Source organism: Chanodichthys erythropterus, chromosome 20 (assembly GCF_024489055.1).
Source record: "Chanodichthys erythropterus isolate Z2021 chromosome 20, ASM2448905v1, whole genome shotgun sequence".
Classification (NCBI taxonomy): Eukaryota; Metazoa; Chordata; class Actinopteri; order Cypriniformes; family Xenocyprididae; genus Chanodichthys; species Chanodichthys erythropterus.
This window is the reverse complement of record NC_090240.1, coordinates 6,773,824-6,837,831: the sequence shown is the minus strand read 5'-3', so window position 1 is coordinate 6,837,831 and position 64,008 is coordinate 6,773,824. Positions and strand designations below refer to the sequence as shown.

General features: G+C 45.0%; 7 non-coding genes and 5 pseudogenes across 7 annotated transcripts; all 12 read right to left on the bottom strand.

Annotated features, from left to right (window-relative positions):
* Nucleotides 1–4,364: 4,364 nt before the first annotated feature.
* On the bottom strand, nt 4,365–4,528 carry LOC137010053 (U1 spliceosomal RNA). Its single transcript, XR_010893132.1, has one exon. It is a non-coding gene; the product is annotated as a U1 spliceosomal RNA (small nuclear RNA).
* Nucleotides 4,529–6,607: 2,079 nt separating this feature from the next.
* On the bottom strand, nt 6,608–6,786 carry LOC137010291 (U2 spliceosomal RNA; annotated as a pseudogene).
* Nucleotides 6,787–13,040: 6,254 nt separating this feature from the next.
* Nucleotides 13,041–13,204, bottom strand: LOC137010009 (U1 spliceosomal RNA). Its single transcript, XR_010893090.1, has one exon. It is a non-coding gene; the product is annotated as a U1 spliceosomal RNA (small nuclear RNA).
* Nucleotides 13,205–14,953: 1,749 nt separating this feature from the next.
* LOC137010246 (U2 spliceosomal RNA) lies at nt 14,954–15,126 on the bottom strand (annotated as a pseudogene).
* A 15,832-nt stretch (nt 15,127–30,958) lies between these two features.
* LOC137010078 (U1 spliceosomal RNA) lies at nt 30,959–31,129 on the bottom strand. The gene has a single exon (XR_010893156.1). It is a non-coding gene; the product is annotated as a U1 spliceosomal RNA (small nuclear RNA).
* Nucleotides 31,130–34,424: 3,295 nt separating this feature from the next.
* LOC137010295 (U2 spliceosomal RNA) lies at nt 34,425–34,627 on the bottom strand (annotated as a pseudogene).
* A 6,322-nt stretch (nt 34,628–40,949) lies between these two features.
* LOC137010070 (U1 spliceosomal RNA) lies at nt 40,950–41,113 on the bottom strand. Its single transcript, XR_010893149.1, has one exon. It is a non-coding gene; the product is annotated as a U1 spliceosomal RNA (small nuclear RNA).
* A 2,097-nt stretch (nt 41,114–43,210) lies between these two features.
* On the bottom strand, nt 43,211–43,389 carry LOC137010218 (U2 spliceosomal RNA; annotated as a pseudogene).
* Nucleotides 43,390–49,720: 6,331 nt separating this feature from the next.
* Nucleotides 49,721–49,884, bottom strand: LOC137010069 (U1 spliceosomal RNA). The gene has a single exon (XR_010893148.1). It is a non-coding gene; the product is annotated as a U1 spliceosomal RNA (small nuclear RNA).
* A 3,312-nt stretch (nt 49,885–53,196) lies between these two features.
* LOC137010293 (U2 spliceosomal RNA) lies at nt 53,197–53,394 on the bottom strand. The gene has a single exon (XR_010893335.1). It is a non-coding gene; the product is annotated as a U2 spliceosomal RNA (small nuclear RNA).
* Nucleotides 53,395–59,715: 6,321 nt separating this feature from the next.
* LOC137010068 (U1 spliceosomal RNA) lies at nt 59,716–59,879 on the bottom strand. Its single transcript, XR_010893147.1, has one exon. It is a non-coding gene; the product is annotated as a U1 spliceosomal RNA (small nuclear RNA).
* A 2,095-nt stretch (nt 59,880–61,974) lies between these two features.
* On the bottom strand, nt 61,975–62,150 carry LOC137010226 (U2 spliceosomal RNA; annotated as a pseudogene).
* Between the last annotated feature and the right edge of the window lie 1,858 nt (nt 62,151–64,008).

The following is a 64,008-nucleotide window of genomic DNA, read 5'->3' as shown; positions in this document are numbered from 1 at the left end:
CCCTCAAAGCCCCCAACAGAGGTTCTAAAGATAAAACATAGAGAAGGGGGGACAAAGGACACCCCTGCCTAACTCCCCCTAACTGCTCCACCTTTCCTGTAAAATGGCCATTAATCCCTATTTTACTGAAAGCTTTCCTGTATAACAAACTAACCCATGCTCTGAACACTGGACCAAACCGCATACGCCTCAAAATTGCTTCCAGAAAGGAATGGCTTACCCTGTCAAAAGCCTTCTCCTGATCTAAGTTCAGGATGGCTAAAGGAAGCTGCCTTTGCTCAGCCCAGCTGATTATATCTCTAACCAGAGCTAAGTTCAAGGAGACTGACCTGCCAGGTACCCCACACGTCTGGTCTGACTGGACAACTGCTCCTATGACCCCCCTAAGTCTCTCAGTCAAGACTTTAGCTAACACCTTATAATCTGTGGTCACCAGAGTAATAGGCCTCCAGTTCCCTAACTCTTCCTTCTCCCCTTTCTTATACAATAATGTTACCAACCCAGTTCTCATTGTTTCGACCAGCTCTCCCCTTCTTAAGCATTCCTGATACACTCCTACCAATTCCTTTCCTACCCACGGAAAAACCACCTCATAAAAAGCAGCTGGAAGGCCATCACATCCCGGAGCTGTACCTTTTTTCAAGGAAGCCACTGCAGAACTAACTTCTTGCAAGGTCAAAGGCCCCTCTAGTGCTTTCCTTTCCTCCTCCTTTAAACCCCCTTCCGAACCCCCCAAAAACTTCCCGAACTCTTTAACTACAGGAGTTCTATCACTGAATAACTCTCTATAAAACCCTTCAGCCACCCCCAGCATGCCCTTCACCGATGTCTGCACCCCTCCTTCGCCCCTCAAGCCCTCAATATAACTTTTCTTTTGCCTACCCCGCACTGATGCAAAGAAGAAGCTAGTTGGCTTTTCATCATAGAGCCGCTTCCGGATGCTTGAACCCTGCAAAAAGGACTTAGCTTCCTCACAGTAATGATGCTTCATTGCATCCTGCAGCTGCCTAGCCCTTGACCATCCCTCGGCTGTCCCCAAGGCACCACCCGTCCATAATGCCTGGAGCTCCTCTGACCACTTACCAACTTTTTCCCGCTTACTCCTTGCCTTGTCCCTACCCCAGTTGCGACAAAAAAAAGCTACCCTCTCCTTGAAGCCCTCCCACCACTCCCCTCCTGACTGAAACAAACCTTGCAAATTCTTCCAACCTGCTACCAAATTAAAGAGAGTTATGCGGAAAACCTTGTCCTCCAGAAAGGAAGTATTGAACCTCCACACCCCCCTCCCTCGCCTCACACCTCCCACATCCACCCATACCCCTACCAAACAGTGATCTGAACACCACATAGGAATTTGAGTGTAATTGAACACCTTCACATATGACGGCAAAAAAAGATAGTCCAAACGTGCTGCCTCCTGCCTACTGTTTCGCCAAGTGAAGGTAGGTACCCTCCCTCCCGCCCCCCGGAAAGAATCAGTGAGCGAGAAACTTGTCAGTAACTGAGCCAGTACATTACCAGAGGCATTATCCAAAGACACATTAAAATCCCCCCCCCCAGCACTAGCAGTCTATTTGTGAACAGAATTGCACTCAAACTCTCCAAAAACCCCTCCCTATCACCCAATTTACTTGGGGCATAAACATTAATAAAGCGAAAGGCTAGACCCCTCCACCTCACATCCACTACCACTACCCTCCCTGGGATGATAACAATAGCAGACTCAATAACAAATTCCCATGAATAAAATAAGATACCCACCCCGTCTGCATTAACATTCCCCACACCCCAAAAGGAAGGCCCCATCTCCCACCCCGCAGAAAAAACAGAAACATCTTTTTTATCCTTCAAATGGCATTCTTGCAAAAAACATACATCCAAAGGTGACCTTTTTAAGGAAATAAAAATTGCCGTTCTCCTTTGTAACATTCTTAGACCTCTTGCATTCAAAGTTGCCACCTTTAAACACAACATTTAAACAAAAACCTTTTAAAAGGAAAAGGAAAAAACCCAGACAAAATCTCACACAAACTTCACATGCTCCCTTTTCGCCCTAAACATTTTTTCCCCTTCCCCATTACTTCTGTCCATTCCCCTCCTTCATCTCCCTCCCTCCCCTCCTCCCCCCCCCTCCCCCCTTATCCTCCCACAAAATTGACTTGACCTTTTCCAAAACCCTTCCACCACCCCCTCTCCCATTTACCCCATTTTCCCCAGAGTCCATCTCACCCACAGCCTCCTTACTCTGGATCCGTCTGAGAGCAGAATCTTGGACTTTACTGCACTTCCTTCCCCGATCCTCAGTCGCATCATCACCAAGCTTCCTTCTCCTTAAGCCTTGGCCCATGTCAGGCCCCATCATGCCCTGCTCCGTCTCCATTACTGAGGGAAACTCCCCTTCCCCATCTGAAGACTCTGCCATCCCTGGCTCCTTCTCTCCGTAAATGCCACACAAAACCTCAGCAACATCGATCTCCGACCATACTTGTGAAGGATTCATCTGAAGCTCTTGTAGACTGCCTTCCGCCTCCACCACGTCTCCAATCCCTGTTTCCGCCACTTGCCTTCTTTCAACTCCACCACCTGCACCCAATCCTGAAGGACCTGCTTCTTGACTCTCTCTTCCTCCTGGGACACTCATCAAAAGTCCATCAAAGTCAACCTGCAGACCTTGACCCTCCTTAAACAGGCTGGCATATGTTTTCTGTCTGCTAGGACAAGCCCGGAACAGATGATCTCCACCTCCACATAAACTGCAGGTTTTTGGCTCGGGGCAAGCTGTCGCCATGTGCTCTGCAGATCCACAAAAACGGCATCTCTGTCCTGTGCAGTCTGCTTTTACATGACCCTGTGCGCCGCACCTCCTACAGTAAACTGGTTGACCTGGATAGTGCAAAAAGCCCCTGTTTGAGCCAATGAAAAAGGACCCAGGTGGATGTACCAAACCATCTGGTGACGCTGTGTCTGTACGCAACTTAACCAGGAATCTTCTTTTCCCAGTCCATATTCCAAATTGGTCCTTTAAACGTTCACCTCCCCTCACCGTCTCTCAATACCTGGCCAAGAATGTCAGGACGTCTCCATCTTCCACAAAGGGATTATACAGGTGTATCGTAAGCGCCAAGAAATCCTGAGCAAAGGCAGGGTAGACATGCAGGCCTATTAACCGCTGGTTTTCTTTTTTCTTCTCCCATGCTTCAAAAAAACTAGAACAGTCTCTTAATTGGAAAAAGGTCAAATCCATAAAGCCAGAGGTTGAAAAGTCTTGTAAGCAGAAAATTAAGGAAGCTGGGATACCAAACACTTCTCTCAATACCTCAGCCACCACAAAATTCCTTCCAAATCTTCTCTTAACTTCAGCAGGTGCATCCGCTTTAACTTGTATCCGAACCGTATTCTTTAGCCGCACCACCATGGTCTGCAAAGGAGTATCCTCTCTCGTAATATCCATTTGGATCGATCAGACTTGATCTTAGCCAAAAGGCCGAGAAGCGATGCCGTTGCCAAGCAGTGGGGGCAGAGCCGGCAAAGGCGACACCCATCTGGGCCGCGGTGGGTTTCGTACTTTGCCTCTAGGACCACTGTTGTCGATCAGATCGTTTGTTAAATAGTGGAAATGATTTGAAACAACCTGCTTTCGCGGACTGGTCCTAGGTTTTTCGATCGACCTCCACAAAAGCACCGCAGTACAATTCTCTGGACTCCCTAGGTCGTTCTTGATCAGGAGGGGGAAAAAAAAAAAAAGCTCAACTTTAACATTTGGATAGTGTGACGAGTCCCTCGTTCTTCCTGCTACGGCCGGCCAGTGGGTGTGGCTGGGAGACTCATCAAGTGAACCATGTACACCCGTGCTTCCCTCTATAAAGCTTGGGCTTTGTTTGGCGTGGTGTGTTGCTTGCTCCTGGGTGCTTTGGTTTTGATTTTGGTCTTTGTTTGTTTATTTTGAGTTCCTTATTCATTTAAATGTGGTTCTGTCTGATGTTTGGTTATTGATGTGTCTGACAGAAATTGTGTTTGGTTTTGTTGATTTCTTGTTTCATATATTTTCTTATTTATGCTGATAAATCTCTTTTTGTTGCAACCTACCAAGCTAACTATGTCCTCCGTTTCATTTGTCACGGCTTTGAGCCGGTCGTGACAATAGCGACCACGGGGTCATTTAGAAAACGGCCGTGGTCAAGTGCCCCCAAAAGCCTGTCGTCCCTGAAGGAAAACTCAGAACTTTGCGAAACCAGGCGAGCGCACGCAACACCCGATTCCATAAAAGGGGCGTGCAAACACACACGGAGCCACAGACAACGCTACGACTGTTAGAAACCACAGGTTCTCTCGGCACCACCTAATCTGCTTTCAACCAGTATGTCCAGGGGAGAGCGCGAACGCAGTCCCCCACTACCATAAATTATGCAGTCGAGATTCCCACATTTGGGGAATTTGCAGGGGTCAGCACAACCGGAGTGCAATGGCCGAGCCTCGCCCTGGGTGAACCACCTTCCTGATCATGGTGTCTCCCCTGCCAGGTAAGTATGAGTCCCCAGGCCTCCAGTCAGAGGCTACCCTATCCCTCTTTGCCGTCCTCATCAACGGTGACCCCCTCCCCCACCCCAAGCAAAGGAAGGGCGTGTCCCTTCCATTACTTGACTGCGATTTCAGTGACCATGCCTTCAAGCCGGCAAACTGCCAAGTACCTACAGGTGCTGGTCGTATAATTAGAATGTCATCAAAAAGTTGATTTCTTTCACTAATTCCTTTCAAAAAGTCAAACTTGTATATTATGTACATTGCACACAGACTGATATATTTCAAATGTTTATTTCTTTTAATTTTGATGATTATAACTGACAACTAAGGAAAATACCAAATCCGGTGTCTCAGCAAATTTAGAATATTACTTAAGACCAATACAAAGAAAGGATTTTTAGAAATCTTGGCCAACTGAAAATTATAAACATGAAAAGTATGAGCATGTGCAGCACTCAATACTTAGTTGGGGCTCCTTTTGCCTGAATTACTGCAGCAATGCGGCGTGGCATGGAGTCGATCGGTCTGTGGCACTGCTCAGGTGTTATGAGAGCCCAGGTTGCTCTGATAGTGGCCTTCAGCTCTTCTTAATTGTTGGGTCTGGCATATGGCATCTTCCTCTTCACAATACCCCGTAGATTTTCTATGGGGTTAAGGTCAGGCGAGTTTGCTGGCCAATTAAGAACAGGGATACCATGGTCCTTAAACCGGGTACTGGTAGCTTTGGCACTGTGTGCAGGTGCCAAGTCCTGTTGGGAAATGAAATCTGCATCTCCATAAAGTTGGTCAGCAGCAGGAAGCATGAAGTGCTCTAAAACTTCCTGGTATACGGCTGCGTTGACCTTGGACCTCAGAAAACACAGTGGGCCAACACCAGCAGATGACATGGCACCCCAAACCATCACTGACTGTGGAAACTTTAGGCTGGCCCTCAAGCGACGTGGATTGTGTGCCTCTCCTCTCTTCCTCCAGACTCTGGGACCCCAATTTCCAAAGGAAATGCCAAATTGACTTTCATCAGAGAACGTAACTTTGGACCACTCAGCAGCAGTCCAGTCCTTTTTGTCGAGGCACTTCTGACGCTGTCTGTTGTTCAAGAGTGGCTTGACATAAGGAACGAGACAGCTGAAAACCATGTCTTGCATACGTCTGTGCGTAGGGGTTCTTGAAGCACTGACTCCAGCTGCAGTCCACTCTTTGTGAATCTCCCCCACATTTTTGAATGGGTTCTGTTTCACAGTCCTCTCCAGGGTGCGGTTATCCCTATTGCTAGTACACTTTTTTTCTACCACATCTTTTCCACCCCTTCGCCTCTCTATTAATGTGCTTGGACACAGAGCTCTGCGAACAGCCATCCTCTTTTGCAATGACCTTTTGTGTCTTGGCCTCCTTGTGCAAGGTGTCAGTGGTCGTCTTTTGGACAACTGTCAAGTCAGCAGTCTTCCCCATGACTGTGTAGCCTACAGAACTAGACTGAGAGACCATTTAAAGGCCTTTGCAGGTGTTTTGAGTTAATTAGCTGATAAGAGTGTGTGGCACCAGGTGTCTTCAATATTGAACCTTTTCACAATATTCTAATTTTCTGAGATAGTGACTTTGGGATTTTCCGTAGTTGTCAGCTATACTCATCAAAATGAAAAGAAATAAACATGTGAAACCTCTCAGTCTGTGTGTAATGAATGAATATGATATATAAAAGTTTCACTTTTTGAAAGGAATTAGTGAAATAAATCAACTTTTTGATGACATTCTAATTATATGACCAACACCTGTACACGAGCAGTGGTTCCCATCAGTCAGGCGTGTTTGATTAGATGTCTCCCTGATCAAACACACCCGATCCAACTCATCAGCTTGTTGGTAAAGACTCCAAGACCTCAGACGGGCGCATCAGACAAGAGTGACATCCAAGACGTGCAGTGCTGGTTTGGGAACCGCTGCTTTGGAACAACGGCGACCGTTTCATAAGGGTGCGAGACGGTGCCACCCTGCCAGCCACCCCACCGCAGGTACATAGAGACTCCTTGTGAAGCTCCAGCGACATTCCCTCTGCTATTAACCACAACGATTTGCAGTCCCCCAAAAGGGGAAGCACACGGTTCCTGGAGACACTGCAATACCAGGTCGATGCGTGGAGTGGACGGAGCAAGCCCCGGTTCCGGCTCCATGAGCCAAAAATCCATTTAATATGTAGTCCCCAGATAGGGGACGTACCAGATATTAAACTGATAAGAACAGATTTTTTTTTTTCTTTCGAAAAGTTTTATTGTCACAGTTTCATTCATTGTTTCATGCCACACATTTTAAAACATACTCAGTTCCACAAATTAAAACAGAGGTGACACACTTCTGGTTAAAATCAGTTATTGTTGTGTGTCGTGTACAAGTCCATGTATGTAAATCAGTGTGGTGTTAAAAGCAGGGCAGATGAATAAAAATAAAATTAAAATAAATGAATAAATAGTCAAGATAAGAGACAATAAAACATTTCAACTAAAACATCATCTGTTGTACAGGATCGAGGGTGAGTCCTTATCAAGAATTTCCATTCACTCCAGGTCTCCAGAACAGGCCCAAGACTCCCCGCTTCGGGGGCCCAGCGGAAATCCCCTCTCCTCCGGCCCGCTGGCCCGCTGTTCCCGTAGCCGGTGTGGTGAGGGTGCATCTACGGGCGGCCAAGGTTGGTGGCGGCCGGGACCTTCTTGTGTGACCCCGGCCCCCCCATCCGAATAACGACGTGCGGCCCACCCTGCAGCATAGATCTTATCCTCTGCTCGCACGCGTGGAGGGGGGCCGTCACGCGTTTCCCCACCAGCAGGTTTCTGGTGGCCCAGATGGCATCCTTGATCACGTTTAGGGTGAGCCAGAGCGAGGTAAAATCTGGCGGTGTCAAATCCTTCAAGCCCTGACCCACCCCCAGGATGGCGAGCTTGTAATCCACCTGGGCCCCACCCGCTGGCAGGCACAGGAAAAACAGGGGGCCGGTCTTGGCCCACAGGTCCCGCGCAGCGCCGCACTCCCAGAGCAGATGATGGACGGTCTCCGGGGAACCACATCCGGACCGTGAGCAGGTAGAGTTTTTGGCCATGCCTCTGGAGTGCATAACCGCCCTGACCGGGAGGATCTCGTGGGCCACCATCCACGCCAAGTCTTTGTGCCTGTTCTGGAGAGCTGGGTGGGCAACGTTCCGCCAAACTTGTCTGGCCTCACTTAACGTGAGGCCTGGGATTGGACTCACCGTTTCTCGATCCTGCACAAGAGAGATCAAAGACTTGTGATTAGTTAAAATGGTGGCATCCTTTCCTTCCAATGAGTGTTTCTTTAAAAAGGTCTTAATAAAACTGTACTCTTTTGGCAAATTAAAAGACACTGGACTTTTAAGATCAATCGGTAAAACTCTCAGCGCTCTTAGGTAGGACCCCATCCAGAAACGAGCCATAGCCGCTGTCTTGTTCTCTCTGGATGAGGTCAATGCATATTGGACATGGAGGGCGGCAAAGCGGCTTCCTAAAAACAAGTGGGGGTCTGGGAGGCCTTTCCCGCCGTTCTCTTTTCTTTTTTTAACGACCTCCCTCTTCAGTCGTTCCCACTTGGACCCCCACAGGAAATAAAATACCGCCCTCTCCAGGTTGGCCAGGAATCTTCTTGGGGGACTAAAAACAGAACAGACAAGTAAAATTAGGGGTAAAATCACTGCTTTAAAAATTAAAATCTTTCCTTCAATCGTCATTTGTCTTAGTCCCCAAAACCCCAGTCTTTGCCTAACTTTCCCTAAGATGTCAGTCCAGTTCCCCCGTCCTCCACCCTCTTTGTCAAACTTTACACCTAAAACTGTCAGGTCATTGTCTTTAAAATCCAAATCCAGTCCACCTGTGTCCACGTTTCCCCACGGCCCGAAGAGCTGGGCCTCGGACTTACTCCTATTGAGCTTGGCGCCCGAGGCCCGACCGTACCAGTCAGTCAAGTCCAATGCGCTTCGTACCGATAAAAGGTCAGTCGCTAAAAGGGTTACGTCGTCCATATATAAAACACAGGTCGCCGTCAGTCCACCAGTCCCTGGGACGTCCAGTCCTTTAATCCATTTATCCCTTCTCAAGATTTGTGCCAGTGGCTCAATGCAGGCCACATACAGTAGGGGAGATAAAGGACACCCCTGACGGACGCCGCTGTGAATGTTTACAGCTTTGGATAGATGCCCATTAACTGCAAATTTACTGACTAGGCTGTTGTAAAGCAGTCCCACCCAAGCTATAAACCTCCCTGGAAACCCCATTTTCTCCTGTACCTTAAAAAGGAACTGGTACGAGATGCGGTCAAAAGCTTTTTCAAAATCTAAATTTAGGACTACTAGCCGGATATTTCTGTCTCTCGCGTAACAGATGGTGTCTCTAATCAGCACCAGGCTGTCTGTGATCTTCCTACCGGGCACAGCGCATGCTTGATCCAGGTGGATTACGTCCTCTAAAACAGTCGACATGCGTGTAGCTAAAATCTTACTAAAAATTTTACAGTCAAAATTTAAAAGCGTGATTGGTCGCCAGTTCTTCAATTCAGTCCTGTCCCCCTTTTTGTATAATAATGAAACTATCCCTACTCTAAAGCTGTCCGGAAGTCTATCAAGAGTCTCAAATTCTTTAAAAACTGTCAGTAGGTCATGTGCTAAAATGTCCCAGAAAGTCAAATAAAACTCCAAGGGAAGTCCATCCATTCCTGGGGACTTCCCTTTTTTAAAACCTTTGAGGGATTCTTTTATTTCTAAAAGAGTAAAATCCTGGGCTAAAAGCACGTTTGGACTCTTTATCTTTTTATCTAAAAAATCTAAAACTTCCTTTAAGATGTCGTCGTGTACTTCTTTTGGACTATATAAATCACTATAAAAATGTTCTATTTCACCTAAAATTTCCTCCATGGTTTTTGCCTCCCTCCCTCCCAAAGTTTTTAAAATGGTTATTGACCCTCCCCGTGAAATAGTCTTTTTAAAAAAATACCGTGTACACTTTTCTCCTTCTTCTATCTCTTTTTAGACATTTCTTTCTTTACTTCCTTTATTTCCTCTTTAAAATCCAATCCATTATTTAAAAGGTTAAAATATCTCTGCAGTCTTTTTTGCAGCCCCATCATGCATCTTTTTTCATTGTTCTTTTTCTCTTTACCTATTTTTCTAAAAAAATGTCCTGTCTTTTGTTTCACCATCTCCCACCACTGTGCCCGTGATTCGTAAAAGTCCTGGAGAGTCTGCCATTGGCTGAACTGCTCCCTATACTCTCTAACCACTTCTTCATCCTCTAATAGGGAGCAGTTCAGCTTCCACAGCCCTCCCCCTACTGTCACACCCGTGGGTAGTGAAAGGGTGCAGGAGAGCATCATGTGATCAGTGAAGAAAAGGGGGGTCAATGTTGCATCGGTCGGCGGGCAGTCTCTTGTAAAAATATAGTCGATTCGAGAGGCTCTGGCGCCATCACCACTGAACCAGGTGAAGCCCTCCTCTCTCTGATGCATTGTTTTAAAACAGTCGACTAACTTAAAATATTTGACTAAATTCTTTAATAAAACCGATGTCTTGTCGACCTTAAAATCATCTCCTACCCTTTTTCTATCTTTTTTTGTTAAAACACAATTAAAATCCCCTGCTACCACTAGGTCTAAAAGCTTGTATCTATCATTTTTCCCTGTAAAACCATACATATTTAAAACATTAAAATCCTTACCTAAAAAAGTCAGATTAACTAAAATTGCCCACCCATTCCTCACCACAGTGCTGCCCTTCACCGAGATATTGGGATTATTAATTAAAAAGGCAACACCGTCATTTTTGTTAAAATTGGAGCCACTCCAGATGGAGGGTCCTGAGGTCCAAAGTTCTTGCCATCTCCTGTAGTTTGTTAAAAAAAGGCAGAGCACACTCTTGCAATAAATAAATATCTGACTTAAAATTTTTTAAACTTGATAAAACACTCTGTGCTCGAAGAGTAGACTTCACACTTCTCACATTTATTGTAGAGATAGTGAGGGCCATGAGCAGTATGGTTAAAAATACAAACATTTAAGAAAAAAGACTGCAGAACATTACATTAAAATCATGTTATTTCATGTGGCATTTGCCTCTCCTTTTCCCCAGAAAAACTGGGATCAGGAGGCCAAATGCTCGCCACTTCAGAGTCCACAGAGCGAACCTCTTGTGGCTCTTTGGGTGACGATGTTCTCAGCTTGATGTGCAGGAAAGAGACTTCATTGGGAGACTCTGCAGGCCACATACGGTCTAGATCTTTTGAAGCAGAACTATCTAGCCGATGCGCTGCCCGCAGCCTTTTGTCCTCTTTATGTGACAGAGGAGATCACGCAGTCCTTTTCTGCACTTGAGCATTTGGGAGTGAACAGTCAGCTTCACTCCCACTTGATGGCATACTTATCTCAGAAACGGTGTTGAGGGAGGAAACCGTTTCCTCCTCTTCATCTTTTGTATCATTTCCTTTCTCTTGTCTTGGAATGGTTCCCTCCCCCTGTTTCGTTTCAATCTGTGACTCTGCCTCTTTAGCCACCCCACTTCCTCTTTCCTGCCCAATCCCTGAGGTTGGCAGAGAAATTGAATTTCCCGCCAAAACCTCAGGGACCGCCTCCTTCTCCCTTTGTTCTTCTGTTTGTTCTGATTGTGGGGTGGCCATTTTGTTGCCTTTAGGTTTGTTGGCAAAGCTTTTTGGGCAATCTCTGTAGAGATGGTTTGATTCTCCACACAGGTTGCACCGCCTGCCATTGGTACACTCTTCAAAATTATGACCAATTTCTCTGCATTTCCCACATACAATTTCCTGGCATGCTTCAGCCAAATGCCCAAACTTTCCACATTTTCTGCATAATTTGGGCATGCCCTGGTAATGAATGTAGCCTCTGTTCTCACCCAGCACAATCATAGAAGGCAGATGCTTCAGGCCCTGGTAGCTCCCGGCATCTTCCCATTGTTTAACAGGAATTCGCCAGGAGCATGTCCAGATGCCATCCTCATCTAAAACCTTGACTGGCTGGCCTCGAACCGTGCAAAATCTACCCAGCCAGACACAAATGTCCTCCCCAGTCACTGTCTCATTAAACATTCTAACAATAACAGTTTTAAGTGTATTATCAGATAGCTTTTCAACAGTAAACATGGAGAACTGGGATTTTACTGATTCAAATCTGTGCCAAAAATCATTCAGGTGGGAAACAGCTCTAAAGCTAACATCATAGCCTTTGTTCAGGGACAGAGTCACAATACAGTTCAGTTCTTCAGGTTTAAAATGTAAAGTCTTCTGGAGAAGCTTCCTGGAGAAGTCGAGACGCGACATCCCCATGAGCCTTCCATCAACTTCTCTGAATAAAAAACGCACGCTGTGGTGCCTCCGCAAGCCGGCACGGGCAGCCGACATGGTGGAGGCACCAACAGCCTAAAACAAACTTTTAAAAATCAAACACCAAAAAAAAAAAATAAATAAATAAATAACACCTTACCTTAAAACAGCTTGTTTGTAAAAACAGTAGCAGCAATTTCAAATATACCTCTTGAAAGTTGGGGGCTCGCGATACTGCAAGATCTCGAGCCAAGAAACCTCCAAAAGGCGATCGCAGCTCAACCTGACGACAAGATACTTGATCTTAGCCAAAAGGCCGAGAAGCGATGCCGTTGCCAAGCAGTGGGGGCAGACCCGGCAAAGGCGACGCCCATCTGGGCCGCAGTGGGTTTCGTACTTTGCCTCTAGGACCACTGCTGTCGATCAGATCGTTTGTTAAATAGTGGAGATGATTTGAAACAACCTGCTTTCGCGAACTGGTCCTAGGTTTTTCCATCGACCTCCACAAAAGCACCGCAGTACAATTCTCTGGACTCCCTAGGTCGTTCTTGATCAGGAGGGGGGGAAAAAAAAAAAAGCTCAACTTTAACATTTGGATAGTGTGACGAGTCCCTCGTTCTTCCTGCTACGGCTGGCCAGTGGGTGTGGCTGGGAGACTCATCAAGTGAACCATGTACACCCGTGCTTCCCTCTATAAAGCTTGGGCTTTGTTTGGCGTGGTGTGTTGCTTTCTCCTGGGTGCTTTGGTTTTGATTTTGGTCTTTGTTTGTTTATTTTGAGTTCCTTATTCATTTAAATGTGGTTCTGTCTGATGTTTGGTTATTGATGTGTCTGACAGAAATTGTGTTTGGTTTTGTTGATTTCTTGTTTCATATATTTTCTTATTTATGCTGATAAATCTCTTTTTGTTGCAACCTACCAAGCTGCCTATGTCCTCCGTTTCATTTGTCACGGCTTTGAGCCGGTCGTGACAATAGCGACCACGGGGTCATTTAGAAAACGGCCGTGGTCAAGTGCCCCCAAAAGCCTGTCGTCCCTGAAGGAAAACTCAGAACTTTGCGAAACCAGGCGAGCGCACGCAACACCCGATTCCATAAAAGGGGTGTGCAAACACACATGGAGCCACAGACAACGCTACGACTGTTAGAAACCACAGGTTCTCTCGGCACCACCTAATCTGCTTTCAACCAGTATGTCCAGGGGAGAGCGCGAACGCAGTCCCCCACTACCATAAATTATGCAGTCGAGATTCCCACATTTGGGGAATTCGCAGGGGTCAGCACAACCGGAGTGCAATGGCCGAGCCTCGCCCTGGGTGAACCACCTTCCTGATCATGGTGTCTCCCCTGCCAGGTAAGTATGAGTCCCCAGGCCTCCAGTCAGAGGCTACCCTATCCCTCTTTGCCGTCCTCATCAACGGTGACCCCCCTCCCCCACCCCAAGCAAAGGAAGGGCGTGTCCCTTCCATTACTTGACTGTGATTTCCGTCACCATGCCTTCAAGCCGGCAAACTGCCAAGCACCTACAGGTGCTGGTCGTATAATTAGAATGTCATCAAAAAGTTGATTTCTTTCACTAATTCCTTTCAAAAAGTCAAACTTGTATATTATGTACATTGCACACAGACTGATATATTTCAAATGTTTATTTCTTTTAATTTTGATGATAACTGACAACTAAGGAAAATCCCAAATCCGGTATCTCAGCAAATTTAGAATATTACTTAAGACCAATACAAAGAAAGGATTTTTAGAAATCTTGGCCAACTGAAAATTATAAACATGAAAAGTATGAGCATGTGCAGCACTCAATACTTAGTTGGGGCTCCTTTTGCCTGAATTACTGCAGCAATGCGGCGTGGCATGGAGTCGATCGGTCTGTGGCACTGCTCAGGTGTTATGAGAGCCCAGGTTGCTCTGATAGTAGCCTTCAGCTCTTCTGCATTGTTGGGTCTGGCATATGGCATCTTCCTCTTCACAATACCCCGTAGATTTTCTATGGGGTTAAGGTCAGGCGAGTTTGCTGGCCAATTAAGAACAGGGATACCATGGTCCTTAAACCGGGTACTGGTAGCTTTGGCACTGTGTGCAGGTGCCAAGTCCTGTTGGGAAATGAACTTTGGACCACTCAGCAGCAGTCCAGTCCTTTTTGTCGAGGCGCTTCTGACGCTGTCTGTTGTTCAAGAGTGGCTTGACACAAGGAACGAGACAGCTGAAAACCATGTCTTGCATACGTCTGTGCGTAGGGGTTCTTGAAGCACTGACTCCAGCTGCAGTCCACTCTTTGTGAATCTCCCCCACATTTTTGAATGGGTTCTGTTTCACAGTCCTCTCCAGGGTGCGGTTATCCCTATTGCTAGTACACTTTTTTTCTACCACATCTTTTCCTTCCCTTCGCCTCTCTATTAATGTGCTTGGACACAGAGCTCTGCGAACAGCCAGCCTCTTTTGCAATGACCTTTTGTGTCTTGGCCTCCTTGTGCAAGGTGTCAGTGGTTGTCTTTTGGACAACTGTCAAGTCAGCAGTCTTCCCCATGACTGTGTAGCCTACAGAACTAGACTGAGAGACCATTTAAAGGCCTTTGCAGGTGTTTTGAGTTAATTAGCTGATAAGAGTGTGTGGCACCAGGTGTCTTCAATATTGAACCTTTTCACAATATTCTAATTTTCTGAGATAGTGACTTTGGGATTTTCCGTAGTTGTCAGTTATACTCATCAAAATGAAAAGAAATAAACATGTGAAACCTCTCAGTCTGTGTGTAATGAATGAATATTATATATACAAGTTTCACTTTTTGAAAGGAATTAGTGAAATAAATCAACTTTTTGATGACATTCTATGACCAGCACCTGTACACGAGCTGCGGTCCTTTAGACCAGTGGTTCCCATCAGTCAGGCGTGTTTGATTAGATGTCTCCCTGATCAAACACACCTGATCCAACTCATCAGCTCGTTGGTAAAGACTCCAAGACCTCAGACGGGCGCATCATAAAGGTGCGAGACGGTGCCACCCTGCCAGCCACCCCACTGCAGGTACATAGAGACTCCTTGTGAAGCTCCAGCGACATTCCCTCTGCTATTAACTACAACGATTTGCAGTCCCCCAAAAGGGGAAGCACACCGTTCCTGGAGACACTGCAATACCAGGTCGATGCGTGGAGTGGACGGAGCAAGCCCCGGTTCCGGCTCCATGAGCCAAAAATCCATTTAATATGTAGTCCCCAGATAGGGGACGTATCAGATATTAAACTGATAAGAACAGATTTTTCTTTCGAAAAGTTTTATTGTCACCATTTTCAGTTTTCCTTTTCACACACACAATTTTTTTTTTTTTTTATTAACACACAAATGTAAATCAAGCAAAAAAAAAAGGGTACACCTGGTTAAAAGAAAAAAAAAATACGTTCTTTGATAAAAGGAAAATAAAACCATAGTGTAAGTCTTGTTTAAAAGTCCATGTGTGTAGTGTGTTTAAAAGGACTGTAGGGTCTCAATCAGTAACATAAATAAATTAAGTAAAACAGACATCAAATTCATCCAATAAAAGCATGTCTATTAAAAATGTTTAAAATGTCATCTCTTGTGCAAGACCGGGGGTGAGTCCTTATCAAGTTGGTCATGCCCCACTCTCTAGGACAGGCACTCGGCCTGCCATTTCAGGGGCTCAGCGGAGATCCCCTCTCCTCCGGCCTGCTGGCCCGCTGTTCCCGTAGCCAGAGTGGTGAGGGTGCATCTACGGGCGGCCAGGGTCGGTGGCGGCCGGGACCTTCTCTGTGTGACCCCGGCCCCCCATCCGAATAACGACGCGCGGCCCACCCTGCAGCGTTGATCTTATTTTCCGCTCGCACGCGTGGAGGGGGACCGTCACGCGTTTCCCCACCAGCAGGTTTCTGGTGGCCCAGATGGTATCCTTTATGACGTTTAGGGTGAGCCAGAGCGAGGCAAATTTTTTTGGTGTCAGCTCCTTCAAGCCCTGACCCACCCCCAGGATAGCGAGCTTGTAGTCCATCTGGGCCCCACCCGCTGGCAGGCACGGGAAAACCAGGGGGCCGGTCTTGGCCCACAGGTCCCGCGCAGCGCCGCACTCCCAGAGTAGATGATGGACGGTCTCCGGGGATTTACACCCGGACCGTGGGCAGATGGGATTTTTGGCCATGCCTCTGGAGTGCATAACCGCCCTGACCGGTAGGATCTCATGAGCCACCATCCACGACAGGTCCTTGCTTCTGTTCTGGAGAGTGGGGTGAGCAGCGTTCCTCCAAACTTGTTTGGCCTCACTTAGTGTGAGGCCTGGAACTGGACTCACCGGTTCCCGGTCCTGCACAAGAGAGACAAGAGACTTGTGGTTAGTTAAAATGGTGACATCATTCGTCTCTAAAAGGTATTTCTTTAAAAAGGTCTTAATAAAACTATACTCTTTGGGCAGGTTAAAAGATACTGGACTTCTCAAATCAACAGGTATAATCTTTAATGTTCTTAGGTAAGACCCCATCCAAAATCGTGCCATAGCTGCTGTCTTATTGTCTTTGGATGGGGTCACAGCATATCTAATGTGAAGGGCGGTAAAACGGCTGCTTAAAAGCAGGTGGGGGTCTGGGAGGCCTTTTCCACCATTTTCCGGTCTCCTCTTGACGACCTCCCTCTTCAATCTTTCCCACTTGGACCCCCACAGGAAATAAAACACCGCCCTTTCTAGTTTCTTTAAGAATTTCCTAGGAGGGATAAAAACAGAACAGACAAGTGACATTAGAGGTAAAATGACGGCTTTAAAAATTAAAACTTTTCCTTCCAACGTCATCTGTCGTAGTCTCCAAAACCCCAGTCTTTTCCTAACTTTCCCTAGCAAGTCAGTCCAGTTTTCACGTCCACCCCCTTCCTTGTCAAATTTAACTCCTAAAATCTTAAAATCTGTCTCCTTAAAATCTACGTTAAGTCCAACTGTGTCAGTCTCGTCCCACGGTCCGAAGAGCAGGGCCTCGGACTTGCTTCTGTTGAGTTTGGCGCCCGAGGCCCGACCGTACCAGTCAGTCAAGTCCATTGCTCTTCGTATGGATAAAATGTCCGTGGTTAAAACAGTTACATCGTCCATGTATAACACACACGTCGCTGTCAGTCCACCAGTTCCAGGAATGTCTAGTCCTTTTATCCATGTATCCCTTCTCAAAATCTGTGCCAGTGGCTCAATACAAGCCACATACAGAAGGGGAGATAAAGGACACCCCTGACGGACCCCGCTGCAAATATTTATCGCTTTGGAAAGATGCCCATTTACAAGGATTTTGCTGACTAAACCCTCGTACAGCAGTCCCACCCAAGCTATAAACCTCTCTGGAAAACCCATTTTTTGCAGTACCTGAAACAGGTACTGGTGCGAGACCCGGTCAAATGCTTTTTCAAAATCTAAATTTAAGACTATTAACCGAATGTTTCTGTCTCTCGCATAACAGATGGAGTCTCTAATCAGAACTAAGCTGTCTGTTATCTTCCTTCCGGGCACAGCACAGGCTTGATCCGGGTGGATTACGTCCTCTAAAACGGTCGACATTAGTGTAGCTAAAATTTTACTAAAAAGTTTACAATCGAAATTTAAAAGTGTAATAGGTCTCCAGTTTTTTAAGTCAGTCCGGTCACCTTTTTTGTAAAGTAAAGAAACTATCCCTGTTCTAAAACTGTCTGGAAGTCTGTCAAGAGTCTCAAAGTCTTTAAAAATAGTCAATAATTCGTGAGCTAAAACATCCCAAAAGGTAATATAAAACTCTAGGGGGAGTCCATCTGCTCCTGGGGACTTCCCTCTCTTAAAACCTTTAAGTGCGTTTTGTATTTCTAAAATGGTAAAATCTTGGGTTAAAAGCTCATTTTTAGTATTGACTTTCTTGGTTATAAAATTTAAGACTTCCTTTACAGTGTCATTGTGTATTTCTTTGGGACTATATAGCTCCTCATAAAATTTTTCAGCCCCTTTTCATCTGTTGTTTTAACTTCCATCTCTTCTACTTTTACACTGGTTATAGCCCCTCCCTTTGTTAATATCTTTTTAAAAAAATACCTAGTACATTTTTCACCTTCTTCTATCTCTCTCTCTTTACTTCTTAAAAGAACTCCTTTACTTTGAAAACTGGATAAAACTGACATTTCTTTCTTAACTTCTCTAATTTCGTCATTAAAATCAAAGCCTTTGTTAAAAAGATTAAAATATCTTTGTAGTCTTTTTTGCAGCCCCATCATGTGTCTCTTTTCCCTATTCTTCTTGTCCCTTCCTACTTTCATAAAAAACCGTCTTGTCCGGTCCTTTACCATCTCCCACCACTGTGTACGTGTATCGTAAAAGTCTTGGAGGGTCTGCCATTGGCTGAACTGCTCCCTATATTCCTTAACTACATCCTCATCTTCTAAAAGGGAGCAGTTCAGCTTCCACAGCCCTCCCCCTACTGTCACACCTGTGGGTAGTGAAAGGGTGCAGGACAGCATTAAGTGGTCAGAAAAGAAAATAGGGGTCACTGTAGCATCGGTCGGCGGGCAGTCCCTTGTAAAAATATAGTCGATTCGAGAGGCTTTGGCACCATCACTACTGAACCAAGTGTAGCCCTCCTCTCTTTGATGCACATTTTTAAAGCAGTCGACTAAATTAAAATCTTTAACTAAACCCTGTAATAAAACCGATGTCTTATCGACCTTAAAATCATCTCCTACTCTCTTCCTGTCTTTTTTTGATAAAACACAGTTAAAATCCCCTGCCACCACTAGGGGAGCCCTACCTAACATGTGAGGCTGCAAGTCTTCTAAAAGCTCATACCTGTCGTTTTTTCCTGTAAAACCATATACATTAAGAATATTAAAATCTATACCTAAAAAATTCAGATTTGCTAAAATAGCCCGCCCTTCCCTCACCACCGTGCTGCCCTTCACCAAGATATTAGGATTTTTGATTAAAATTGCAACACCATCATTTTTATTTTGGTTTGATCCACTCCATATGGAGGGACCAGGGCACCATAGCTCCTCCATCTTTGCATATCTAGTAGAAAAGGGCAGAGCACACTCTTGTATTAAAAACAAATCTGATTTACAAGTATTTAAAAAGGATAAAATGCTCTGTGCTCTTATAGTGGACCTCACACTTCTCACATTGATGGTTGAGATAGTGAGGGCCATGAGCAGTAAAATTAAAAAGGTATGTGACATTTAAGACATTAAAAGACTACAAAATACAATTAAAATCATGTTATGTCTTGTTGCAAATGCTTTTCCTTTTTCCCCGGAGGACTGGGATCAGGAAGACAAATGCTCACCGCCTCAGGGGCTACAGAGGAAACCTCTTGCAGCTCCTTTGGCGATGATGTTCTTAGCTTTACGTGCAAAAAGGATACCTCATTTTGGGATTCTAGGGGCCACATACGTTCCAGATCTTCCGAAATAGAACTATCTGAACGGTGTGCTGCCCTAGCCTTTTTCTCTTCTGTATCAAACAGAGGAGACCCCGCAGGTCTTTTTTGCACCTGAGCATTTGGGAGTGAAAACTCTGTTTCACTCCCACTGGATTCCACACAATTATCCGAAACCGTTTCCAAAGAGGAATCTGTTTCTTCCTCTCCTTCCTTGTCTTTCTCAATGATGGTAACTTTTTCAAATTCAATTTGACTGTTTGACTCCGCCCCTGTGGCCGCCCAACTTCCTTCCTCCTGCCCAATCCCTGAGGCTGGCCCGGAATTTGAAATTCCCGCCAAAACCTCAGGGACCGCCTCCTCCTCCCTTTGTTCTTCTGTTTGCTCTGATTGTGGGGCGGCCATTTTGTTGCCTTTAAGTTTGTTGGCAAAGCTATTTGGGCAATCTCTGTAGAGATGGTTTGATTCTCCACACAGGTTGCACCGCCTGCCATTGGTACACTCTTCAAAAATGTGACCAATTTCTCTGCATTTCCCACATACAATTTCCTGGCATGCTTCAGCCAAATGCCCAAACTTTCCACATTTTCTGCATAATTTGGGCATGCCCTGGTAATGAATGTAGCCTCTGTTCTCACCCAGCACAATCATAGAAGGCAGATGCTTCAGGCCCTGGTAGCTCCCGGCATCTTCCCATTGTTTAATGGGAATTCGCCAGGAGCATGTCCAGATGCCATCCTCATCTAAAACCTTGACTGGCTGACCTCGAACCGTGCAAAATCTACCCAGCCAGACACAAATGTCCTCCCCCGTCACTGTCTCATTAAACATTCTAACAATCACAGTTTTAAGTGTATTATCAGATAGCTTTTCAACAGTAAACATGGAGAACTGGGATTTCACTGATTCAAATCTGTGCCAAAAATCATTCAGGTGGGAAACGGCTCTAAAGCTAACATCATAGCCTTTGTTCAGGGGCAGAGTCACAATACAATTCAGTTCTTCCGGTTTAAAATGTAAAGTCTTCTGGAGAAGCTTCCTGGAGAAGTCGAGACGCGACATCCCCAAGAGCCTTCCATCAACTTCTCTGAATAAAAAACGCACGCTGTGGTGCCTCCGCAAGCCGGCACGGGCAGCCGACATGGTGGAGGCACCAACAGCCTAAAACAAACTTTACAAATCAAAAAAACAATAAATAAATAAATAAATAAATAAATCCTTACCTTAAAACAGCTTGTTCGTAAAAACAGCAATTTCAATGTACCTCTTGAAAGTTGGGGGCTCGCGATACTTCAAGATCTCGAGCCAGGAAACCCACAAAAGGCGATCGCAGCTCAACCTAACGACAAGATACTTGATCTTAGCCAAAAGGCCGAGAAGCGATGCCGTTGCCAAGCAGTGGGGGCAGAGCCGGCAAAGGCGACGCCCATCTGGGCCGCGGTGGGTTTCGTACTTTGCCTCTAGGACCACTGCTGTCGATCAGATCGTTTGTTAAATAGTGGAGATGATTTGAAACAACCTGCTTTCGCGAACTGGTCCTAGGTTTTTCCATCGACCTCCACAAAAGCACCGCAGTACAATTCTCTGGACTCCCTAGGTCGTTCTTGATCAGGAGGGGGGGGAAAAAAAAAAAGCTCAACTTTAACATTTGGATAGTGTGACGAGTCCCTCGTTCTTCCTGCTACGGCCGGCCAGTGGGTGTGGCTGGGAGACTCATCAAGTGAACCATGTACACCCGTGCTTCCCTCTATAAAGCTTGGGCTTTGTTTGGCGTGGTGTGTTGCTTGCTCCTGGGTGCTTTGGTTTTGATTTTGGTCTTTGTTTGTTTATTTTGAGTTCCTTATTCATTTAAATGTGGTTCTGTCTGATGTTTGGTTATTGATGTGTCTGACAGAAATTGTGTTTGGTTTTGTTGATTTCTTGTTTCATATATTTTCTTATTTATGCTGATAAATTTCTTTTCGTTGCAACCTACCAAGCTGCCTATGTCCTCCGTTTCATTTGTCACGGCTTTGAGCCGGTCGTGACAATAGCGACCACGGGGTCATTTAGAAAACGGCCATGGTCGAGTGCCCCCAAAAGCCTGTCGTCCCTGAAGGAAAACTCAGAACTTTGCGAAACCAGGCGAGCGCACGCAACACCCGATTCCATAAAAGGGGCGTGCAAACACACACGGAGCCACAGACAACGCTACGACTGTTAGAAACCACAGGTTCTCTCGGCACCACCTAATCTGCTTTCAACCAGTATGTCCAGGGGAGAGCGCGAACGCAGTCCCCCACTACCATAAATTATGCAGTCGAGATTCCCACATTTGGGGAATTTGCAGGCATTGTTTCTACGGTCGTGCAAAGTCTACGGTGACTGTAGACTTATACGCCATCTGATTGGTCGAGAGTGTACAGTGACTGTAGACTCTGACTGTAGACTACCAATCAGAAGCCCGGCCTCGACTGTAGACATCCAATCACAGGCCTCAGATGCTGCAAGCGGCAAAAGGTGATTGATATCTATCAGTGACGAGCGCAAGCATCTTATTTATCACACTTAAAAGTAGGATCGTGATTGTTTATTGCAGCGTCTAACGATCATCGAGAGTTTAGATTCAGTGCGAAAGTGAGAAAAAGGTAAGTGGACATCTGTTAATTGTCCGCAGCATCACATCTGGCTAGTAAATTGATGGCACAGTTACAGTACGTACAGTACACTTACGTTCGCCGTTTAAGGTGACTAAGTTAACGTTACATTTATGAAATGAAATGAAAACGCGAAACCTTCTAAATAATATAGTATCACATTGTGCGTTACTACTGTAAGTAATCGTGATAGTACTAATATCCCAGATGAAAAAATACTGTAGTAATTTATAGTACATACTATAGTGTTTTTGAACCATAGGCTAACGTACTGTAGTGAAGTACTTGCTGTGGTAGGCCTAATTTAACTATAGTAATGTAAACATAAAAATGTAAAGTTACAGTTTACTTTAGTCTCAAGTCTCAAGTCTCAAGTCTACTTTATTTATAGAGCCCTTTTCACTACAAAGTAGACCAAAGGACTGTACAGCAACAAAAAACAAAAACAAAAAAAAAAACAATATACATCATCCAAAAGTCAGCAGTTAAAAGCCATAGAAAACAGGTACGTTTTCACGCGAGATTTAAAAACATCAACTGAGGGTGCAGATCTGATGTCAGGTGGAAGGGTATTCCAGAGTCTTGGGCCGGCAACCGAAAATGCACGATCCCCTTTGGTTTTCAGACGTGTTTTCGGGACTGAGAGCAGTAAGCAATTAAATGATCTTTGAGATCTACCAGAGTTCATATGAATCAGGTCCGAAATATATTCTGGGGCCAACTCATGGACAGCTTTAAAAACGTACAGTAACATCTTGTACTGAATCCGATATTTAACTGGAAGCCAATGCAGCTTTTCCAAAACTGGAGTAATATGCTCCCTTTTCTTTGTATTAGTAAGGAGTCTCGCAGCTGCATTCTGGACCAATTGCAATTTTGAAATAAGAGTTTGACTTACTCCCAAATAAAGTGCATTACAGTAATCCAAACGGGAGGAGATAAATGCATGTATCACTATCTCAAGGTCAGCAGCAGACAGAAAGGATTTCATTTTTGCAATATTCCTCAACTGAAAGAAGCAACTTTTCACCACACTTTTAATTTGACGATCAAACGTTAAAGCAGAGTCAAAAATTACACCCAAATTTCTTATGTGGGGCTGCACATTTGTTGTCCATGAACCTAACACATCATTTATGTCACAGTCAAACTTATTTGACCCAAAAATGATTACTTCAGATTTATTCTCATTGAGCTGTAGGCAGTTTTGCTCTAGCCAGCTCTTCACCTCTACTTTAGTAAAAACTAAAGTATACTAACGTTACTGTATTTATTACAGTTTATCAGTTCACTGTAGTTGATACTACAGTATGCTGTAGCATTCATTAACAAAGTGTTGCAAATACTATAACAGTACACTAATTTACTATAGTTTATTATAATAAATACTATAGTATTTTTTCATGATGGCTATTACACTGGTATTTGATGTTAACTTATTGCCAACTATTACGTTTTTTAGTAAATCATTTTTCAGTAGTTTAGGAATATATACATATATATTCTCATAGTTATAAATGTGTGATTCATGTAGGATTAAGCATGATTACTGTACTTTCATTCATCTTATATATAAAAGTTATTTTATGTAATGATCAGCACACTGACTGACCACCTGTAATTCATCTTTGCACATGAATAGTTATGGTGATGTTTTTGAGGTTTATTTATGAGGCTTAATATTTTGAGTTTTCATTATGGCATACAGTATCTTCAAGGCGGTGTTTTTATTTCAGTGTACCTTGATATGGCGAATCCAGTCATCCGCCTTCAAAACCCCACTGCTCCAGAGGGCCGTCAACAGGCCTTATTGGTGGCGACAAACGAGGCCCGTGCCCACAAAGAGAGACAAATTACTTTTCCTCTGCCACCTGCCCAGCTGCTGAATGAGGCCACTGCCCTTGTCCACGCTGAAAGAGCTCTATGTGCTGAAGGGATTCCAGCACCATCAAGACAACAGTGTCTGGGGAAGTTGGTGCTGCCATTTGGCCAATATCTAAATGCTTCATTTCACTGGCTTGTGTCAAATGATGTGGGCTACATGAAGTAGTAAGCACAAAATTAATTTCTGATAGCAAATAATCTCTATATAATTACAAAACTATGTGGTCTTTAACACTGTGTAGCCTTTAATCTTTTCATCTTTGCAAAGTTTCAGTGCTAATTTTGCAACTGATGAATGTAATTGCAGTGTGGTTGACAAGCACAGAGAAGAACTCCCTAAAAAACTTGTAAAGGGGAGCACACAAAATTACTGGCTAAAAGACTGTCTGGCAGAGTATGCAGAGAGCTTTCCAGAAGTAGCTCTCACCTTGGAATCCAACATCCACCGATGTGTTTATGGGCAAAAAGGATTTGAGAACCATACCTTTCAGGAGATGTGGGAGCTCTACCGGCAACACTGTGTCCAGAAGGCCAGGCCAGACGATTTTCGTGTGAGCCAGAGGGATTCCATCCAGAAGGCCTACAGCTCTGTCAGCCGGTGGCTAAATACACCTGTAACCCATATCATGAGTGTACAAATGAAAAGATTTAGGAAGTACATTTATGACAAAAAGAGTCAAGTGAGTTGTCTGAATCACCACAACACTGAATGAATGTTTTTATCACATTACTTTTTCTTGATAAAAAAAATTATAATCAGAATGTTATGACTTATATCTTTGTTTCACAGATGTCAAGCTCCCCATCCACACACACACCATCTTCCTCATTCACACACACACCATCTTCCTCATCCAAAGCCAAACACACACAATCTTCCCCATCCACACAAACACAATCTTCCTCATCCACACACACCATCTTCCTCAACCACACACACACCATCTTCCTCATCCACACAAATACAATCTTCCTCATCCACACACACACCATCTTCCTCAACCAAAGCCAAACACACACCATCAGCAAAGAGGTCCGCATCCATACCATCATTAAATAATTCTTTGTCCACACCAAAGACGTCCTCATCCTTAAGTCATGTACCAGAACCTCTGCAGAGCGACTCCCCAGTGAGTAATGCATAATTGTATATTTACACATAATTATTATGCGTGTAAAGTTGTGTAATTATGAGTTCTGACATGTTTCAGGTCGAGCTGGAGGGTTGGGTTCGACTTTGGGAAAATCCCAATGGATTTTCACCAGCTGATCTTTCCTGGGTGAAGGAGGACACAGAGCGAGGACTCTTTGGCCCCGTTCAGGTGTACCTCGATAATGCTGGTGTATTGAAGAGGCGGCGAATAATAAAATCAGACCGGTTGTGGTTTTATCCACCAGAACCTCCAGGATACATCAGTGGGAACGTGCCAACTCCACATCTCTTCTTTCGGAGTCGCGTCTTTGTGTGGCGTCCCGTTGGAGTGTGGAAATACTCACTGAAGTGTCCTCGAGGTGAAGAATGTGTGGGTCAGGAAAAAGATGTTTACCTCTCCAAATCTGGCTACCACACCAAGGTATTACATGATTTTTAATTAGATTAGTTAAAGGGTTAGTTCACCCAAAAATGAAGTTTCTGTCATTAATTACTCTCCCTCATGTCGTTCCACACCATAAGACCTTCATTCATCTTCTGAACACAAATTAAGATATTTTTGATGAACTAACCCTTTAATATTATAGCTGGAACACAATAATGAAATGATATATTATGTAAATACACCTACAGATGAAATAAAACAATGCAATGCTGTTTTTTTTTATATTGCAGGTTCGTCACATTTGTGATGTGTCTAGCTGGTATTGCATGCTAACAGAGGTCCTTTGCTGCGGACCATGCACAAAAGCAGGCAGGGGTGGGGGCAGTGGCAAGGTGGGCCGCTGGTTGGCATGGGATTCTGCCATTCTCTGTCAACTCAGTGAGGCTCACCAAGCCATGTTTCCTGCTGTCCTCACATCCAGGTGAGTGCACTGAACATTAGTGTTAACCTAACACGCATTGAATTAGTTGTGCTAGCCACTGTTATATGGAATTGATTATCACACTTAACAGGCGTGGAGTGGACAAAAACGTGGTGCGGCTTCTGCGTGACCGGACTGAGGGGAACACCATGATAAAGGTGTGGCGACAAATTCAGGAAAATCATTATGAAGAGTACCTGCAACGCAAAGACCTGTACACCACACTCCTTATGACACTTATGAAGCCTGGTGGGATTGTGTCTGCCCTTGGACACCAGTTTGAAGCTCCACCTCCTCCACGAGAGCTTCCTTCAGCTCGTCTCCTTCGTCATGCCTTCCTGCTGTCAGAAGCCAGCAATGTGCAAGATTATAGGAGCCAGATTCTCTCCACTTTTGGCTCCTTCTTAAAAATGGACTCCACTAAAAAGGTACACACAAGTGTGTTGTTTCAAAGCTGCATGCCTTTCTTTTTATCACTGAAAGATATGCATAGAGTAATTTAGTAGCAATGTTTTGTCAGTTAATTAAAATATTGATAATTAACCTGAACACGGAAAAAACATGACCAGAAAGGCAAGTTTAAAGTAACATTAGGTTCAGTAAAAAATGACCGAACTTAAACTTTACGTTTAAGTCTGTTGCATACTACTTTGCATATAAATTTACTGACAAATTTACAATCTCAGTCTGGAAATATCTCAGTCTCTCACATCTCACAGATGTGTTGCATTTTGCAGGTGGTGAGGAAGTTGTCTGGAGAGGGTAAAGGCACAGCTGAGTGGTTTACCAGCATAGGCAATGAGCATTCCCAGATTGTCTCATTTGTTCTTACCTGTGAAGAGTCTGCTGAGCGTCTGGAGCCCATGTGCCGTGGAGTGATGGACCGATTTGCACAGGCTAATCAGCCTGTGCCGAAAATCTTGTATGTCGACCGCGGGTGCTGTCGAGCACAAGGTCGAACTGCTGTGGAGACCTTGTTCAAAGATTGGGTGGACAGTGGCATGGTCGTGCGTCTGGACATATTTCATTGGATTCATCGTTGGTTTAATATAGCCATTCGCACTGACAGCCATTCCAAGTACGCTCTGTTCAAGTCTGCCCTATCAGGAGCAGTGCTGGCATATAATCGCACAGACTTGGAGCTTCTCATCAAAGCCGTCAGAGAAAAGAAGCCAGGATATTTTAACTCTGTCTCCGATGAAGACATGGTGCGACTTTATGTGTCAACAGAACATCTGAAACACCATGTTCGCAGAGTCACACTTGGCGCTCAAGAGACCTTTCGGATTGTCCAGATAGCCATAGATGAGCTCAAAGGTCTTGCTGGACTAGATGAAAATGGAGTCAGCCTCTTTAAGTCACCAGGTATATAATGTGATACAAACATATGGTAATGTTATCAGTGTATAAATAAATGTGTGTATGTGTGAACTTGTATTTATTACTTTGTAGAGGCCAGAAGAATGTTAAAATTATGTTAGGTTCCTGTGACGGGCAGGTTTAGGGATAGTGTAGGGAAGGACCATACTATAGTGACTTTTTAAGATTTTGTCAAACATTCTAATATATGATTTTTAAGATGTTGTCTATGTGTGCGACTAAAGGACCCACAAAGTAGTATAAACATGGATGCTTTATTTTTCAGAGGCCATAGACAGTGTGTGGGAAAGCCAGCAGCGACACTTGGAGTGCCTTAAGGATCCTCCAGACATGAATATGTAGAGAGTAGCTCGAACCAGTACTATTAATGGCGTGAACGTCCCGTATTACAAGGGTCTACGTGGAAGCAACAGCCTGGAGGGATTCCACAAAGGTCTGCCCAACATGATACCAGGTACATGTTAAATTGCAGCAATAGAAAGGGATAGTTCACCCAAAAACGACAATTCTGCCATCACATACTCACCGTCATGTTGTTCCAAACCTGTATGAGCTTCTATCTGCTGTTGAACATAAAACATGATATTGTAAACAATACTGGTAACCAGACAGTTCAGTAGCTATTGAATTCAATGCTCACCCTCACCTGCTTATCATTTGTGATCATGTCATACCTTTAAATGTAACTTATTGTGATTTTAAGGTCCGCACTGTGCAGCACGTCCCTATCAGGTTTACCTGATTAGTGGAATCGCTCGCTGGAATTCAGACCGCAGTTCTGATGCCGTGTACGGTGGAAAAGGTCAACGACACAGAACGTACTCAGCGCCTCTGATAGATCGCCTCAACACCCGATGCCAGCAGCTATTTGGAGAGACTGTAGAGGAGAATTTCCGCGCACCTGCTCAAGTGATGTCAAATGAGTTGCTTGGCTTAGAATATCTATTCAGCCAAAGCACAGGTGAATATGGTCCCTTCACCCTCTCTGACATCTCAAAAGATGGACCTAGTCCGGAGGAAGAGGTGGTCCAGCCTGGCCAGCTTGACCCAGATGATGATGAGGCATATCAGAGTGATCCTGAGGCAGGTGACAACATAGTGACTGCCATACCAGCCCACATAACTCTGACAACTGAAGAGACCCCTGCAGCTCACCCTCCAGCCTTTGTGAGTAATTAAATTACCTCTACTAGAATAAGAATACTAGCTGTAAGTGTTATTTATAAATGCAGCCAGTCTATGCAAAGTCTATGAATTTTAACTTAACGTGCAATTACTGTACTCTTCAACAGGAGGATGCCTGTAGTTCCAACCCTCTGCCTGGGTTCCAGCAGTTGGAGAAGTTCTGTTCTCTGCTGGTGGAGGTCGGCCTGACTGAAGACAAGCTGAGCCTTACAACAGACCAGAGAAACGCCATCATTGATGCATGGAATAAGGTGGAGGAGCATGACAAACAGCCACAGAAGTTTCACCAACTCTACAAAACACACTGGGGTAATACACTGTACTGTCGCACAAAGAGGGACAACCTTGTTGAAGCTGCCCTGGTTCAGCGTGTCAAGATGTCCAAGCGCTACGCGCCAGCTCAACAAAACATCAGCGTACAGCACAACAGGCTAATGTACACCCTTGTGAAACTTCTGTGGCTGGCGTCACCTCACAGTTCTCAGACAAGCCCTGAAAAAAGAAACATCACAAAGGCCTATGAGAGAGTACAGCATTGCATATTGGCAGAGGATCCAGTGCTGAGCAAACTGGGTGTTCCTCTACCCAAAATTAACACCAAAACTGTTGGTGATTTTATCCGTCGTCAGGAGAGGCTTCTCAACCTGCAGGCAACGAAAATGCCATCTGCCACCATATCAAAGACCACATCAGTCTCTTCAAAAGAGCTGCCTCCAGCACCGTACCAGCCTTCGGTCCTCCCTCCACCTGACTACCTGCAGATGGAGTATCAACATATTCCTAGCAAAGCAGGGACCAAGATTTTAAAAGAAAGAACAGACTCTTTGATGCCTGTTCCAAAGGCTCTGTTACAGTTACAACAGAATAAGCCTGCACTGATGCCACACTTACCACTGCCAGTGAGAGAACCTGGTGTTACTGCAAGGAGCACAATGGTCACTTCTACCATCACCAAACCTCCACCTCCACCATCTACCTCACAAACGACCCCAGGTATTTCCACCAGCACAACACCAGTGACGATGTCTGCCAGCACATTACACATCGCTGACACATCGCTGAGTGCTGACACCCTTTCAGCCTGGTCCAGGGCTACACTGTACAAAAGAAAACTCTCAGGCAACCTTACAAATATTGGAGCCAAACAATCACGTGTACAAAACTTGCCCATTTGTACACTGTGCAACCAGCCAATTCAGGGACACAAAAAGTACAAAAAGAAGAGCTTCTGCCCTGTGAAAATGGTGTCTACATCAAAAGGACTAGACAACAGAGTTTACACCAGTTATGAACATTTTATCTCAGTTGTAGACTCACTGCAGTAAACTTAGCAATGCTCCTTTTAAAGCCCAAAAGTCTACAACAGTGTTTATTTACAAGGTTTAGATAACTTTTATTGAAAATATGTACATTTTGGATTATTGTATTATATTTATAGTCTCAATATGTTCTATGTAACTAGAACAAATGTTCTATTTTAACTAAACGGAGATCATTTGTTTAAAAAAGTGTCATAATACACTATTAATGTTCATTTGAAAGGTTTACATTGCTTTTATTGAAAATAGTTTATCAGCTATTGTATTATATTTATATTCTTACATTATGTTCTATTTTGTGTAACTAAATAGCAGTAATTTTATCATCAGAAATGTCATGTTTACATCTACACAGTGTTTTTTTTTTTTTATAAATGTTTACATTGCATTTATTGGAAATTGTTTTTATTGTTTTATATTTATATTCTTAATATGTTCTGTTCTATGTAACTAAATAGAGTTCATTTAGACTCCTGTAAGCCACCATTCTAGGTAATACTTTTATGTCATTTAGCCTCAATATTCTATCTGTCTGTAAAACCATCTATCTATCTATCTGGTTTTATCATTAAAAGGTGTCAGATTTACATGTATCTTCACAATATTTATTTAAAAATGTTTACATTGCTTTTATTGAGATTTGTTTATTGTTTTCATATTCTTATTTAATGTTTAGTCTATGTAACTAAATAAAGTGATCTTTAAACTTAAAAGTTACATGTGTACATCTTGAAAAGGGCAACTTTTGAATAATTGTAAGGGACAACATTACATTGTCCCTTAATGAGGTCAAATAATTTCATTGTCATTGTAAAGGAACAAATACATTATGTGATAGTACATTACATAATGAATAAAATTCATAGTAAACTGATTTACTTTATTAATGTGGAAAATTGGGGTGCACCGAAAAACAGCACATAACAATATGTAGACAATGCATTATTATAATATTAGTATATACAATGCATAAAAAAATATATAAACAATACAATACGTGGAAAACCAATATATAATATTAGTATATACAGTGTTTAATAAACATTACATAGAAAACCAATTTATTACTATAGTGTACATTAAAACTTTTGCGATTTATTTAGGCCTTTATTGTGATTGTTTAAAGTTAAAACAACTTTTTAAAAAAAAGTGAGTGCATTACTACTAGTAATCATTTAGGTGTACTAACATTGATATAAACGGTTAATATAAACATTAGTGCGGCAAACTTCTGACGTAACACCTTCCCTATCCGAGATCGCTGACCGGAGATGATCCTGCTCCCATGAAAACCTGAAATAAAGCACAACAAAACCATGTGACAATTCGTAGATCATCAACCAATCGCAATCGTCAACAAAAGCACTTCCATTTAGCGCACCGCCATTCGCAGGGATCAGCACAACCGAAGTGCAATGGCCGAGCCTCGCCCTGGGTGAACCACCTTCCTGATCATGGTGTTTCCCCTGCCAGGTAAGTATGAGTCCCCAGGCCTCCAGTCAGAGGCTACCCTATCCCTCTTTGCCGTCCTCATCAACGGTGACCCCCCTCCCCCACCCCAAGCAAAGGAAGGGCGTGTCCCTTCCATTACTTGACTGCGATTTCCGTCACCATGCCTTCAAGCCGGCAAACTGCCAAGCACCTACAGGTGCTGGTCGTATAATTAGAATGTCATCAAAAAGTTGATTTCTTTCACTAATTCCTTTCAAAAAGTCAAACTTGTATATTATGTACATTGCACACAGACTGATATATTTCAAATGTTTATTTCTTTTCATTTTGATGATTATAACTGACAACTAAGGAAAATCCCAAATCCGGTATCTCAGCAAATTTAGAATATTACTTAGGATTTTTAGAAATCTTGGCCAACTGAAAATTATAAACATGAAAAGTATGAGCATGTGCAGCACTCAATACTTAGTTGGGGCTCCTTTTGCCTGAATTACTGCAGCAATGCGGCGTGGCATGGAGTCGATCGGTCTGTGGCACTGCTCAGGTGTTATGAGAGCCCAGGTTGCTCTGATAGTGGCCTTCAGCTCTTCTGCATTGTTGGGTCTGGCATATGGCATCTTCCTCTTCACAATACCCCGTAGATTTTCTATGGGGTTAAGGTCAGGCGAGTTTGCTGGCCAATTAAGAACAGGGATACCATGGTCCTTAAACCGGGTACTGGTAGCTTTGGCACTGTGTGCAGGTGCCAAGTCCTGTTGGGAAATGAAATCTGCATCTCCATAAAGTTGGTCAGCAGCAGGAAGCATGAAGTGCTCTAAAACTTCCTGGTATACGGCTGCGTTGACCTTGGACCTCAGAAAACACAGTGGGCCAACACCAGCAGATGACATGGCACCCCAAACCATCACTGACTGTGGAAACTTTAGGCTGGCCCTCAAGCGACGTGGATTGTGTGCCTCTCCTCTCTTCCTCCAGACTCTGGGACCCCGATTTCCAAAGCAAATGCTAAATTGACTTTCATCAGAGAACGTAACTTTGGACCACTCAGCAGCAGTCCAGTCCTTTTTGTCGAGGCGCCTCTGACGCTGTCTGTTGTTCAAGAGTGGCTTGACACAAGGAACGAGACAGCTGAAAACCATGTCTTGCATACGTCTGTGCGCAGGGGTTCTTGAAGCACTGACTCCAGCTGCAGTCCACTCTTTGTGAATCTCCCCCACATTTTTGAATGGGTTCTGTTTCACAGTCCTCTCCAGGGTGCGGTTATCCCTATTGCTAGTACACTTTTTTTCTACCACATCTTTTCCTTCCCTTCGCCTCTCTATTAATGTGCTTGGACACAGAGCTCTGCGAACAGCCATCCTCTTTTGCAATGACCTTTTGTGTCTTGGCCTCCTTGTGCAAGGTGTCAGTGGTCGTCTTTTGGACAACTGTCAAGTCAGCAGTCTTCCCCATGACTGTGTAGCCTACAGAACTAGACTGAGAGACCATTTAAAGGCCTTTGCAGGTGTTTTGAGTTAATTAGCTGATAAGAGTGTGTGGCACCAGGTGTCTTCAATATTGAACCTTTTCACAATATTCTAATTTTCTGAGATAGTGATGTAACAAGGTTAGTAGATATGGGAAGAAGGAGGCGGGAACCGGCGAACATTCAACAAAACTTTAATATAAAATAAACAAACAAAACGAAAGTAATGCCGGCAGACCCTCGCGGACGTCTGCCGGCCACACAAACATAATAAAACATAAAATAAAGTCCAGGCCTGGTCCTCTCTCGTCCTTCACTGATGTCGCTCCTCCTTTTATGCCTCCGGAGCTCCTCCGTGAGAGACTCGAGGCTCTCGCCCGCCCTGCTCGTCACATACCCCCAACGCCCCTCGCAGGCCGGGGGGTACCTCCGAGACTGCGCTTTACTCCCCCCCGGGGCCTGTCTCGGCGGCCGCAGCACCTGGGGGTAAGGACAGACAAGACGAGAGAAAGGAGACGGAAGCAAGGGGAGCGACAGGACGAGAGAGGGGATAGAGGAAAAAGAAAGAAAAAAAAATGCTGGGTCCGGCTCCCAGACACACTGCCGCTCGGTCCTCAGCCTGCCAAGAGGCTCTTCTTCGCGGTGCCATGCGGTGGCACTGGACGCTCGGTGGACGGCCCGATCCTCGACCGCCTCCTGGCGGCCGGCGATGGCTCCTCCGACTGAGGGCAGCCGGCAGCGAGTCCCCCGTCCCCTGCTCCTCCCCTTCATGGCGGACGGCAGCAGGCTCCGGCCCACGGCAGACGGCGGCGACTCCTCCGCTCCCTCCAGGTCCAGGACGGCAGCCACCCCACCTCGTCCCAGGAGCACGGCATCCGGGTCTCCGTCCCACCTTTCACAAGGCTCCAGCACCACCGCCTCGGGCAGCCTTTCGCGGTCTCCACTTCCGCGCTGCCCGAACTCCGCAGCACCGCGATCCCCCTCAGCAGTGAGGGCTCTCCGACAGCATGTCCCTCCTTCCTCCCGGGTTTCGGCACCAATGTAACACGGTTAGTAGATATGGGAAGAAGGAGGCGGGAACCGGCGAACATTCAACAAAACTTTAATATAAAATAAACAAACAAAACGAAAGTAATGCCGGCAGACCCTCGCGGACGTCTGCCGGCCACACAAACATAACAAAACATAAAATAAAGTCCAGGCCTGGTCCTCTCTCGTCCTTCACTGATGTCGCTCCTCCTTTTATGCCTCCGGAGCTCCTCCGTGAGAGACTCGAGGCCGGCACGCCTCGCAGGTGACGCTCATTATCACTCGCGTCACCGGCCTCGCGCCGTTCCCTCACGGCTCTCGCCCGCCCTGCTCGTCACAAGTGACTATACTCATCAAAATGAAAAGAAATAAACATGTGAAACCTCTCAGTCTGTGTGTAATGAATGAATATGATATAAACAAGTTTCACTTTTTGAAAGGAATTAGTGAAATAAATCAACTTTTTGATGACATTCTAATTATATGACCAGCACCTGTACACGAGCTGCGGTCCTTTAGACCAGTGTTTCCCATCAGTCAGGCGTGTTTGATTAGATGTCTCCCTGATCAAACACACCCGATCCAACTCATCAGCTCGTTGGTAAAGACTCCAAGACCTCAGACGGGCGCATCAGACAAGAGTGACATTCAAGACGTGCAGTGCTGGTTTGGGAACCGCTGCTTTGGAACAACGGCGACCGTTTCATAAGGGTGCGAGACGGTGCCGCCCTGCCAGCCACCCCACCGCAGGTACATAGAGACTCCTTGTGAAGCTCCAGCGACATTCCCTCTGCTATTAACCACAACGATTTGCAGTCCCCCAAAAGGGGAAGCACACCGTTCCTGGAGACACTGCAATACCAGGTCGATGCATGGAGTGGACGGAGCAAGCCCCGGTTCCGGCTCCATGAGCCAAAAATCCATTTAATATGTAGTCCCCAGATAGGGGACGTATCAGATATTAAACTGATAAGAACAGATTTTTTTTTTTTTTTTTTTTTTTTCTTTTATTTATTTTTTCAATAATCATTATTTACATACAAACATTACATTGTTTCTTGGGAACATGTAACACAGATTTCCTTTCCGATTAAAAGGTTTTGCTTAGTTTTTTTTTTCCTTAATACATGATACATAAAACTTTGTATAAACAGATGTGTGTAAAAGAAGAAAGGCAATAAATAAAATACAATTGAAGTTGCTTAAAAGCCATAATTTAACCTAATAGATAGAATTGATCACGATTAAAACATAAAAGATAAAAAAGCTCTCTTATACATGAACGGGCACAGGCGACACAATACTTTTTTTTTTTTTTTTTTTTGAGATGTCCTCATTCAACACTCCACAACAAACACCACGACCCAACACTTTTGGGCTGAGAGGAGAACCTCTTAAACCACGGCACCGCTGCTCCCTCCAGAAGGGGGGCATCTGCAGGCAGTCAGGGCGCGTGGCCACGGGGACCTTTCCTGTGTAGCTCCGACCCCCACGTCCGAATGGCAATGCGCAGCATACTCCTGCAGCCTGTTGTTGACCAGCTGTTTCATGGCGTGCAGGGTCACCATCACATGCTTCCCCACCAGCAGGTTTCTGGAGGTCCATAGTACATCTTTGTAGCAGTTGATAGTGAGCCAGGTTTGGGTGTGCTGGGCTGGTGTCATTTTCCTCTGGCTCACTCCTCCCATTATCATGGGGTAGTCCAGTTGTTGGACCTCCCCTGCTGGCAGGCTCGGGAATTGCTGGGGGCCGGCTGTTGCCCACAGGTCCCTCGCGACACTGCACTCCCAGAACGTATGTCTCACGGATTCCGGTGCATTACACCCTGGCCGAGGACAGATTGGATTTGTCGCCATTCCTCGGGAGTGCATCACGGCCCTGACCGGGAGGATCTCGTGAGCGGCCATCCATGCCAGGTCGCGGTGTCTATTGTGAAGGGCCGGATGGGACACATTTTGCCACACAGTCTGGGCCTCACCAATTTTGATCCAGCGCACTGGAGTCACCTGTTCCCGTTCCTGTATGAGAGAGAGAAGGAGGCGGTGATTTGTTAAAGATTTAGTTTCTTTTTCTAAAATATGCTTATTTAAGAACTTCTTGATAAAATCATACGCAGCAGATGGCTTAAAAGCAACTGGTATTGTGTGATTGGTGGGTAAGATTTTTAAGGACCTTAAATAGGATCCCATCCAGAAACGGCTCATAGCAGCAGTTTTATTATCTGTTTTTGTGTCTAATGCATATTTCATATGAAGTGCTGTATAGTATGCCCCTAAAAATAAATAAAAGTTTGGTATTCCTCTGCCTCCATTTCTTGGGGACTTCTTCATCTCCTCTCTTGTCAGCCTCTCCCATTTTCCTCCCCACACAAAGTGAAACATTTCTCTGTCCACGGATAAAAGGAACCATCTGGGGGGTAAAACACAGAACAAAGCAATAAAAATAAAGGTAAAATTACAGATTTAATAATTAAAACCTTGCCTTCTATTGTCAGTTGTCTACGTCTCCAAAATCCAAATCTTTGTCTTACTTTAGCTAAAGCTTCTTGCCAGTTGCCCCTTCCTCCTCCTTCTCTGTCAAATTTAATCCCTAGTATCTTTATATCAGTCTTTTTCATTTCCAGGTCAAGACTCTTTACTTCTTTAGGATCCCATGGTCCAAAACATTGTACTTGAGTTTTTGATCTATTTAGTCTAGCCCCAGACGCCCTTCCAAACCAGTCAGTCAGGTCCATAGTCCTAGTAATTGATAAAACGTCAGTACATACAAGGTTCACATCGTCCATATATAAAAAGGCCTTGGCAGTCAATCCCCCCGCCCCTGGTATTGTCAGTCCCCTGATCCATTTGTCCCTTCTCAATGCCTGCGCCAGTGGCTCAATACAGGCCACATATAAGAGGGGAGATAACGGGCATCCCTGACGGACCCCACAGTGTACGTCTACTGCTTTTGTCAAGTGCCCATTTACCAAAAACCTGCTGCTTATCCCCCTGTATAGCAGTTCCACCCAAGCTACAAATCTCCCTGGAAAACCCATCTTTAGCAGTACTTGAAATAAGTACTGGTGCGAGACCCGATCAAAAGCTTTTTCAAAATCTAAATTTAGAACTGCAAGCCTAATATTTCTGTCTCTCGCATAACAGATGGTGTCTCTCATCAGAACAAGGCTGTCCGTGATCTTTCTTCCAGGAACTGCGCAGGTTTGATCTGGGTGGATCAAATCCCCTAAAATGGAAGACATACGAATCATTAAAAGCTTACTAAACAATTTACAGTCCACATTTAAAAGAGTTATTGGTCGCCAATTTTTCAAGTCAGTCCTTTCGTCTTTTTTGTGTAAAAGTGTAACAATCCCTATCCTAAAACTATCTGGCAGTTTCTCCATTTTATAAAATTCATTAAAAACAATTAAAAGGTCGTTGGCTAAAATGTCCCAAAATGTCTGATAAAACTCAAGTGGGATACCATCTTCTCCAGGTGACTTTCTTTTCTTAAAATGTTTTAAACATTTCTCCATTTCAGAAAGGTTGAAATCATTTATCAAACACGTGCTATCCTTAACGGGTTTATCAATTCATTCTAAAACTTCTTTTAAAATGCAGTCTTCAATCTCTTTCTTACCATATAGTTCATCATAGAAATCTTCAACCACCTTTAAGATGCTTTCTGTATTTGTCATTACTGTATTTTCTTTATTTTTCAATCCCACCACTGCGAAAAAAATAACTTGTACATTTTTCTCCCTCTTCCATTTCCTTTTCTCTACTTTGTAAAATGATACTCTTGCTTCTAACCTCCGATAATTCTGACATTGACCTTTTCACTTGGCGAATTTCTTCATTAAAATCAAAGCCCTGATTGCACAGGTTAAAATAGCGTTGCAGTCGTTTTTGCATTCCCACCATACATCTTTTCTCTTTATCTTTTTTCTTTTTTCCCGCCAGTTTAAAAAACGTCTTAGTCTTTCCCTTCACCATTTCCCACCACTGTGCATGTGAGTCATAAAAGTCTTTTAGGGTCTGCCATTGGCTGTACTGCTCCCTGTATTCTTTCACAATCTCCAAATCTTTCAACAGGGAACAGTTCAGCCTCCAAAGCCCCCTACCTGTCGTCACACCTATGGGAAGTGAAAGGGTGCAGGAAAGCATAGCGTGGTCTGAAAAGAAAATGGGGATTAATTTAGCATCAACTGGTGTAAGGTCCCTAGTGAAGACATAATCAATGCGGAAGGCTTTGCTGCCATCACCACTAAACCAGGTGAATCCTTTCTCCCCAGGATGCATGGTTCTGAAACAGTCAGTCAGTTTAAAATCTCTTGTTATGGTTTGCAATAAAATGGATGTTTTGTCCAATTTAAGATCTTCTCCTCCCCCTTTCCTATCATTTTTGCTTAAAATGCAATTAAAATCCCCTGCTAAAATAATCGGGTCCCTTCCTAAAAGGTGGGGCTGAATGTCTTTTAAAAGGTTGTATCTATCATTCTTTTCTGTATATCCATAAATATTTAATATGTTAAAAGCCCTCCCCAAAAACGTCAAGTTGACTAAAAGAGCCCGCCCGTCTCTTAGTACTGTGCTCCCCTTCACCAAGATTTGTTGATTTTTTACCAGGACAGCAATACCATCTGCTTTATTTTGGTTTTAACCACTCCAAATAGAGGGTCCTTGTTGCCATTTGTCCTCCCAATTCTTGTAATTGTTAAAAAAAGGTAAAGCGCACTCCTGTAACAAAAACACATCAGAGGGTTGTGTACTTAAAAAATTTAAAACAGTTTGTGTTCTCGTTGGTGACCTCACACTTCTCACGTTTAACGTAGAGATGGTGATGGTCATGAGCGTTAAAACGAGAATAAAAGAAGACAGAAACAACATTTTAAAATTTTAAAAACAAATTATCCATTTAAAAACACATTTTCTTGTAAAACAAGTTCTTCCCGCATTTCCACACCATTGGAGGCAGGGAACTGAACATGTTTTCCTTCTGAGTCACAAGGTGAGCTCCTGGGTGTGGATGATTTCAGCTCAATCGATAGAAAAGAAATCTCATTGGCTGTTTGGCTTGGGAATAATCTATTCAGATCCTCCGATGAAGAGGAATCTGAAAATCTTCCCATTTTATCCTTTCCCATTTCTTTCCAGAGAGGGGAGTGTGCCACTCTCTTTTTTTTTATCGATTGAGCACAGGGGAGTTGCTCACTTAATTGACTTTCTTGCAGTGAATCCTCTATGTCCTCCCCTACCTTTTCACCTACCTCTAAGATGTTTTCTTCTGCCTCTTCCCTTTGGTCTTCCTCCCCCTGTTGCTCCTCACTCCTTAACTCCGCCCCCTCATTACCTCTAACATCTGATCCTTCTCCACCAATCGCAGAAATTGGCGGGAGATTTGAATCTTTTTGCTCCGCCCCTCGTTATCCTTTTGTTTGCTTTTCTCAACCGCCATTTTATTTGCTTTAACTTTGTTGGCAAAGGACTTTGGGCAATCTCTGTAGAGATGATTGGAGTCTCCACACAGATTACACTTTCTGCCATTGGGACATTCGTCAAAAGTATGCCCAATTTCTCTACATTTCCCACAAAACGACTTCTGGCAAGCTTCCACTAAATGCCCCACCTCTCCACATCTACGACAGAGCTTGGGCATTCCCTGATAATAAATGTAGCCTCTGTTTTCTCCAAGCACAATCACTGATGGAAGATGTTTCAGGCCCTGGAAGCCCTGGGGATCTTCCCACTGTTTTATGGGAATCCTCCAGGAACAATTCCAGATGCCATCCTCATCCAGCATTTTCATGGCTTGGCCTCTAACAGAGCAATATCTACCCAACCAAGTACATATATCTTCTCCACTGACGGTTTCATTGAACATTCGGACAATAACCATTTTGTGGGTATTGTCGGTCAGTTTCTCCACCTTAAACATGGAAAAGAGGGTCTTTACATTTTCAAGTCTGGTCCAGAAGTCATTCAGCAAACTAGCTGACTTGAAACTTACATCAAATCCTTTATTAAAAGGGAGGGACAAAATACAATTCAAATCATTTGGTGTAAATCTCAAAGTTTGCTGAACAAATTTGCGGGAAAAATCCAACCGGGACATCTGAACAGGCTTTCCTTGGTTTTCTAAGAGTGTAAAACGCACGCTGTGGTGCCTCCGCACGCCGGCACGGGCATCCGACATGTTGGAGGCACCAACAGCTAAAACAGGAGTTTAAAAAACTATCGACACAATAAAAGGATCTAAAAACAAGAATAAAAGACTTACCTTACAACCAGTATCTCAGTTAAAATGTTCTCCTAAAAGCAAGCACAATACAATATAAATAAACAATAAATAATAAAAAAGTACAGCTGTAAGCAGTACAATATACCTCTTCAAGGTAAAGGAAAGTGCTATTAAAAAAACACAGCCCAAAAACCCACAAAGAGGCGATCGCAACACTGCCAAATGACAAGACACTTGATCTTAGCCAAAAGGCCGAGAAGCGATGCCGTTGCCAAGCAGTGGGGGCAGAGCCGGCAAAGGCGACGCCCATCTGGGCCGCGGTGGGTTTCGTACTTTGCCTCTAGGACCACTGCTGTCGATCAGATCGTTTGTTAAATAGTGGAGATGATTTGAAACAACCTGCTTTCGCGAACTGGTCCTAGGTTTTTCCATCGACCTCCACAAAAGCACCGCAGTACAATTCTCTGGACTCCCTAGGTCGTTCTTGATCAGGAGGGGGGGGAAAAAAAAAAAAGCTCAACTTTAACATTTGGATAGTGTGACGAGTCCCTCGTTCTTCCTGCTACGGCCGGCCAGTGGGTGTGGTTGGGAGACTCATCAAGTGAACCATGTACACCCGTGCTTCCCTCTATAAAGCTTGGGCTTTGTTTGGCGTGGTGTGTTGCTTGCTCCTGGGTGCTTTGGTTTTGATTTTGGTCTTTGTTTATTTTGAGTTCCTTATTCATTTAAATGTGGTTCTGTCTGATGTTTGGTTATTGATGTGTCTGACAGAAATTGTGTTTGGTTTTGTTGATTTCTTGTTTCATATATTTTCTTATTTATGCTGATAAATCTCTTTTCGTTGCAACCTACCAAGCTGCCTATGTCCTCCGTTTCATTTGTCACGGCTTTGAGCCGATCGTGACAATAGCGACCACGGGGTCATTTAGAAAACGGCCATGGTCGAGTGCCCCCAAAAGCCTGTCGTCCCTGAAGGAAAACTCAGAACTTTGCGAAACCAGGCGAGCGCACGCAACACCCGATTCCATAAAAGGGGCGTGCAAACACACACGGAGCCACAGACAACGCTACGACTGTTAGAAACCACAGGTTCTCTCGGCACCACCTAATCTTCTTTCAACCAGTATGTCCAGTGGAGAGCGCGAACGCAGTCCCCCACTACCATAAATTATGCAGTCAAGATTCCCACATTTGGGGAATTCGCAGGGGTCAGCACAACCGGGGTGCAATGGCTGAGCCTCGCCCTGGGTGAACCACCTTCCTGATCATGGTGTCTCCCCTGCCAGGTAAGCATGAGTCCCCAGGCCTCCAGTCAGAGGCTACCCTATCCCTCTTTGCCGTCCTCATCAACGGTGACCCCCCTCCCCCACCCCAAGCAAAGGAAGGGCGTGTCCCTTCCATTACTTGACTGCGATTTCCGTGACCATGCCTTCAAGCCGGCAAACTGCCAAGCACCTACAGGTGCTGGTCGTATGATTAGAATGTCATCAAAAAGTTGATTTCTTTCACTAATTCCTTTCAAAAAGTCAAACTTGTATATTATGTACATTGCACACAGACTGATATATTTCAAATGTTTATTTCTTTTAATTTTGATGATTATAACTGACAACTAAGGAAAATCCCAAATCCGGTATCTCAGCAAATTTAGAATATTACTTAAGACCAATACAAAGAAATGATTTTTAGAAATCTTGGCCAACTGAAAATTATAAACATGAAAAGTATGAGCATGTGCAGCACTCAATACTTAGTTGGGGCTCCTTTTGCCTGAATTACTGCAGCAATGCGGCGTGGCATGGAGTCGATCGGTCTGTGGCACTGCTCAGGTGTTATGAGAGCCCAGGTTGCTCTGATAGTGGCCTTCAGCTCTTCTGCATTGTTGGGTCTGGCATATGGCATCTTCCTCTTCACAATACCCCGTAGATTTTCTATGGGGTTAAGGTCAGGCGAGTTTGCTGGCCAATTAAGAACAGGGATACCATGGTCCTTAAACCGGGTACTGGTAGCTTTGGCACTGTGTGCAGGTGCCAAGTCCTGTTGGGAAATGAAATCTGCATCTCCATAAAGTTGGTCAGCAGCAGGAAGCATGAAGTGCTCTAAAACTTCCTGGTCTACGGCTGCGTTGACCTTGGACCTCAGAAAACACAGTGGGCCAACACCAGCAGATGACATGGCACCCCAAACCATCACTGACTGTGGAAACTTTAGGCTGGCCCTCAAGCGACGTGGATTGTGTGCCTCTCCTCTCTTCCTCCAGACTCTGGGACCCCGATTTCCAAAGGAAATGCCAAATTGACTTTCATCAGAGAACGTAACTTTGGACCACTCAGCAGCAGTCCAGTCCTTTTTGTCGAGGCGCCTCTGACGCTGTCTGTTGTTCAAGAGTGGCTTGACACAAGGAACGAGACAGCTGAAAACCATGTCTTGCATACGTCTGTGCGTAGGGGTTCTTGAAGCACTGACTCCAGCTGCAGTCCACTCTTTGTGAATCTCCCCCACATTTTTGAATGGGTTCTGTTTCACAGTCCTCTCCAGGGTGCGGTTATCCCTATTGCTAGTACACTTTTTTTTCTACCACATCTTTTCCTTCCCTTCGCCTCTCTATTAATGTGCTTGGACACAGAGCTCTGCGAACAGCCAGCCTCTTTTGCAATGACCTTTTGTGTCTTGGCCTCCTTGTGCAAGGTGTCAGTGGTCGTCTTTTGGACAACTGTCAAGTCAGCAGTCTTCCCCATGACTGTGTAGCCTACAGAACTAGACTGAGAGACCATTTAAAGGCCTTTGCAGGTGTTTTGAGTTAATTAGCTGATAAGAGTGTGTGGCACCAGGTGTCTTCAATATTGAACCTTTTCACAATATTCTAATTTTCTGAGATAGTGACTTTGGGATTTTCCGTAGTTGTCAGCTATACTCATCAAAATGAAAAGAAATAAACATGTGAAACCTCTCAGTCTGTGTGTAATGAATGAATATGATATATACAAGTTTCACTTTTTGAAAGGAATTAGTGAAATAAATCAACTTTTTGATGACATTCTAATTATATGACCAGCACCTGTACACGAGCTGCGGTCCTTTAGACCAGTGGTTCCCATCAGTCAGGCGTGTTTGATTAGATGTCTCCCTGATCAAACACACCCGATCCAACTCATCAGCTCGTTGGTAAAGACTCCAAGACCTCAGACGGGCGCATCAGACAAGAGTGACATTCAAGACGTGCAGTGCTGGTTTGGGAACCGCTGCTTTGGAACAACGGCGACCGTTTCATAAGGGTGCGAGACGGTGCCACCCTGCCAGCCACCCCACCGCAGGTACATAGAGACTCCTTGTGAAGCTCCAGCGACATTCCCTCTGCTATTAACCACAACGATTTGCAGTCCCCCAAAAGGGGAAGCACACCGTTCCTGGAGACACTGCAATACCAGGTCGATGCGTGGAGTGGACGGAGCAAGCCCCGGTTCCGGCTCCATGAGCCAAAAATCCATTTAATATGTAGTCCCCAGATAGGGGACGTATCAGATATTAAACTGATAAGAACAGATTTTTTTTTTTTTTTTGAAAAGTTTTATTGTCACCATTTTCAATCTTTCACTTTTTCACACACATTTTCATTTTCGAGCACACATTTTTTTTTTAAAACAAGCAATAATAAGTAACGTCAGCCATTGTGTTGTCTTGTTTGTTTCAAGTCCATTTTGTGTGTGTGTTAAAATGTGTGGGCATCTCAAAAGTAAAATACAAATTTAAAACAAGCATCTCGTTCTTTTTTCTCTAATAAAATCCAATTTCATTTGATAAAACACAATAAAAACAACAATTAATACCCTTTAAAAGTCCTCTGTTGTGCAAAACCGGGGGTGAGTCCTTAGCAAATTAGTCTTCACCCCACTCTCCAGAACAGGCACGTGAGATGCCACTTCATGGGCTCAGCGGAGATCCCCTCTCCTCCGGCCCGCTGGCCCGCTGTTCCCGTAGCCAGATTGGTGAGGGTGCATCTACGGGCGGCCAGGGCTGTTGGCGGCCGGGACCCTCTCCGTGCGACCCCGGCCCCCCCGTCCGAATATCGTCGTCCGGTACCCCTGCAGCATTGATGTTACCTTTAGCTCGCATGCATGGAGGGTCACCGTAACGCCCTTCCCTACCAGCAGGTTTCTGGTGGCCCAGATGGCATCCTTGATGACGTTGAGGGTGAGCCAGAGCGAGGTGAATTTCTGTGCCGTCAAGTCCTTCAAGCCCCGGCCCACCCCAAGGATGGCGAGCTGGTACCCGAACTGGGCCCCACCCGCTGGTAGGCACGGGAAATACAGGGGGCCGGTTTTGGCCCACAGGTCCCGCGCAGCGCCGCACTCCCAGAGCAGGTGGTGGACGGTCTCCGGGGAATTGCAGCCGGACCGAGGGCAGGTGGGGTTTTTGGCCATGCTTCTGGAGTGCATAACTGCCCTGACCGGGAGGATCTCATGAGCCACCATCCACGATAAGTCCTTGTGCCTGTTCTGGAGAGCGGGGTGAGCAGCGTTCCTCCAAACTTGTTTGGCCTCACGTAATGTGAGGCCTGGAACTGGACTCACCGGTTCCCGGTCCTGCACAAGAGAGACAAGATGCTTGTGATTAGTTAAAATGGTGACATCTTCACTTTCTAAAAAGTATTTCTTTAAAAACTTTTTTATAAAACTGTACTCTTTAGGCAAGTTAAAAGACACTGGGGTTTTCAAGTCCACTGGTAAAATTTTCAATGTTCTTAGGTAAGACCCCATCCAAAATCGCGCCATTGCAGCCGTCTTGTTTTCTTTGGATGGGGTCATGGCATAACTAATGTGCAGGGCGGTGAAGCGGCTGCCTAAAAACAGGTGGGGGTCTGGTAGGCCTTTTCCACCATTCTCCGGCCTTTTCTTCACGATCTCCCTCTTCAGGCGCTCCCACTTAGACCCCCACAGGAAATAAAACACCGCCCTCTCCAGCTCCGCAAGGAATCGCCGAGGGGGACTAAAAACAGAACAGACAAGTAAAATTAGAGGTAAAATCACAGATTTAAAAATTAAAACCTTGCCCTCAAACGTCAACTGTCTTAGTCCCCAAAACCCCAGTCTTTGCCTAACTTTCCCTAACATGTCAGTCCAGTTTCCCCGTCCTCCACCCTCGCTGTCAAATTTTACTCCTAAAACTTTAAAATCGTTGTCTTTAAAAGTCAAGTCGAGTTCACCTGTGTCTATGTCTCCCCACGGCCCGAAGAGCTGGGCCTCGGACTTGTTCCTGTTAAGCTTATTGCCCGAGGCCCGACCGTACCAGTCAGTCAAGTCCAAAGCTCTTCGTATGGATAAAACGTCCGTGGCTAAAAGAGTTACGTCGTCCATGTATAAAACACAGGTCGCCGTCAGTCCACCCGTCCCAGGCACGTCCAGTCCTTTGATCCATTTATCCCTTCTCAAGATCTGTGCCAGTGGCTCAATACAAGCTACATACAAAAGAGGAGATAAAGGACATCCTTGACGGACACCACTGTGGATATTCACAGATTTGGAAAGATGCCCGTTTACAAGGATTTTGCTGACTGTTCCCTTGTACAGCAGTCCCACCCAGGCTATAAATCTCTCTGGAAACCCCATTTTTTGCAGTACCTGAAAAAGGTACTGGTGCGAGACTCGGTCAAATGCTTTTTCAAAGTCTAAATTTAGCACTACTAGCCGAATATTTCTGTCTCTCGCATAACAGATGGTGTCTCTAATCAACACTAGGCTGTCTGTTATCTTCCTCCCTGGTACGGCACAGGCTTGATCCGGGTGGATCACGTCTTCTAAAACAGTCGACATTCGTTTGGCTAAAATATTACTAAAAAGTTTGCAGTCAACATTTAAAAGAGAAATAGGTCGCCAATTCTTTAAGTCAGTCTTGTCTCCTTTTTTTCCCGGAAGCGTCACTATCCCTATTCTAAAGCTGTCAGGGAGTCTGTCGAGTGTGTCAAACTCTTTAAAAACTGTGAGTAAGTCGTGTGCTAAAATATCCCAAAACGTCACATAAAACTCTAGGGGTAGTCCGTCTAGTCCTGGGGATTTTCCCCGCTTAAAACCTCTAAGAGGTTTCTCATTTCTAAAATAGTAAAATCTTGGGATAAAAGCGTGTGTTGTCCCTCCAAATTTTTCTCTATAAAAGACAACACTTCTTTTAAAATCTCACTGTTTGTTCCCTTAATACTGTATAAGTCCTCATAAAATGTTTCTATTTCATTTAAAATTTCCTTTGTCGTGTTTGACTCCCTCCCTCCTGTTTTTAAAGTTGTGATTACCCCTCCCCGCGTTATGACCTTTTTAAAAAAGTACCTGGTACATTTTTCACCTTCTTCAATATCTCTTTCTTTACTTCTTAAAATAATTCCTTTGTTTTTTATTGTAGAACAGGTTGACATTTCTCTTTTTACTTCTTTTATTTCTTCACTAAAATCAAAACCATTATTAAAAAGATTAAAATACCTCTGTAATCGCTTCTGCAGCCCCATCATGCGGTTTTCTTCCTTTTTCTTTTTTTCCTTCCCTATCTTACTAAAAAACTCTTTTGTCCGTCCTTTAACCATCTCCCACCATTGTGCTCGTGTCTCATAGAAGTCTTGGAGAGTTTGCCATTGGCTAAACTGCTCCCTGTATTTTCTAACTACCTCCTCATCCTCTAACAGGGAGCAGTTTAGCTTCCACAAACCTCCACCTACCGTCACACCAACAGGAAGTGATAGAGTGCAGGACAGCATGGAGTGATCTGAAAAAAAGAGGGGGGTTAATCTAGCATCGGTTGGCGGGAAGTCACGTGTAAAAACATAGTCTATTCGAGAGGCTCTGGTACCATCACCATTAAACCAGGTGTAGCCCGCCTCTCTTTGATGCATTGTTCTAAAACAGTCAACTAATTTAAAATCTTTGACTAAACCTTGTAATAAAACCGATGTCTTGTCCACCCTAAAATCCTCTGTTGCCCTTTTCCTGTCTTTCTGAGTTAAAACACAATTAAAATCCCCTGCCACAACTAAGGGGACTCTGCCTAGCATGTGGGGCTGCAAGTCTTCTAAAAGTTCATACCTCTCGTTTTTTCCTGTAAAACCATATACATTAAGAACATTAAAATCTCTACCTAAAAAAGTCAGTTTTGCAAGAGTTGCCCGCCCGTCTCTCACCACTGTGCTACCCTTCACCAAGATATGGGGGTTATTAATTAAAATTGCAACACCATCGTTCTTGTTAGAATTTGACCCACTCCAAATGGAAGGGCCTTGAGTCCACAACTCCTCCCACCTCCTGTAACTTGCTAAAAAAGGTAAAGCACATTCTTGTAATAAAACGACATCTGACTTAAAAGACTTTAAAAAGGATAAAATGCTCTGTGCTCGTAAGATGGACTTCACACTTCTCACATTGATAGTGGAGAAAGTGAGTGCCATGAGCAGAATTAAAAGGTATGAACTTATCTTTTGTCTTGAGATTAAAAGGGAAACAGAATTACAGAGGCAGGCATTAAAAACGGATTAAAATCATGTGTTGAACTGTGTCACTAGCTCCTATCTTAACCCAGGGGGCCCGGGATCAGGAGGGCAAGTGCCTGATTCCTCAAGAGCCACAGAGGGAAACTCTTGTGACTCTTTCGGTGTCGATGTTCTTAGCTTTATGTGCAAAAAGGACACTTCATTGGGGGATTCTGAGGGCCACATACGATCCAGATCTTCCGAGGGGAACTATCTGGACGATGCGTTACCCTCAGCTTTTTCTCCTTTTCAAATAATGGAGATCCCGCAGGCCTTTTCTGCACCTGAGCATTTGGGAGTGTACAATCAGTCTCACTCCCACTTGAAACTGTTTGGAGGGAGGAATCGGTCTCCTCCTCACTCTCTGTTTCTTGGTCTTTTCTGTCAGGGGAGGATGGGACTTCCTCTCCCACCATGTCTGACTTTGCCTCTTTGGCCGCCCCACTTCCTCCTTCCTGTCCAGTCCCTGAGGTTGGCTGGAAATTCAAATTTCCCGCCAAAACCTCAGGCCCCGCCTCCTTGTCTCTTTGTTCCTCCATTTTCTCTTTTTGTGGGGCGGCCATCTTGTTTCCTTTCAATTTGTTGGCAAAACTCTTAGGGCAGTCTCTGTAGAGATGGTTTGTTTCTCCACAAAGATTGCACCGTCTGCCATTGGTACAATCATCAAAACTGTGACCAATTTCTCTACACTTCCCACATACTAACTCTTGGCATGCTTCAGCGAGATGCCCAACTCTGCCACACTTCCTGCACAGTTTAGGCATTCCTTGATAATGTATGTAGCCTCTGTTCTCTCCAAGCACAATCATGGAAGGCAGATGTTTCAGGCCCTGGTAGCCCCCAGCGTCTTCCCATTGTTTAATGGGAATTCGCCAGGAGCATGTCCAGATGCCATCTTAATCAAACACTTTGACAGGCTGGCCTCGAACAGTGCAAAATCTACCCAACCAGACACAAATATCATCTCCAGTCACTGTTTCATTGAACATCCTGACAATCACAGTTTTAAGTGTGTTATCCGATAGTTTCTCCACAGTGAACATGGAGAACTGGGCTTTAACTGAATCAAACCTTTGCCAAAAGTCATTAAGAAGGGCAGCAGTTTTAAAACTTACATCAAATCCTTTGTTCTGAGGCAGAGTCATCAAACAATTTAAATCATCACATTTAAAAGCTAAGGTCTTTTGGATCAGCTTCCTGGAAAAGTCCATGCGGGACATTCCCAGGAGCTTCCCCTCAACCTCCCTAAATAAAAAGCGAACGCTGTGGTGCCTCCGCACGCCGGCACGGGCAGCCGACATGATGGAGACACCAACAGCCTAAAAACCTTAAAACAACAATAAATAACCAAATAAATAACTAAAAAGACCTTACCTTAAAACTTGTTGGAGCTTGAAGCAGCAGATTTCAATATACCTCTCAAAAGTTGTGCGACTCGGGATATAAAAGATCTCGAGCCAAGAAACCTCCAAGAGGCGATCGCAGTCTCAACCATCCAACCAGACACTTGATCTTAGCCAAAAGGCAGAGAAGCGATGCCGTTGCCAAGCAGTGGGGGCAGAGCCGGCAAAGGCGACGCCCATCTGGGCCGCGGTGGGTTTCGTACTTTGCCTCTAGGACCACTGCTGTCGATCAGATCGTTTGTTAAATAGTGGAGATGATTTGAAACAACCTGCTTTCGCGAACTGGTCCTAGGTTTTTCCATCGACCTCCACAAAAGCACCGCAGTACAATTCTCTGGACTCCCTAGGTCGTTCTTGATAAGGAGGGGGGGGGGGGAAGCTCAACTTTAACATTTGGATAGTGTGACGAGTCCCTCGTTCTTCCTGCTACGGCCGGCCAGTGGGTGTGGCTGGGAGACTCATCAAGTGAACCATGTACACCCGTGCTTCCCTCTATAAAGCTTGGGCTTTGTTTGGCGTGGTGTGTTGCTTGCTCCTGGGTGCTTTGGTTTTGATTTTGGTCTTTGTTTATTTTGAGTTCCTTATTCATTTAAATGTGGTTCTGTCTGATGTTTGGTTATTGATGTGTCTGACAGAAATTGTGTTTGGTTTTGTTGATTTCTTGTTTCATATATTTTCTTATTTATGCTGATAAATCTCTTTTCGTTGCAACCTACCAAGCTGCCTATGTCCTCCGTTTCATTTGTCACGGCTTTGAGCCGATCGTGACAATAGCGACCACGGGGTCATTTAGAAAACGGCCATGGTCGAGTGCCCCCAAAAGCCTGTCGTCCCTGAAGGAAAACTCAGAACTTTGCGAAACCAGGCGAGCGCACGCAACACCCGATTCCATAAAAGGGGCGTGCAAACACACACGGAGCCACAGACAACGCTACGACTGTTAGAAACCACAGGTTCTCTCGGCACCACCTAATCTGCTTTCAACCAGTATGTCCAGTGGAGAGCGCGAACGCAGTCCCCCACTACCATAAATTATGCAGTCAAGATTCCCACATTTGGGGAATTCGCAGGGGTCAGCACAACCGGGGTGCAATGGCTGAGCCTCGCCCTGGGTGAACCACCTTCCTGATCATGGTGTCTCCCCTGCCAGGTAAGCATGAGTCCCCAGGCCTCCAGTCAGAGGCTACCCTATCCCTCTTTGCCGTCCTCATCAACGGTGACCCCCCTCCCCCACCCCAAGCAAAGGAAGGGCGTGTCCCTTCCATTACTTGACTGCGATTTCCGTGACCATGCCTTCAAGCCGGCAAACTGCCAAGCACCTACAGGTGCTGGTCGTATGATTAGAATGTCATCAAAAAGTTGATTTCTTTCACTAATTCCTTTCAAAAAGTCAAACTTGTATATTATGTACATTGCACACAGACTGATATATTTCAAATGTTTATTTCTTTTAATTTTGATGATTATAACTGACAACTAAGGAAAATCCCAAATCCGGTATCTCAGCAAATTTAGAATATTACTTAAGACCAATACAAAGAAAGGATTTTTAGAAATCTTGGCCAACTGAAAATTATAAACATGAAAAGTATGAGCATGTGCAGCACTCAATACTTAGTTGGGGCTCCTTTTGCCTGAATTACTGCAGCAATGCGGCGTGGCATGGAGTCGATCGGTCTGTGGCACTGCTCAGGTGTTATGAGAGCCCAGGTTGCTCTGATAGTGGCCTTCAGCTCTTCTGCATTGTTGGGTCTGGCATATGGCATCTTCCTCTTCACAATACCCCGTAGATTTTCTATGGGGTTAAGGTCAGGCGAGTTTGCTGGCCAATTAAGAACAGGGATACCATGGTCCTTAAACCGGGTACTGGTAGCTTTGGCACTGTGTGCAGGTGCCAAGTCCTGTTGGGAAATGAAATCTGCATCTCCATAAAGTTGGTCAGCAGCAGGAAGCATGAAGTGCTCTAAAACTTCCTGGTATACGGCTGCGTTGACCTTGGACCTCAGAAAACACAGTGGGCCAACACCAGCAGATGACATGGCACCCCAAACCATCACTGACTGTGGAAACTTTAGGCTGGCCCTCAAGCGACGTGGATTGTGTGCCTCTCCTCTCTTCCTCCAGACTCTGGGACCCCGATTTCCAAAGCAAATGCTAAATTGACTTTCATCAGAGAACGTAACTTTGGACCACTCAGCAGCAGTCCAGTCCTTTTTGTCGAGGCGCCTCTGACGCTGTCTGTTGTTCAAGAGTGGCTTGACACAAGGAACGAGACAGCTGAAAACCATGTCTTGCATACGTCTGTGCGCAGGGGTTCTTGAAGCACTGACTCCAGCTGCAGTCCACTCTTTGTGAATCTCCCCCACATTTTTGAATGGGTTCTGTTTCACAGTCCTCTCCAGGGTGCGGTTATCCCTATTGCTAGTACACTTTTTTTCTACCACATCTTTTCCTTCCCTTCGCCTCTCTATTAATGTGCTTGGACACAGAGCTCTGCGAACAGCCATCCTCTTTTGCAATGACCTTTTGTGTCTTGGCCTCCTTGTGCAAGGTGTCAGTGGTCGTCTTTTGGACAACTGTCAAGTCAGCAGTCTTCCCCATGACTGTGTAGCCTACAGAACTAGACTGAGAGACCATTTAAAGGCCTTTGCAGGTGTTTTGAGTTAATTAGCTGATAAGAGTGTGTGGCACCAGGTGTCTTCAATATTGAACCTTTTCACAATATTCTAATTTTCTGAGATAGTGATGTAACAAGGTTAGTAGATATGGGAAGAAGGAGGCGGGAACCGGCGAACATTCAACAAAACTTTAATATAAAATAAACAAACAAAACGAAAGTAATGCCGGCAGACCCTCGCGGACGTCTGCCGGCCACACAAACATAATAAAACATAAAATAAAGTCCAGGCCTGGTCCTCTCTCGTCCTTCACTGATGTCGCTCCTCCTTTTATGCCTCCGGAGCTCCTCCGTGAGAGACTCGAGGCTCTCGCCCGCCCTGCTCGTCACATACCCCCAACGCCCCTCGCAGGCCGGGGGGTACCTCCGAGACTGCGCTTTACTCCCCCCCGGGGCCTGTCTCGGCGGCCGCAGCACCTGGGGGTAAGGACAGACAAGACGAGAGAAAGGAGACGGAAGCAAGGGGAGCGACAGGACGAGAGAGGGGATAGAGGAAAAAGAAAGAAAAAAAAATGCTGGGTCCGGCTCCCAGACACACTGCCGCTCGGTCCTCAGCCTGCCAAGAGGCTCTTCTTCGCGGTGCCATGCGGTGGCACTGGACGCTCGGTGGACGGCCCGATCCTCGACCGCCTCCTGGCGGCCGGCGATGGCTCCTCCGACTGAGGGCAGCCGGCAGCGAGTCCCCCGTCCCCTGCTCCTCCCCTTCATGGCGGACGGCAGCAGGCTCCGGCCCACGGCAGACGGCGGCGACTCCTCCGCTCCCTCCAGGTCCAGGACGGCAGCCACCCCACCTCGTCCCAGGAGCACGGCATCCGGGTCTCCGTCCCACCTTTCACAAGGCTCCAGCACCACCGCCTCGGGCAGCCTTTCGCGGTCTCCACTTCCGCGCTGCCCGAACTCCGCAGCACCGCGATCCCCCTCAGCAGTGAGGGCTCTCCGACAGCATGTCCCTCCTTCCTCCCGGGTTTCGGCACCAATGTAACACGGTTAGTAGATATGGGAAGAAGGAGGCGGGAACCGGCGAACATTCAACAAAACTTTAATATAAAATAAACAAACAAAACGAAAGTAATGCCGGCAGACCCTCGCGGACGTCTGCCGGCCACACAAACATAACAAAACATAAAATAAAGTCCAGGCCTGGTCCTCTCTCGTCCTTCACTGATGTCGCTCCTCCTTTTATGCCTCCGGAGCTCCTCCGTGAGAGACTCGAGGCCGGCACGCCTCGCAGGTGACGCTCATTATCACTCGCGTCACCGGCCTCGCGCCGTTCCCTCACGGCTCTCGCCCGCCCTGCTCGTCACAAGTGACTATACTCATCAAAATGAAAAGAAATAAACATGTGAAACCTCTCAGTCTGTGTGTAATGAACGAATATGATATATACAAGTTTCACTTTTTGAAAGGAATTAGTGAAATAAATCAACTTTTTGATGACATTCTAATTATATGACCAGCACCTGTACACGAGCTGCGGTCCTTTAGACCAGTGTTTCCCATCAGTCAGGCGTGTTTGATTAGATGTCTCCCTGATCAAACACACCCGATCCAACTCATCAGCTCGTTGGTAAAGACTCCAAGACCTCAGACGGGCGCATCAGACAAGAGTGACATTCAAGACGTGCAGTGCTGGTTTGGGAACCGCTGCTTTGGAACAACGGCGACCGTTTCATAAGGGTGCGAGACGGTGCCACCCTGCCAGCCACCCCACCGCAGGTACATAGAGACTCCTTGTGAAGCTCCAGCGACATTCCCTCTGCTATTAACCACAACGATTTGCAGTCCCCCAAAAGGGGAAGCACACCGTTCCTGGAGACACTGCAATACCAGGTCGATGCATGGAGTGGACGGAGCAAGCCCCGGTTCCGGCTCCATGAGCCAAAAATCCATTTAATATGTAGTCCCCAGATAGGGGACGTATCAGATATTAAACTGATAAGAACAGATTTTTTTTTTTTTTTTTTCCTTTTATTTATTTTTTCAATAATCATTATTTACATACAAACATTACATTGTTTCTTGGGAACATGTAACACAGATTTCCTTTCCGATTAAAAGGTTTTGCTTAGTTTTTTTTTTCCTTAATACATGATACATAAAACTTTGTATAAACAGATGTGTGTAAAAGAAGAAAGGCAATAAATAAAATACAATTGAAGTTGCTTAAAAGCCATAATTTAACCTAATAGATAGAATTGATCACGATTAAAACATAAAAGATAAAAAAGCTCTCTTATACATGAACGGGCACAGGCGACACAATACTTTTTTTTTTTTTTTTTTGAGATGTCCTCATTCAACACTCCACAACAAACACCACGACCCAACACTTTTGGGCTGAGAGGAGAACCTCTTAAACCACGGCACCGCTGCTCCCTCCAGAAGGGGGGCATCTGCAGGCAGTCAGGGCGCGTGGCCACGGGGACCTTTCCTGTGTAGCTCCGACCCCCACGTCCGAATGGCAATGCGCAGCATACTCCTGCAGCCTGTTGTTGACCAGCTGTTTCATGGCGTGCAGGGTCACCATCACATGCTTCCCCACCAGCAGGTTTCTGGAGGTCCATAGTACATCTTTGTAGCAGTTGATAGTGAGCCAGGTTTGGGTGTGCTGGGCTGGTGTCATTTTCCTCTGGCTCACTCCTCCCATTATCATGGGGTAGTCCAGTTGTTGGACCTCCCCTGCTGGCAGGCTCGGGAATTGCTGGGGGCCGGCTGTTGCCCACAGGTCCCTCGCGACACTGCACTCCCAGAACGTATGTCTCACGGATTCCGGTGCATTACACCCTGGCCGAGGACAGATTGGATTTGTCGCCATTCCTCGGGAGTGCATCACGGCCCTGACCGGGAGGATCTCGTGAGCGGCCATCCATGCCAGGTCGCGGTGTCTATTGTGAAGGGCCGGATGGGACACATTTTGCCACACAGTCTGGGCCTCACCAATTTTGATCCAGCGCACTGGAGTCACCTGTTCCCGTTCCTGTATGAGAGAGAGAAGGAGGCGGTGATTTGTTAAAGATTTAGTTTCTTTTTCTAAAATATGCTTATTTAAGAACTTCTTGATAAAATCATACGCAGCAGATGGCTTAAAAGCAACTGGTATTGTGTGATTGGTGGGTAAGATTTTTAAGGACCTTAAATAGGATCCCATCCAGAAACGGCTCATAGCAGCAGTTTTATTATCTGTTTTTGTGTCTAATGCATATTTCATATGAAGTGCTGTATAGTATGCCCCTAAAAATAAATAAAAGTTTGGTATTCCTCTGCCTCCATTTCTTGGGGACTTCTTCATCTCCTCTCTTGTCAGCCTCTCCCATTTTCCTCCCCACACAAAGTGAAACATTTCTCTGTCCACGGATAAAAGGAACCATCTGGGGGGTAAAACACAGAACAAAGCAATAAAAATAAAGGTAAAATTACAGATTTAATAATTAAAACCTTGCCTTCTATTGTCAGTTGTCTACGTCTCCAAAATCCAAATCTTTGTCTTACTTTAGCTAAAGCTTCTTGCCAGTTGCCCCTTCCTCCTCCTTCTCTGTCAAATTTAATCCCTAGTATCTTTATATCAGTCTTTTTCATTTCCAGGTCAAGACTCTTTACTTCTTTAGGATCCCATGGTCCAAAACATTGTACTTGAGTTTTTGATCTATTTAGTCTAGCCCCAGACGCCCTTCCAAACCAGTCAGTCAGGTCCATAGTCCTAGTAATTGATAAAACGTCAGTACATACAAGGTTCACATCGTCCATATATAAAAAGGCCTTGGCAGTCAATCCCCCCGCCCCTGGTATTGTCAGTCCCCTGATCCATTTGTCCCTTCTCAATGCCTGCGCCAGTGGCTCAATACAGGCCACATATAAGAGGGGAGATAACGGGCATCCCTGACGGACCCCACAGTGTACGTCTACTGCTTTTGTCAAGTGCCCATTTACCAAAAACCTGCTGCTTATCCCCCTGTATAGCAGTTCCACCCAAGCTACAAATCTCCCTGGAAAACCCATCTTTAGCAGTACTTGAAATAAGTACTGGTGCGAGACCCGATCAAAAGCTTTTTCAAAATCTAAATTTAGAACTGCAAGCCTAATATTTCTGTCTCTCGCATAACAGATGGTGTCTCTCATCAGAACAAGGCTGTCCGTGATCTTTCTTCCAGGAACTGCGCAGGTTTGATCTGGGTGGATCAAATCCCCTAAAATGGAAGACATACGAATCATTAAAAGCTTACTAAACAATTTACAGTCCACATTTAAAAGAGTTATTGGTCGCCAATTTTTCAAGTCAGTCCTTTCGTCTTTTTTGTGTAAAAGTGTAACAATCCCTATCCTAAAACTATCTGGCAGTTTCTCCATTTTATAAAATTCATTAAAAACAATTAAAAGGTCGTTGGCTAAAATGTCCCAAAATGTCTGATAAAACTCAAGTGGGATACCATCTTCTCCAGGTGACTTTCTTTTCTTAAAATGTTTTAAACATTTCTCCATTTCAGAAAGGTTGAAATCATTTATCAAACACGTGCTATCCTTAACGGGTTTATCAATTCATTCTAAAACTTCTTTTAAAATGCAGTCTTCAATCTCTTTCTTACCATATAGTTCATCATAGAAATCTTCAACCACCTTTAAGATGCTTTCTGTATTTGTCATTACTGTATTTTCTTTATTTTTCAATCCCACCACTGCGAAAAAAATAACTTGTACATTTTTCTCCCTCTTCCATTTCCTTTTCTCTACTTTGTAAAATGATACTCTTGCTTCTAACCTCCGATAATTCTGACATTGACCTTTTCACTTGGCGAATTTCTTCATTAAAATCAAAGCCCTGATTGCACAGGTTAAAATAGCGTTGCAGTCGTTTTTGCATTCCCACCATACATCTTTTCTCTTTATCTTTTTTCTTTTTTCCCGCCAGTTTAAAAAACGTCTTAGTCTTTCCCTTCACCATTTCCCACCACTGTGCATGTGAGTCATAAAAGTCTTTTAGGGTCTGCCATTGGCTGTACTGCTCCCTGTATTCTTTCACAATCTCCAAATCTTTCAACAGGGAACAGTTCAGCCTCCAAAGCCCCCTACCTGTCGTCACACCTATGGGAAGTGAAAGGGTGCAGGAAAGCATAGCGTGGTCTGAAAAGAAAATGGGGATTAATTTAGCATCAACTGGTGTAAGGTCCCTAGTGAAGACATAATCAATGCGGAAGGCTTTGCTGCCATCACCACTAAACCAGGTGAATCCTTTCTCCCCTAGGATGCATGGTTCTGAAACAGTCAGTCAGTTTAAAATCTCTTGTTATGGTTTGCAATAAAATGGATGTTTTGTCCAATTTAAGATCTTCTCCTCCCCCTTTCCTATCATTTTTGCTTAAAATGCAATTAAAATCCCCTGCTAAAATAATCGGGTCCCTTCCTAAAAGGTGGGGCTGAATGTCTTTTAAAAGGTTGTATCTATCATTCTTTTCTGTATATCCATAAATATTTAATATGTTAAAAGCCCTCCCCAAAAACGTCAAGTTGACTAAAAGAGCCCGCCCGTCTCTTAGTACTGTGCTCCCCTTCACCAAGATTTGTTGATTTTTTACCAGGACAGCAATACCATCTGCTTTATTTTGGTTTTAACCACTCCAAATAGAGGGTCCTTGTTGCCATTTGTCCTCCCAATTCTTGTAATTGTTAAAAAAAGGTAAAGCGCACTCCTGTAACAAAAACACATCAGAGGGTTGTGTACTTAAAAAATTTAAAACAGTTTGTGTTCTCGTTGGTGACCTCACACTTCTCACGTTTAACGTAGAGATGGTGATGGTCATGAGCGTTAAAACGAGAATAAAAGAAGACAGAAACAACATTTTAAAATTTTAAAAACAAATTATCCATTTAAAAACACATTTTCTTGTAAAACAAGTTCTTCCCGCATTTCCACACCATTGGAGGCAGGGAACTGAACATGTTTTCCTTCTGAGTCACAAGGTGAGCTCCTGGGTGTGGATGATTTCAGCTCAATCGATAGAAAAGAAATCTCATTGGCTGTTTGGCTTGGGAATAATCTATTCAGATCCTCCGATGAAGAGGAATCTGAAAATCTTCCCATTTTATCCTTTCCCATTTCTTTCCAGAGAGGGGAGTGTGCCACTCTCTTTTTTTTTATCGATTGAGCACAGGGGAGTTGCTCACTTAATTGACTTTCTTGCAGTGAATCCTCTATGTCCTCCCCTACCTTTTCACCTACCTCTAAGATGTTTTCTTCTGCCTCTTCCCTTTGGTCTTCCTCCCCCTGTTGCTCCTCACTCCTTAACTCCGCCCCCTCATTACCTCTAACATCTGATCCTTCTCCACCAATCGCAGAAATTGGCGGGAGATTTGAATCTTTTTGCTCCGCCCCCTCGTTATCCTTTTGTTTGCTTTTCTCAACCGCCATTTTATTTGCTTTAACTTTGTTGGCAAAGGACTTTGGGCAATCTCTGTAGAGATGATTGGAGTCTCCACACAGATTACACTTTCTGCCATTGGGACATTCGTCAAAAGTATGCCCAATTTCTCTACATTTCCCACAAAACGACTTCTGGCAAGCTTCCACTAAATGCCCCACCTCTCCACATCTACGACAGAGCTTGGGCATTCCCTGATAATAAATGTAGCCTCTGTTTTCTCCAAGCACAATCACTGATGGAAGATGTTTCAGGCCCTGGAAGCCCTGGGGATCTTCCCACTGTTTTATGGGAATCCTCCAGGAACAATTCCAGATGCCATCCTCATCCAGCATTTTCATGGCTTGGCCTCTAACAGAGCAATATCTACCCAACCAAGTACATATATCTTCTCCACTGACGGTTTCATTGAACATTCGGACAATAACCATTTTGTGGGTATTGTCGGTCAGTTTCTCCACCTTAAACATGGAAAAGAGGGTCTTTACATTTTCAAGTCTGGTCCAGAAGTCATTCAGCAAACTAGCTGACTTGAAACTTACATCAAATCCTTTATTAAAAGGGAGGGACAAAATACAATTCAAATCATTTGGTGTAAATCTCAAAGTTTGCTGAACAAATTTGCGGGAAAAATCCAATCGGGACATCTGAACTGGCTTTCCTTGGTTTTCTAAGAGTGTAAAACGCACGCTGTGGTGCCTCCGCACGCCGGCACGGGCATCCGACATGTTGGAGGCACCAACAGCTAAAACAGGAGTTTAAAAAACTATCGACACAATAAAAGGATCTAAAAACAAGAATAAAAGACTTACCTTACAACCAGTATCTCAGTTAAAATGTTCTCCTAAAAGCAAGCACAATACAATATAAATAAACAATAAATAATAAAAAAGTACAGCTGTAAGCAGTACAATATACCTCTTCAAGGTAAAGGAAAGTGCTATTAAAAAAACACAGCCCAAAAACCCACAAAGAGGCGATCGCAACACTGCCAAATGACAAGACACTTGATCTTAGCCAAAAGGCCGAGAAGCGATGCCGTTGCCAAGCAGTGGGGGCAGAGCCGGCAAAGGCGACGCCCATCTGGGCCGCGGTGGGTTTCGTACTTTGCCTCTAGGACCACTGCTGTCGATCAGATCGTTTGTTAAATAGTGGAGATGATTTGAAACAACCTGCTTTCGCGAACTGGTCCTAGGTTTTTCCATCGACCTCCACAAAAGCACCGCAGTACAATTCTCTGGACTCCCTAGGTCGTTCTTGATCAGGAGGGGGGGAAAAAAAAAAAAGCTCAACTTTAACATTTGGATAGTGTGACGAGTCCCTCGTTCTTCCTGCTACGGCCGGCCAGTGGGTGTGGCTGGGAGACTCATCAAGTGAACCATGTACACCCGTGCTTCCCTCTATAAAGCTTGGGCTTTGTTTGGCGTGGTGTGTTGCTTGCTCCTGGGTGCTTTGGTTTTGATTTTGGTCTTTGTTTATTTTGAGTTCCTTATTCATTTAAATGTGGTTCTGTCTGATGTTTGGTTATTGATGTGTCTGACAGAAATTGTGTTTGGTTTTGTTGATTTCTTGTTTCATATATTTTCTTATTTATGCTGATAAATCTCTTTTCGTTGCAACCTACCAAGCTGCCTATGTCCTCCGTTTCATTTGTCACGGCTTTGAGCCGATCGTGACAATAGCGACCACGGGGTCATTTAGAAAACGGCCATGGTCGAGTGCCCCCAAAAGCCTGTCGTCCCTGAAGGAAAACTCAGAACTTTGCGAAACCAGGCGAGCGCACGCAACACCCGATTCCATAAAAGGGGCGTGCAAACACACACGGAGCCACAGACAACGCTACGACTGTTAGAAACCACAGGTTCTCTCGGCACCACCTAATCTTCTTTCAACCAGTATGTCCAGTGGAGAGCGCGAACGCAGTCCCCCACTACCATAAATTATGCAGTCAAGATTCCCACATTTGGGGAATTCGCAGGGGTCAGCACAACCGGGGTGCAATGGCTGAGCCTCGCCCTGGGTGAACCACCTTCCTGATCATGGTGTCTCCCCTGCCAGGTAAGCATGAGTCCCCAGGCCTCCAGTCAGAGGCTACCCTATCCCTCTTTGCCGTCCTCATCAACGGTGACCCCCCTCCCCCACCCCAAGCAAAGGAAGGGCGTGTCCCTTCCATTACTTGACTGCGATTTCCGTGACCATGCCTTCAAGCCGGCAAACTGCCAAGCACCTACAGGTGCTGGTCGTATGATTAGAATGTCATCAAAAAGTTGATTTCTTTCACTAATTCCTTTCAAAAAGTCAAACTTGTATATTATGTACATTGCACACAGACTGATATATTTCAAATGTTTATTTCTTTTAATTTTGATGATTATAACTGACAACTAAGGAAAATCCCAAATCCGGTATCTCAGCAAATTTAGAATATTACTTAAGACCAATACAAAGAAATGATTTTTAGAAATCTTGGCCAACTGAAAATTATAAACATGAAAAGTATGAGCATGTGCAGCACTCAATACTTAGTTGGGGCTCCTTTTGCCTGAATTACTGCAGCAATGCGGCGTGGCATGGAGTCGATCGGTCTGTGGCACTGCTCAGGTGTTATGAGAGCCCAGGTTGCTCTGATAGTGGCCTTCAGCTCTTCTGCATTGTTGGGTCTGGCATATGGCATCTTCCTCTTCACAATACCCCGTAGATTTTCTATGGGGTTAAGGTCAGGCGAGTTTGCTGGCCAATTAAGAACAGGGATACCATGGTCCTTAAACCGGGTACTGGTAGCTTTGGCACTGTGTGCAGGTGCCAAGTCCTGTTGGGAAATGAAATCTGCATCTCCATAAAGTTGGTCAGCAGCAGGAAGCATGAAGTGCTCTAAAACTTCCTGGTCTACGGCTGCGTTGACCTTGGACCTCAGAAAACACAGTGGGCCAACACCAGCAGATGACATGGCACCCCAAACCATCACTGACTGTGGAAACTTTAGGCTGGCCCTCAAGCGACGTGGATTGTGTGCCTCTCCTCTCTTCCTCCAGACTCTGGGACCCCGATTTCCAAAGGAAATGCCAAATTGACTTTCATCAGAGAACGTAACTTTGGACCACTCAGCAGCAGTCCAGTCCTTTTTGTCGAGGCGCCTCTGACGCTGTCTGTTGTTCAAGAGTGGCTTGACACAAGGAACGAGACAGCTGAAAACCATGTCTTGCATACGTCTGTGCGTAGGGGTTCTTGAAGCACTGACTCCAGCTGCAGTCCACTCTTTGTGAATCTCCCCCACATTTTTGAATGGGTTCTGTTTCACAGTCCTCTCCAGGGTGCGGTTATCCCTATTGCTAGTACACTTTTTTCTACCACATCTTTTCCTTCCCTTCGCCTCTCTATTAATGTGCTTGGACACAGAGCTCTGCGAACAGCCAGCCTCTTTTGCAATGACCTTTTGTGTCTTGGCCTCCTTGTGCAAGGTGTCAGTGGTCGTCTTTTGGACAACTGTCAAGTCAGCAGTCTTCCCCATGACTGTGTAGCCTACAGAACTAGACTGAGAGACCATTTAAAGGCCTTTGCAGGTGTTTTGAGTTAATTAGCTGATAAGAGTGTGTGGCACCAGGTGTCTTCAATATTGAACCTTTTCACAATATTCTAATTTTCTGAGATAGTGACTTTGGGATTTTCCGTAGTTGTCAGCTATACTCATCAAAATGAAAAGAAATAAACATGTGAAACCTCTCAGTCTGTGTGTAATGAATGAATATGATATATACAAGTTTCACTTTTTGAAAGGAATTAGTGAAATAAATCAACTTTTTGATGACATTCTAATTATATGACCAGCACCTGTACACGAGCTGCGGTCCTTTAGACCAGTGGTTCCCATCAGTCAGGCGTGTTTGATTAGATGTCTCCCTGATCAAACACACCCGATCCAACTCATCAGCTCGTTGGTAAAGACTCCAAGACCTCAGACGGGCGCATCAGACAAGAGTGACATTCAAGACGTGCAGTGCTGGTTTGGGAACCGCTGCTTTGGAACAACGGCGACCGTTTCATAAGGGTGCGAGACGGTGCCACCCTGCCAGCCACCCCACCGCAGGTACATAGAGACTCCTTGTGAAGCTCCAGCGACATTCCCTCTGCTATTAACCACAACGATTTGCAGTCCCCCAAAAGGGGAAGCACACCGTTCCTGGAGACACTGCAATACCAGGTCGATGCGTGGAGTGGACGGAGCAAGCCCCGGTTCCGGCTCCATGAGCCAAAAATCCATTTAATATGTAGTCCCCAGATAGGGGACGTATCAGATATTAAACTGATAAGAACAGATTTTTTTTTTTTTGAAAAGTTTTATTGTCACCATTTTCAATCTTTCACTTTTTCACACACATTTTCATTTTCGAGCACACATTTTTTTTTTAAAACAAGCAATAATAAGTAACGTCAGCCATTGTGTTGTCTTGTTTGTTTCAAGTCCATTTTGTGTGTGTGTTAAAATGTGTGGGCATCTCAAAAGTAAAATACAAATTTAAAACAAGCATCTCGTTCTTTTTTCTCTAATAAAATCCAATTTCATTTGATAAAACACAATAAAAACAACAATTAATACCCTTTAAAAGTCCTCTGTTGTGCAAAACCGGGGGTGAGTCCTTAGCAAATTAGTCTTCACCCCACTCTCCAGAACAGGCACGTGAGATGCCACTTCATGGGCTCAGCGGAGATCCCCTCTCCTCCGGCCCGCTGGCCCGCTGTTCCCGTAGCCAGATTGGTGAGGGTGCATCTACGGGCGGCCAGGGCTGTTGGCGGCCGGGACCCTCTCCGTGCGACCCCGGCCCCTCCGTCCGAATATCGTCGTCCGGTACCCCTGCAGTATTGATGTTACCTTTAGCTCGCATGCATGGAGGGTCACCGTAACGCCCTTCCCTACCAGCAGGTTTCTGGTGGCCCAGATGGCATCCTTGATGACGTTGAGGGTGAGCCAGAGCGAGGTGAATTTCTGTGCCGTCAAGTCCTTCAAGCCCCGGCCCACCCCAAGGATGGCGAGCTGGTACCCGAACTGGGCCCCACCCGCTGGTAGGCACGGGAAATACAGGGGGCCGGTTTTGGCCCACAGGTCCCGCGCAGCGCCGCACTCCCAGAGCAGGTGGTGGACGGTCTCCGGGGAATTGCAGCCGGACCGAGGGCAGGTGGGGTTTTTGGCCATGCTTCTGGAGTGCATAACTGCCCTGACCGGGAGGATCTCATGAGCCACCATCCACGATAAGTCCTTGTGCCTGTTCTGGAGAGCGGGGTGAGCAGCGTTCCTCCAAACTTGTTTGGCCTCACGTAATGTGAGGCCTGGAACTGGACTCACCGGTTCCCGGTCCTGCACAAGAGAGACAAGATGCTTGTGATTAGTTAAAATGGTGACATCTTCACTTTCTAAAAAGTATTTCTTTAAAAACTTTTTTATAAAACTGTACTCTTTAGGCAAGTTAAAAGACACTGGGGTTTTCAAGTCCACTGGTAAAATTTTCAATGTTCTTAGGTAAGACCCCATCCAAAATCGCGCCATTGCAGCCGTCTTGTTTTCTTTGGATGGGGTCATGGCATAACTAATGTGCAGGGCGGTGAAGCGGCTGCCTAAAAACAGGTGGGGGTCTGGTAGGCCTTTTCCACCATTCTCCGGCCTTTTCTTCACGATCTCCCTCTTCAGGCGCTCCCACTTAGACCCCCACAGGAAATAAAACACCGCCCTCTCCAGCTCCGCAAGGAATCGCCGAGGGGGACTAAAAACAGAACAGACAAGTAAAATTAGAGGTAAAATCACAGATTTAAAAATTAAAACCTTGCCCTCAAACGTCAACTGTCTTAGTCCCCAAAACCCCAGTCTTTGCCTAACTTTCCCTAACATGTCAGTCCAGTTTCCCCGTCCTCCACCCTCGCTGTCAAATTTTACTCCTAAAACTTTAAAATCGTTGTCTTTAAAAGTCAAGTCGAGTTCACCTGTGTCTATGTCTCCCCACGGCCCGAAGAGCTGGGCCTCGGACTTGTTCCTGTTAAGCTTATTGCCCGAGGCCCGACCGTACCAGTCAGTCAAGTCCAAAGCTCTTCGTATGGATAAAACGTCCGTGGCTAAAAGAGTTACGTCGTCCATGTATAAAACACAGGTCGCCGTCAGTCCACCCGTCCCAGGCACGTCCAGTCCTTTGATCCATTTATCCCTTCTCA